The 60,948-nt window shown below is 46.0% G+C and overlaps 2 protein-coding genes and 2 long non-coding RNA genes across 5 annotated transcripts; 1 reads left to right on the plus strand and 3 right to left on the minus strand.

The window, feature by feature from the left end:
• Nucleotides 1-21,217: 21,217 nt before the first annotated feature.
• LOC135326473 (uncharacterized) lies at nt 21,218-30,249 on the plus strand. 2 transcript variants are annotated; one of them, XR_010386852.1, is made up of 3 exons: nt 21,218-21,325; nt 21,518-22,084; nt 25,294-30,249. It is a non-coding gene; the product is annotated as an uncharacterized LOC135326473 (long non-coding RNA). The 2 variants fall into 2 exon arrangements; XR_010386851.1 differs by lacking the exon at nt 25,294-30,249 and adding an exon at nt 22,799-23,141.
• A 7,278-nt stretch (nt 30,250-37,527) lies between these two features.
• On the minus strand, nt 37,528-38,660 carry LOC135326455 (uncharacterized). The gene is made up of 2 exons (XR_010386845.1): nt 38,313-38,660; nt 37,528-37,777 (listed from the first exon to the last, which is right to left on the minus strand). It is a non-coding gene; the product is annotated as an uncharacterized LOC135326455 (long non-coding RNA).
• A 109-nt stretch (nt 38,661-38,769) lies between these two features.
• LOC135326457 (maestro heat-like repeat-containing protein family member 2B) lies at nt 38,770-51,832 on the minus strand. The gene is made up of 22 exons (XM_064504325.1): nt 51,800-51,832; nt 51,576-51,695; nt 51,286-51,408; nt 50,606-50,758; nt 49,669-49,791; nt 49,225-49,304; nt 48,617-48,740; nt 48,378-48,470; nt 47,784-47,888; nt 47,292-47,415; nt 46,427-46,530; nt 45,683-45,835; nt 44,503-44,657; nt 44,078-44,240; nt 43,575-43,768; nt 42,131-42,268; nt 41,823-41,934; nt 41,486-41,632; nt 40,998-41,180; nt 39,753-39,911; nt 39,138-39,260; nt 38,770-38,889 (listed from the first exon to the last, which is right to left on the minus strand). The coding sequence occupies exons 1-22, from the start codon at nt 51,830-51,832 to the stop codon at nt 38,770-38,772; spliced, it is 2,829 nt and encodes a 942-aa protein (XP_064360395.1).
• Nucleotides 51,833-53,058: 1,226 nt separating this feature from the next.
• Nucleotides 53,059-56,191, minus strand: LOC135326458 (maestro heat-like repeat-containing protein family member 2B). The gene is made up of 7 exons (XM_064504326.1): nt 56,124-56,191; nt 55,858-55,977; nt 54,697-54,804; nt 54,189-54,339; nt 53,693-53,733; nt 53,213-53,354; nt 53,059-53,078 (listed from the first exon to the last, which is right to left on the minus strand). The coding sequence occupies exons 1-7, from the start codon at nt 56,175-56,177 to the stop codon at nt 53,059-53,061; spliced, it is 636 nt and encodes a 211-aa protein (XP_064360396.1). The 5' UTR covers nt 56,178-56,191.
• Nucleotides 56,192-60,948: the final 4,757 nt, after the last annotated feature.

A 60,948-nucleotide genomic window follows, 5' to 3' on the forward strand; every position in this document is an offset into this window, starting at 1 on the left:
TTCTGTGATTCTAATAAAGTTGACCAATATTACTGTGATATTCCCCCTGTGCTGGCCCTCTCCTGCTCTCCTACTTACACCAGGGAACTGGTAATTCTCACAGTTGCTGGCATCCTCGGAAGCAGTGCCTTTCTGGTCACGCTGATCTCATATGTCTATATCCTCTTGACTATCCTGTGCACGAACTCTGCTGAGGGCAGGCATAAAGCTTTCTCCACTTGTGGTTCTCACTTGACAGTAGTATGCCTTTTCTATGGAACCACCATTTACACATATGTACGGACTTCCTCCAGCTACTCTCTCAATCAGGACAGGATCATTTCCATGCTCTGTGGGATCTTCACTCCCCCCTAATCTACAGTCTGAGGAATAAAGAAGTTAAATGTACCCTAAGAAGAGTGACCAGCCAGGTAAGAACTGCTTTAACAAGATGAGAACATCTCTCCCAGGCCCTGGCCTCCTCTGGAGCCCAAGCAACTGGGTAGGTACTACAATTCATGATTTCTCCCAGTCAGGTGAAGGACTCATTTCCCCTAACTTCAGCCATCTAAAACTTAGATGCCAGGATCAAAACTCCTTGCCTGCACTTCCTTTACAGTTAAAAGGTGTACACCTCTAGAAGGTCAACTGGATGGCATGGCTTAGCCCATTATCATAGGAGGAGGTGACCTACAGTTTGCTGACAGGCTGAGTTTTTTTTCTCCACTGAGCACAGAGGAAGCTCGGATACATAGACCTTATGGAGTGTGAATGGCAGGAAGGGATACTGTAGGCACACTTAAAGATACACATCCTTCTGTACTAAGGCAGTTTATATGGCTGGGGCACCTTTTTTGTCCATATTACTCCTGTGAAAGAGAACGTGAGCACATCTTTTGTGGAAAATTCACTGGAAGGAAAGCTCCTTTGCCATCACTTAAGGTCAGAAATCTGGGTGTGTTTTCACCAGGCATGCCAAGAATCCAGCTGCAATACCTGCGGTGTGAATAGGTACACCAGGCCACAGTTTGCACCATGCATCTCAAAATCGGTCTGCCAGGGTGGAAATCAGCTCCCCTAAACTGAGATGTGAACAGTGCTGAAGTCTACACACAAGCTAGTTTTCTAAGACTGCTTTTCTGGCCTGTGCAGAGGCAAGAAGGCCTTGCAATCACAAGGATTCTGTGAACGTTCCACTGCTATGCCTGAGCCGTTCTCAGTGTTGGCAGTACTGAAGGTAGATTTACAGAGTCTGTTTTAGGTCTGTGCGAGTCCCTAACGAGAAACAGTGTTTCCTTCCAGGCAGAAGTGAAAAATGTGGCTGACAAAAAAATGGAACTGGATGCACAAAGAATCACAGAATCACAGAACGGTTGAGGCTGGAAGGGACCCCCGTCTGGTCCAACCTCCCTGCCCAAGTAGGGTCAGCTAGGGCAGGATGCCCAGGACCATGTCCAGTTGGGTTTTAAATATCTCCAAGGACAGAGACTGCACAACTTCTCTGGACAACCTGTTCTAGTGTTCAATCCCCTGTCAGAGAAGAAGTGTTTTCTCAAGTTCAAATGGAATTCCCTGAGTTTCAGTTTGTGTCTATTGCCTGTTTTCCTGTCACTGGGCACCACTGAGAAGAGCCTGGCTCCATCTTTCTTACACCTTCCCATCAGATATTTATAAACATCAATAAGATACACCGCCATGAGCCTTCTCTTCTCTAGGCTAAACAGTTCTCTGCCTCCCTTTGTAAGAGAGATGCTCCAGTGCCTTAATCATTTCATGGCCCTTTGCTGGAGTCGCTCCAGTAGAGGGAGGGTGCTGTGCAGACTCCTATGTGTGTGCGTTGTGGCTATAAATCTGGGTGCATCTTAACTATGCCTCTGTGCTGGGATGATAAACACTCATGGCTGGGGGTGGACCTCAGGCTTGTAAAAGCACTATGGCATGGCATTCCAGCTGTGGTGCCTGGTGCAAAATAATTCATATGACTTTGTTGTTTGCACACTGCTCTGTACTGAAACCAAATGTCAAGGATGTATTTCTTAGTGGGCTTTTAGTGTGGTTGCTGCCTTTGTGTAAAGGCTAAGCAAATGACTGCTTCCTGCTGGAACTCAGCTCTCAGTGGTAATGAATCTTCATTCTTAATAGTAAATCAGTGAAAGTATGAAAGTATGTTAAATTTTGTTCACCCTCAGCTGTGGGTTGTGCTGACAATGGGTTCATAATGCATTTTCTGATTTTTTAAAAATATATTTCAACAACTTTAAAAATAGCATGATTGTCTGTTACTATCCAAAACCATTTAAATTCCAAAGTCAAGCTTTAAGAAGTTGGTAAATGCCTCCATGATTTTTCCATGAAGCTTTTTTTTTTGGGGGGGGGGGGGAAGACGGGGGGTGCCTCTGTTCTCATGTTGACATCATAGCAGAGTTGTCATGGATGGGATTGATGTGAAACAATGCAGATGAGGTATCTGTACCAGGGCTTTCTGTGCAGTTCCCTGTGCAGCAGTTGAACAGAAATCAAGAAATCAGCATTCATCCCATCCCAAAGTAAGTATTTCTCATACGCCAGATGAACTGCACCATCATAGTGCCTTTTCTCTCAGCTGAAAAAGAGCCTTGGAACCATGCATGGATGTGTAATTTCAGTGTCCAAACTAGGCAATTCCTACATATACAGTTAAACAAAAACCAGCAGGGCATTGTCTTCAGAACTGGTTTGCTCTGACTACTACTATTTCAGTAATACAGAGCCTATCACAGTGTTGGCATGCACCAAATCTATGTCCGTCTATCTCTTTCCCTCCTCCCTCTACCCTCAAGACAATTACAGGACACAGTTGGGGGTGACTCGTTAATAGTTTGCACATGGCTAACCCATTTTGAAGTGGTAAATGGGAGAAAAGAACTGATCCATTTGGACGTGAGCCATGCTATACTCTCACAGTTTTTGGGCACGATAGTCTGTGTTGACAGCTGGAATACCCTTTCTTACCCTTTTCAGTAAGGCCATACCAATGTAGTATTCACCAACAAACTGAGGCAACTAGATCATTGCTTCTGGTACCAACAGACTGTGCAGTCATCAACAACGTTTACTACCTATATAAATGGAAGGAATCTCTTACTAACTGTGGACGAAACTATCACTGTCTGAATAATATGGAAATGTTTTCTGTAGTTACACCATCAAAAAACAGAGTTTTCCAAAAGCTATAGGTAAGTTAATGACCATGAATTTCCAAACATTTGCTTCTGATTTGAGAAACGAAGCAGACAGGTGGGGACTGGACAAACATATCTTTTCTCATTAATCAAGATTTTCAAAATGAGTATTAACCCAGGTGGATGACCAGCATAAGGCACTTCAAAAGAAAGAGAGTTTTAGGAAGTATAAAGAATATTCTGAAAAGAAGTTTCTTTAAAGCATCTAAGACTGAGCTTTTGTGAAAGGTCTGGAACTAGGTTTAATAATATTTTTAAATGATATGTGTGTCTTTGTTTTGACCACAAACTATTTCACAGCAAATAAAAGCTTCGGAAAACATTAGCTGTCTTTCTAATCAGCCTCTTTCTAATCAAAATGATATGCAAATGACTTTGAACTGCATATCAAACAGTTGTCAAGAGTGGGAATGGACAGCACTGTCAAGGAAATCCTGACATAATGGGTTAAAAAAAAAAAAGTGTGACACTAGTATAATGATCTCTGCTGGGAACACAGGCCAAGGCTCTTAGAAGCTGTAGGGTTAGCTTCGTTCTGCTTGAGGTAGGTAGGGTGGTCATTGCTGCTTCTGTTGGATTTAGCATGGATATCTGTCTATTTGAATACTTGATCTGGAAGATTTTTCTTTTTTGAAGGAGATGATTATTTTCTGTAGAAATAATAGCCCAACTAAGAGCAGCATGCAGAGTTGCTACCAAACTGCAGGACCCTGAGAAACCTTGTGGGATTATACAGGAAAATGTGAAATACAGATGCAAGAAACTTTTCTGACTCTTCCTCTCTGCCTCATATATAGTTGTTTAAAGAGTGAGTGGACTAAGGAAAGAAGTCTTTTCTTGAACCTTTTGCAACTAAATCATAGGTGGAAAAGACAAAAGGGGCATGTTCTAGAATGTGATGTAGTATACCACTGTTTTCTTCTCTTCTTTGCTGTAGGATATTAGACCAATCACCTGGAAATCCCTATGGATTTCCTATCTATGGAATGAAAGGTCAATGATACAAAGGACTTTGAAACTTTTTCTATTACATGTATACTTTCTTGTAGTTCTACTCATTTTATTTATATCCACCCTATTTAATAAATATTGTCTGCATATTAAGATAATTATCCAAGAATGAAATGACTCACCATCTAAAGGTACTTCTATCTCTCTAGTTTAGACTGAAACAAACAAATCAGAGTTGATGTATTCCACTCCTCAGGCTGACAGTGCAAACAAAATGCGTAACTTGAAAAATACTGAAAATCTTCAATGGCAGCTAAGCACACTGCAGGGGGCTTTCAAAACATCCTGAGGATGCTATCAACCCACAGTAAAAAAGAAAAATTCCATCTGTGCCTCCCACCTGAGAGCAGTCAGTGTGCTATATGCAACAGTCAGTTGCATTTATGTTCTACCTCAGTGCAACAGCTCACAATGGCAAGGCAAAACTGGAGCAGTATTTTATGATGGTGATCCCCGTGCTGAATCTCTTGATCTACAGCCTGAGAAACAAAGGGGTAAAGGATGCCCTGATATCACCTATCACTGTCCATCTATCTAGCATGTACTTCATCAGTTTGTCTAGGAGGATGTCATGAGAGACTGTGTCGGAAGCCTTGTTACAACTGAGATAAACAAGTACCTCTCCTCTCACCTGCTAAGCCAATCATCTCATCATAGCAGGCTGTCAGGTTTGTTAAGCATAATTTTCCCCTCATAAAGCCATTCTGTCTTCTCCCAACCTATCACCTATCCTTCACATGTCTGGAAACAGTGTCCAGGATTAGTTGCTCCATCACCTTCCTAGGTGAGGTGAGGCTGACCAGCTTGTAGTTCCCCGACTCCTCCTCCTTGCCCTTCTTGAAGGCAGGGATGACATTTGCTCTCTTGCAGTCCTTGGGAATCTTTCCTGTACACTTCCTTTTTAGGTTTGAATTCAGTCAGGAGCTCCTTGTTCATCCACATAGGCTTCTTGCTACCTTTGCTTGATTTCCTGCTTGTTGGAATGGATCATTCTTGAGTTTGGAGGAGGTGATCCTTGAATACCAACCAGCTCTCTTGGACCCCTCTTTCCTCCAGGACCATATCACAGGGGAGCCTTCCTGAGCAGGCCAAATTCTGCTGTCCTGAAGTCCAGGGTTATGATCCTGCTTTTTGCCCTGCTCCCTCCTCACAGGATCCTGTGGCAGCCAGATGAGTGAACTTTTGCCTTAAACATTTCTTGGTACATAAGGTGCAAGCAAACCATAACCCCGAACAAGCCATCTGTTCCCGGCAGGAACAGGACTGAGCTGCTGCGACCCCCGAAATGGTCTCCCTGCAAGCATTCAGGACACACCGAGCCTGCGCCGAACCAGACCACGATCGGGCATAGGCTTTGGGACCTGGACTGTAAATTATTGCCGCTTAGCACAACTTCTATAAAACTTGCTTAGCATGAGTAGCTAAATTTGCTGAAGCCTTAGGCCGCACTCCCTAGTTCAGTGAGAAAGGGCCCCAGAGCTGGTGCAGGCAGGAAAGACAAGGGGGTTACCAGCAGTTTGCATTCCCACGCTTCACACTCCGGGAGGAAGGATGTCAAGGCATTGAAGTGAGGCCTGCTTGGGCGCCGGGACCCTGGGGAGCAGGGTCTCCTCTCGCTGCGGAAACAATGCTGATTGGGGGGTCTGGGCTATCTCGGGGTCCAGATCATAATCCCTTTGTCTGGACCTTGGAAATAACACCTACTGTCACTGCTGGGGAAGTAATAAATTGTCAGGGCCTTGAGAGATAAGGGCAGGACCCGAAGAATGAAAACACATCTGTCAGCAGAAACCACAACAGTAAACAACCTACCTAGGGACCCAATAAGGAGCAGGAGACCCCAGACCTAAATATTATTATTGGTCCAAACTACTGCGTGAAGGGCGGAGAGCTTAGATTGGAAAGTATAATTGCCCAGGGATTTCTTTGTTCGGGGTCCCTCTTCGGAGGCACCCAACTCGAGCTGTAACTACTGCACGTGTGTCATTACAATTTATTTGTTTAATTTGCCTTGATTTGGCTCCGAACTTTTCAGCGGGAACCTAGGGTCGGACCCTGCTCGAGTTGTAATTACTGCACGCGCTTCGCTAAAATTTACACCCAGGGTGAAGAGGACCAACAGGACGCCGCTGGATCCACGGGTGGTGATACCTCTTTCTCTCTCCCCCTTTTTTTCTCCCTCTCTCTCCCTCTTTCTCTCTCTCCTCCCCTCTGCCTTTCCCCACCTTTTCTCCCCACTCCGTGGAAAATAAAGTTAAAAGGTTGTATGATATTTGACTGGTTTTAGCGTCTTAATCTTGTCCTTGAGATCGTAACGAAACCCCCCCGATATTGGATCGGGACAGATCCTGAGCTCCACTGTTTTGTGGTCACTGCAGCTGAGACTGCCCCTGACTTCCACATTTCCAACCAGTCCTTCCTTGTTTGTATGTATGAGGTCCAGAGTACCTCTCCTCCTCAGCTCCTTGATCACCTGCATTAGGAAGTTGTCATCAAGCACTCCAGCTCCCTGGATTTCTTGTGCTCTACTCTGTTGTCCATCCAACCAATATCAGGGTGGTCAAAGTTCATAGGACCAGGGCCTATGAACATAAAGTTTATTCCAGTTCTCTGAAGAATGCCTCATCTATTTCCTCTTCCTGAAGAGATGGCCTACAGCAGACACCCATTACATGGTCACCCATGCTGGTCTGCCCACCAATCCTGACCCATGAGCGCTCAGCTGGTCCCTCACCTGTCCCCAGGCAGAGCTCCATGCATTCCAGCTGATCATTCAAGTATTCCTCTTCTCTTCACACTTGAAACAGATTGCATTTTAAACAAGAGCCTAAATTTTGTCAAATTTAACTTGATGGCTTTAAGGAAATACTTCAGCTGCTGCCTTTTAGATCATATCCATTTAATGTCATCTGCAACTAGAGAGTGGCACACTATTTCTGTGCTCATCCTGCACCACAGGTGTCTGCCTCCTGACAATATAGAGAAAGAAGACTGAAATCAATATTCAGTCATATTACATCCCTGCTGTTGAAGGGACCATGTCTGTACTTACCAACAGTTTGGGCCATTAGGGACAAATTCAGAAGACTATTTTATCCTTCCCATGAGTCTGAACAATAGTGAGTGTACTAAGCTGTCACAGCAGAAAAGTCTGGCAGGTGACTGTTCTACGTCAGTTGGTGACCACTGTTCAAATAACCTACATAAAACTTTCTGCAGGAAAGCAATGGTTCTTCCATGTCAAAACTATGATGCTGCAGAGCCTCCCACAGAGTTCAGTGACCTACAGTAAGAGTGGGACTCAGTTCCCTAAATGCAAGTTTTAATGGCATATAAGATGACCCAAGGTATCTATTCTGGTCCCTAGCTTCTGCTCCAGAAGGGGTATAGACAACTCATGTTAAACTCAACATGTTTAATTTCTGGCAACTGGCCAAAAAGACCAGACATCTTATACTGCTAAATAGGAAAAGAATTGTCCATTAAGAGCAGAACAGGTAGATGTTTCCATAGTATTTCCTGTGATTCTTCAAGTATGACAGCAGAAACTACTTTCCAAAAATAGTCATTTATTTCAAAGTCATCTGAAAAATCAGAAGATATACATCAACACAGACAAAGTGCCAGTTAGTCTGGATTGTAAAAATGCACACACAAACAACAACATAGACTGGAGCACCCTTCTAGGGTTTGTTAACTGCTTTACAAGGTTCCAGTGAATACTAGAGATTATGGGGGACTGTGGAGGTCTAACATGGGGAGAAGCAGGCATACCTAGTTTCCTTGTAAATCCAGGGATTCTGGTTGCTGAAAATGGGACTCTAAGACCAGAGGCTTGCTCAGGAAGCATTTCCCTTTTGACACCCCATCAGCTTTTTGTATATTGGATATTGTATCTGTTACCAGAGTAGCAATAAACCATCAGTACCAGTCTGAAGGCTGACATACACTCTGTCGTGGCCTGAAAGTTGTTGTTTAGGACGACCTCCCTCCCCTTGGGACCAACGACCAAGTTCGTGATGCTCTTGGACTGAATTAAGGTGAAACGACACCAGCCAACCAGTTTTATGATTTATTAATACAAAAGACAAAGCATGTGGCTAAATACAATAACTCGATGGCGATTACTTTAATTAGATAAACAAGTCTGTGCCGTACGATTTGAACAGATCTTATAAACATAAACTCAAAAGGGCGGGGGGGGGGGGGGAGAGAGAGAAAGAGATATCACCACCCATGGATCCAGTAGCGTCCCGTTGGTCATCTTCACCCTGGGTGTCTTGGAAAAGTTCGGAGCCAAATCAAAGCAAATTAAATAAATAGATTGTAATGACGCACATGCGGTAATTACGACTCGAGCAGGGTGCCTCCGAAGAGGGACCCCAAACAAAGAAACCCCTGGGCAATTATAGCTTTCCAATCTAAGCTGTCCACCCCTCACGCGGTAATTCAGACCAATAGTAATATTCAGGTCTGGGGTCTCCTGCTCCCTGTTGGGTCTCATCGCTGTCCCTAGGCAGGCTGTTTATCTTTACTGTTGCGGTTTCTGCTGACAGATGTGTCTTCATTCCTCGGGTCCAACTGTTGTCTCTCAAGGTCCTGACAAGGAGGTGGTAATTCGTGCAATTAACAATTAGCAGTGCCCCAGCAGTGGCAGTAGGTGTTATCTCCCAAGGTCCTGACAAAGGGGATATAGTCCAGACACCCCCCCACACACACCAATTAACACTGTTTCAGCAGCGAGAGGAGGCCCTGCTCCCCAAGGTCCCGGTGCCCAAGCAGGCCTCACTTCAATGCCTTGACATCCTTCCTCCCGGAGTGTGAAGCATGGGAATGCAAACTGCTGGTAACCCCCTTGTCTTTCCCGCCTGCACCAGCTCTGGGGCCATTTCTGACTGAACTAGGAGTGCGGCCTAAGGCTTCAGCAAATTTAGCTACTCATGCTAAGCAAGTTTTATAGAAGTTGTGCTAAGCGGCAATAATTTACAGTCCAGGTCCAAAAGTGTCCGCCCAATTGTGGTCTGGTTTGGCGCAGGCTCAGTGTGTCCCAAGTGGTTGCAGGGAGAGCGTTTCGGGGGTTGCAGCAGCTCAGTCCTGTTCCCGCCGGGAACAGATGGCTTGTTCGGGGTTATGGTTTGCTTGCACCTTATGTACCAAGAAATGTTTAAGGCAAAAGTTCACTCATCTGTCCGCCACAGAAGCCCCTTTCTCAAGCTGTGTGTTGACATCAGACGTGCTTCAGCCTATTCTGAAACATGTTACAGACATAAGAAGCACAGATATGAGTTGCTCCTTCAAACGCTTTCTCTACACTTCTAACCTCTACACTGGGACTCCCAACATGTGAAATATGGCAGTAAGTTAATTCAAGGCACAAACTAATGTTCTTCTAAGATGCTTCAGTTAAAACAACTATATATTTGCCAAGGTCTTTTCTTATTCACCAAGGGATATGTTTATGTGTAACCAAATCAAACACCTTGGCTAGAAAAGTCAGTGTTCAAGAAATGATATTCATACATTCGGTCCAAGAGAAATAAGTCCCCAGCTCTTTCTGTTTTTTAATTTCTCTGGGTCATTCAAATTAATGGAACATTCGCCCAGCTAAAGCTGTTCAAACTTTGAAAGGAGGAGAAATTATTGACACTTGAGATGAAAAGATCAAGTTTCTCATGGTTAAATAGGTTCATAGATTCTGTGAGGGGAAAATTAATCAACATAGATGACAAAAAGGAACAAAGAGTGTATTTCTCTGAAACACAAAGTCTGTAGACTACACAGTGAACCTACATAGTCTACTGTGACGGTCACAGGATTAATATGCTGTCATCATATATATAATGACTAATGGCATAGGGGAAAGCAGGAGTGAAGTTCTGGAGGAAAAGTTTAGGTTCATGGAAAGGCAGATAAAGACCTGGAATTGTTTGGTGACATTTTCTGAAATGCTCTTAGCATTGTATGGCATATTAAGGAGAGAGTGGAGAAACATCTATTTAAACAGCTAAGATTATTGTGTGAGGAAAGCTTTAGCTTCATTAAGGACTCAGGACAATTCCATAATAAAGGTATACTATGCAAGAGGAGGAGACTCCATCTGAACTAGTAGGAAATCAAGCTGCTGGCAAATCAAAAAGATGTTAAATGAGCTTTAAAAGTAAGGGAAAAACTAACAAATATGGAATGTTACATGGCTCCAAGGTAATGTTTCTAAGACCGAATATATGAAAATTCTGTATCATGAAGTGAAGGCTAAGTCAGAAAATGGAAAATGAATGGAAAGCACTGAAGAAGGTTCCAACTAATACAAGAGATTTAAGAAATAAAGTTTCCCCAGACTTGAATTTTGGGCCTAAAATGATGGCATTGTTATACAAGGTGTATTGGAAACTTGGTGGAAGGAGGACAGCCAGCAGGTCATTTTAATGCCAGGATACAGAATAGTTAAGTAGTTAGGGGAAACTCTGCTGGTGGCAGAGCAGTGTTGTGTGTTAAAGCGGAAGACAAATGTCATAAACTATCCATCTCAACAAGTAGCACAGAACCTGCATGGACTGAAATCCCAGGCCCAAGTGGGAAGAGCACAATATTGAAGCTTTTCTTTTGCTACTGGCTAATGTCTGTAGCAACTGTTCAAAACTGCACCATAGAAGCACCACTCTGACAGTGACTCTAATATCCTTAGCTTAGCTATGCCCCTGCAGGAACAATAAAAATGAAAATAATCTATGATACTTGTGCTAAAATTAATGAGGGGACCTTTGGAAACTGATCTCTTTTGGCTTGTGCTTGTACAGCAGTGATTACTGTAGTGCCTGCTGCACAAGAGTAGGATCTGAATGTATCTCATTAAAATTAGGGTGTGTTTCCAGAAGAGATGATCTAATAGCTTCCCACCACCGTGTATACCTCTTTCTTCCCAGATGCATACTTTTGCCACTTACTTGCAGGAGATGAGGAGTGGCGGAGGTTGTGACAGGGAATGAGATAGTTGGGGATAACCCTTAAAAGGCCCCTAAAATTAAGAGAGGAATTTTAAGTTTGAAACTGGGCAGGAGGAAAAGGGCAGGGAGAGGTAATGAAAGAGGAAAAGTGTCCTGTTGCCAAGATTATATAGTGCTTTATTTTATATCCTTTTGAAAGCTTTTGACTGGCCATCTACCCAAAACAAGCAGTCCCCAGATACCTTTCCCCAGCTATTTCCTTGTTCATTCTTTGCATTCTCTCCCAGCCACTATTGTCACATGTCACTTCTAGAGGCATCTTCTTTTGGCATGTGTATTTTCCAGGCTATGGAAGGGTTGGTGGCCTCTTGTGAGGCGGATTTCTTCAGCTTCCTGTTCATTAAGACTTGGAAATTCCAGATGAATTCCAGAGTTCCAAAACCGTGATCATTTCTTATATTGAAAAAAAGCATGGGCACCAAAGAGACAAAAGCTTAGAGGTAACCTAGAAATGTCTGAAAAAAGGAAGGTAAATGAGTGTTTGAGTTAGCCTGCTGTTTCAAATACCAGAAGACCTCCTTGTTGGAGAAAATGGATACAGACACTGTATATACTGAGAAAGCTCTTGCAAACGAGAAAAAAAAAAAAAAGGCATATCACTTCACACAGTTTAAACCAAAATCAGGATTGAAAATATCTATTAATTTCTTAACAACATGTCATTAACTGGTAATCATTGAACTCTATGTTCAGCATCCATATCAGCAATACAACAGATAAACTGCAATAATAAATTTTTACAAAGCATTTGTAAATGCCTACCATACCTAATCCCAAGATGTTCTAACCCTGTGCACACTCATGTACGCATGTAGCTGAATGTATATACCAGTTTGCGAAGGACGTGTGGGTTACAAGCCCGCCAACTCTTCTTGAAGTGTGGATGCCCCTATTTGTCCCCCCCTTCTGTGGAGAGCTGGGTGCTCTTGTTTTATGTGGACCTAATATCACATGGAAGCCCAACAGAAGTTTTACACAATGCAGGAGGAAAAAAAAAAAAAAAAGAAAAGGTAATTTTCTGTTGTTCTGCTGGAACAGCTCGGAGAACTGTTGATGTGTGAGAGTTTGCTCTAATGGATGGGAAGGGATGCATCTGGAAGCCAAGGATGGGAGGCAAAAGAAAAGATAGGGGAAAAACAAAATCTCTTTCCTCGGGCAGTGAGCTGATGTAATTACAAACTTGGGAGATGTGGCTCAGTGCCTAATAGCAGGTGAAATGGGTCCAACATGGGACGTTACTTCTAGCATATTAGCAATGGTACTAGCAGTAGGAGGGGGTGGTACTTACTAGTCTACGGTATATATACCAACATAAACTAAATAAAAGTTGTTTTGATTAGTTTACTGTGACTCGGAATGCTTAAGCGAAATACTGAGGAATTCTTTAAAATATAAATATTTATATATTTTAATTAAATACAACAATCTTTTAATTTTTTTTGTGTTGTCCTGATACAGTAAAATAATTGAAACTTTTGAAATAATGGAATTTCCTTTGAGGTCAAATTTTGCAGCCATATTTTTCACTTGCTGCGATGGACATTACAAAAGTTTACCTCTCTTAACAGAATATTACTATTATTTCTACTGGTGAGGAGATATATGGGGAACACACAAAGGTGAAATGATCATATGGACACAAGTGAAACTGGTTAAGCATAAAATGGAAATGATGAGGAAAATGAATGTTGCCTTATTTTTGTTTGGAAACCTAGAGTTAGGGGACATGAATCTTACCCCAGATTTATTAATTTACAAAGCCACCCACATTCTGTGGTCAATGGATGCAGGTAGAAAATGCCGGAGAGGCATATGTCCTGTCCTAAGAGAGGTCGCTAAGGAAAGAGGAATGAATTACCTTCTCAGGATGCCTCTTCCTCTTTCCATTTCCTACCAGGAAAGCTAGACAGTCTGACCTGGGCATCCAACTGGATGTAGTAGTATAGATCAGAAGACAATTTCACCTATGAAAGTTAGGTAGGCATTAATTTATTTAAACCAGTGGTGCAACTTCTTGATGATAATTCGGTGTACCATCCTTCTTACATTGTTAGTCTTCAGAGTTCGTATTCCTAACAGGGCAAGTCATGACGGTTGGGGTTACACTCTCATGTTAAGACCAGGCTCCTGCCTCACCCCTGCAGCTGGCTGGCAATTTTTTGTGGAACAGTTCCCCACAAAAATATCCTATACACAAGACTGACTCTTTCAGCACAAAATTCTCTGTTAGTTTGACATTTCCTTTTCCAGCTTGGGTGACCTCAGAAAGATGTAAAGTTTCCAGCCCTTAACCTCAAAGACACTTAGTAATATCAGCTATCACTTCATCTAGTTAACTGAGCTAACAGGAAGGTGTTCACCTAGGGTCTTTATTTCTCCTGCTGTATATTTCCTCCACAGCATAGCTGGATGTTCAGCAGCTGGTTAGAAGGTTAGCTGGGGCCATAGAGATCTGGGACAACTCTGCGGGAAGCAACCTGGAAACCATTTCTCACTTCACTGACTGGTATCTTTTGTAAAAGGCAAGTGGCATGTGAAAATAATCTGTTCTGATTTTCCATCTACTGACTTCCAAAAAAGTTATATCCCAAGAAAAATAAAAAAAGCAGCATCCCATCTTATTGAGGTTCCTAGCTGCTGACTCAGAAACATGGATATCTTCCACAGGAGACAAATTATACTCTCTGAATTTTTCTCCCACTTTTAGACACTTCCAGATTTGTCCCATAAGATGATTTTACTTAGTAATAGTTGTGTTTGCTATTGTCCTCCTCAGAACATCCTTCATCTCCTTGTTCCTCGGGCTGTAGATCAGGGGGTTCACCGTACAGACTATCAGTGTGTAAAACACAGACACCACTTTGTATTGATCGTCTGAGCTGCTGGACATGGGTCTTAAGCAGATAAAGAAGAGTCTCATAGAATAGGGTGACAGCTGATAGATGGGAGGCACAGGTGGAAAAGATTTTCCACCCGTCTCAGGCACGATGAATCTGTAGAATGAAAACGATGATATACAGCTAAGAGATGGGGACGACTAAAATGGTGCTCAACCCTGCTACTGCAGAAAAGGCCACATGCACCATGTGAGCAAAGTGTGTATCAGAGCAGGAGAGTTTCTGAGTGAGGAATGTCACAAAAGAAGTGATTGATGACACTGGGGGCCACAGAAGGACAGGCTTAACAAAGAAGCCGTGTGGGCAACAGCATTAATGCAACTGCGTAAGTATGATGCAGAAACCAACTGAACACAGAGTTTTCTGGATATAAGGGCTGTGTACTGCATAAGGGTACACTGAAGTTTGAGTCTGTTAATTATTCCCATGTTTTTGGGGTGGAATTCATGTGACCAAATAAAGATATCTACAGCTGAATAGTCCTCTACATTTACTCTGTTATCAAGGGAAATGAATGAGCACTTTCAGAAAGCAGTTAATTTCATCCAATAAAAGAGGTCAGAAGATTCCTATTGTTAATTGCCTAAGACTTTTATAAGGTTTTATAAGATGTCTTTATAAGATGTTTATAAAGTATGCATATGGTGAGAGCTCAGAATGAAATGATTATAAAGTAGGTACTTAAATCTGGAAAGAAAGATTATCTGACATAATCAAGTATAAACCAGAAGGTCAGTTCTTAACAGCCTCTACAGGTTTGTTTTCATGAAGGAATCTCACAAGCACAATTGAGAATTACTGAGGAGTCAGGATATAGTAACAACTGTTTCTTGTCCCGATCCAATATCAGGAGGTTTCGTTACGATCCCAAGGATGAGATTAAGACCCTAAAACCGGTCAAATACCGCACAACCTTTTAACTTTATTTTCAACGGAGTGGGGAGAAAAGGTGGGGAAAGGCGAAGGGGAGAGGGAAAAAGGGTAAGGGGAAAAGATAGAGAAAGTTGGAAAAGGAGGAAAGAAACTAGCTACCGCCACTCCAAGTCCGATGATGTTCCGCTGACTCCACTCAAGATCTCCAGTCGTCGTAAACAAGCGCCCCCGCCATTCACACAGTCTGCAGTTTTTATAGGTTCTTGCCCCGCCTCTGGGCGGTGCTTCCTCACTTCCCATGCAGATTAGCTGTCATGCGCAGTCCGCCCTCTCGGAACCTTCCAGAAACAGGATAGGGGCATCGGGGGGGGGGAGGAATTTCCTGCTCATGCGTGTATGGCAAATGTGTACGTGCGGTTTGTGCCAGACGTGCTGTTCCCCTAGAAGCCGCCTTCTGCCCTTTTCGTGCCTTTTTTCCCCTGTGCAGGTGCATGAGGTTGCTTACCTGGCAGACGGCTCCTGGGGGTGGAGCAATGGCGAGACAAAACCGCATTTAGTACCGGTTCTCTACATTTCTAAATAAAAATGGCTATCTACAGAGGACAGGAAAAAAGGTATGCAGATCAGCAAATTGAAATGACTGCAGATTTGGAAGATGATGACCTTGTAAAAACAGGATGATTAATAAACGGTGATATTTTAGGGCATTATCACAACCTTGTTCAGAGCTGGAAGCTATATGGCCTTGCTGAAATTCTCCCAGAACTCTAGCACTTTCCTAAGCAGTATTTTTCTTAAGAATTGGGCATATTTATAATTAAAACTCCACTCAAATATCACCTTTGATTACAATTTCTAGTTTAACCAAACAACAACATTCTCATTTCTGAAGAACCATAAACACGAATTTGTTTACATAACTAGGGGCTCTGTACTAAAAATACATTATTCAGAAGAAAGCAGCCCTGAAGGTATGGTTGAGAAGGTCAAGGTTGATGTGGGCCTTTCCACAATCAAAAGATAGCATTCATACTGTGTTTGGGGTTTTTTTAGATTTACTGACTACTATCTCATTTATTTCACTTTTTTCATTTCATCTGAGAACGATCGAGCAAAAATTAAAGTGAAATCACCACTTTCTTGTTACATGATTTTCACCTCAGAAATAGCTAGGTGTTTTAGTTCTCCTTGCTCTGTTAATTCCTCATGCTTACCTTCCCTAAGTGGTGAAAGTAGAGGAAATTATTTGCTCATCAGAGACAAACCATTGCAGGAATGTTCCTGTAGAGGTGGCAACAAGCAAATTCCCGCTAACCGTTTATGGTCAGCAATGAAATGCTTTGATAGTAGCAAGTGTAGCTCCAACATGACTGGTAAGTCATTTCCTTGGAACCAGGTGGCTCTTCCACTTCAAACTGCAGGCATGTTCTCAAATATGAGTGGCATTTATCTGTATCACATTGCCAATGCATATTGGCACTGGACTCTTGAGACCTTCCATGAAGCTGACTGTGGTGTACTGTTGAAAATTACATCCTACCTTCTTTCTGCATAAGCAAGCCTTTTCTCTCCAGGGCTTTATACTGGGAATAGCTCTCTAATACAAAATCTGCTTTTTAATATTTAAAATAAATTACACTGAAATGAAGGTACTGTCTTCATGCATAATAAGCCTTCATGTTTGTAAACAGTGTTACTGCTTAATTTCTTCTCCTTCTTGCTCTTTTTCCTCTTCACATTATAAGAAAACATACAGTAGTCTAGGTTATTGATGAACAGTGAGCCAAATTCTCTGTCAGTGTCATCTTGCATATTTCGGCTGGTTTGGTGGACCTGTTCTAAATGACAGCTCCTATGGATGTAATCTGGTAGCCTTCACAGTGACTTGAACCCTGGGAAGCTGTGGTTTGGCTTTGGTCTTTAGTAGTTTCTCTCTTTTCTGTGTAAAATAACTTTACAAGGATATGAACCAAACAAATAAAAGAAGAGGGGAAATTGTGGATGTCACTAAATATACATTTTGAAACAGATTTGATTCTTCTGGTAGAGGGATTTGGGAACCTTTATTTCAAGGATTAGTGCTGAATGAGATGCTTCACTCATTTCAGTCTTTGCTGCATGGTGGGAAACTTGGCCATAGTAAGAGTTCTCTATTTTGAAATGAGTTAATGTGAGATTAAAAATCAAAGATGAGTGTGTACATTTTTGTCTGACGGTGCTTTGGAGAAGATTCTTTATGAACTCCGAATTCAAGGACTATCCGTAAGATGTGCTTCAGTTGTGGGAATACTGAGGCATGAATGGAAGCTGTGTTTTGGGGCCCTTGCAGTGGTGTTCCCCTTAGCAAGCTAGGCTTTTAGATGGGACTGCCTTCTATTTTTCTAATCCATGATGGCACTTCCGTATGTTTCTGTGCACAGCATTTTTCAAGGTAACCAAGAACATGCTCAGTGGTATAAGTGAAGAGATAACAAATGAATGGACTGTATGGCCAAAAAAAGCCATTGTTCTCATACAGACCCTGGTCTGGAAACCAAAAGGATGACCAGGCTTTCTGTTTAAGATGAAGTTTTGAAAGTTTTGCTTGGAAAGTTTTGAAAATGGTTATCCACCTTGGGGCGTTCCCAGGCAGACACTTCCTGGACCTTATGGAGTTCATGATCAAGGTAGCTGTCAAAATTTGAGCAAGAGATTCCTGGAATATATTTGGTAGGAAAAAAGGAAGTGTGTGTAATAAGATCACTGAGTCTTATAAAAGGGTTTGCTTCTCTGCTCTGCTACATAACTGAAGCTTAGAATTTGGTTCTGATCATTCTCCGGGAAATCTTGGGTAACTTAACGCACATCTCGGTGGCATGTCACACCTTGTGCTTCTGGAGAAGGAAAAAGAAAAAAAAGGGGTTTGTATTTGGGATTAATCTAACTAAATTTTAGGAGAGTCAAATTCAGCTTCTTTAAATTCAGAGGTGGGATTCAGCTCCAGATTCATACACATAATTCCCTGTATCAGCAATATAAATGCCTGTATGTGTTTCGGGTATCAAGGTTCCCATTGTATTTCATGGACATTCAGCCAACAGTATTACTGAATTCAATAGCACAAATTATCTCACCTTAAAGTAGACATTTACATGTGCTCATCAGAACATCCTGAACTCCATAGACTGTTCTTCTTAGGTTCCCACAGGATCTAGATGTCGTAATCCCTAAGCCCCAGGTCAGATATCTACATGTGGAATTGTGTGCCACTGCAGGTGTCTATGTCACAGAGAGCCACACATCAACCAGTTGTCTGGGGTTCATTTGGGTAATGTTTCATCTTACGCTAGAGGAGACACTCATATTTTTAGATGAATTACTATATTTTCTTGACTACACCTCTACTGACTACACCTTGGAATTGGCATTCTAGTCTCTCTTTAGATGCCTGTGAAGTTCAGAGGGATGAATCCTACACCACATGTGTTTCTAACGGGGTCAGTAGTCACTGAAAATGGAGGTGTATTCAGATGATTCATTCTCATGATAAAACGTGTGTGGGATAGGTAATACAACTTGTCCTCTGGCAGTGTCTATTTTTACTGTTGACTCCAAGAGGACCCCCAACTTTTTTTTTTTTTTTTTAATAGTTACATGCCTTTGCCTGTAGCCTTCCTCTTTGCTGCAAAAGTCAGCAACATCCTTGGGGCAATAACAGCAGAGTAGCTGACATCTAAGATGGGCAGGTTACTAAGAAGGAAATACATGGGAGCATGCAGCTGAGACTCAGTCTTGATTAACATCACCATCTCAAAGTTTCCCACCAGAATCAGTAAGTAAATGAAAGAAAACCCCACAATTAGCATAACCAGTGTGTTAAAGGATGTTATAGAGTCACTGTCTTAAACAGTGTCACCATTTGAAAAGCAAATTATAAGCTGCAGGAGTATGTGCACTCCTGCAATGCTTAACATAACCAGTCTTCACTTTGAAGTATGCTTCTCGGTGCTTCCTGGGGGCGCGGGGACGGGCAGTGCCGTCTCGGAGCTGCTCCGCGGCGCTCTCTCCCCGGGGCAGCCCCAGCGCCTGCTCGCTGATCCCCGCCGCTCTCTCGGGCGCGGGCAGAGCAGCCTCGGGGCGCTCGCTGCTCGGCCTGAGAGCCGGGGTGTCGCGGCGGGCTGCGGTTGGCGCGCGGGAGCCGGCCGGCTGCAGCGCGGCGCTGCGACCACGCGAGGGTGGGGCCATTGCGGGTCTGGCCTGCCTCGCGCTGCGCTCCCCCGCCCCTCGCGCTCCCCCCGCCCCTCGCGCTCCCCCCGCCCCTCGCGCTCCCCCCGCCCCTCGCGCTCCCCCCGCCCCTCGCGCTCCCCCGCCCCTCGCGCTCCCCCCGCCCCTCCCGCGCGGTCCTGGACCGGCGCACGCGCGGTGCGGCGGCGGGCAAGATGGCGGCGAGCAGGGCGGGTGTTTTGGCTGGACGGCGGCGGGCGAGGGCAGAGGCGCACTGGAGTCGAGCATGTGGGGGCCGCGGTGAGGCGAGGTGAAGCGAGCGTGTGCCTTCGGGTGGCCGCGGGTGTCGGGCTGTGTCCTGCCAGCCGGGGCCGTCGCTGCGTGGAGGCGGCGGGGCGGGGGGGGAGGAGTCGGGCCGGGGGCCGCGCGGCGCCGGGTCTGCCGGAGCGCGGCTCTGACTCTCCTTTTTGCGTGTGTCGCCTGTAGGGCCCCGGTTCCTCCCCAGCGCGGGCCGGGGCGTGCGCTCGCCCCTGCGGACGCAGCCTGGAGGAGTGTGTGTGGGGTGTCTGCGCGGGGGTCTGGATGTCTCTAGCAGCGGCACGGCAGCCTGATGCCTCCTCTCGTCTGGGACGCGGGGTCCTTGGGGAGTTCCCTGCTGCCTCCTCTGGCGTTCTCTGCGAGCTCATACATCCCTCCACCTCCTCCCCCCCCCCCCCACGCCCCGCTCCCCTGTCTGGTGGGGTGGGAGACCGGTGGCTGCTCCCGCCGAGCTGAGAGCCACGTAGGGCACCCCTGTGTGCTCACTACGCATCTGGGATGGCACCCCTGCCCTGAGGGCCCCGCAGAGTCCCACCCTTCCTGCAACCAGCCCCCCCAGAGCCATTAAACCACCCACAAATCCTGCTCCAACGCCCCCACAGGCCCCAAAACGCCTCTGAGCCCTGCCGCAATGTTGTCACTGACTCCAGACCTTCCCCCGCACTCTGTGCAAGGCCCCAAACATTCCTCAAACTGCTGCCAGGCCCAGTGCCCGCAGCAGTGAGGCGTTCTAACAAAGATGGGGTGCGATCTGCGTCTCCGCCTCGACTCGGTCCCGCTTTAGAGAAACAGGAACTTACAGCACTTCCTGGTGAAGAGTGTTGATGGGTGAATGTGCGGATGACAAAGAGACTTTTCTCTCTTTTCTTCTGAGCCGCCTCTCAGAAGCCTCTGTGTGTGCACGATGTGGCTGATCTGGGATAATCGTGCTGTGCGCAGTGCTTAAGGAGAACATTGCCCTAAAATGGAGGGCTAAGGAATAGCCTAAAAAACCTAAAAGGCTCGGGAAAAGCCAAAGAGAACACCGATGGGCTCTGGGAAGCCCCAGTGATGCTAGCGAAAACAGCGTGGCTTTTAGGCACCTCTTCAGAGCAGCAGCAATGTCTCGCTCCAGCCTATGGGACAATGGGGACTCTTAATTACCGCCTTGAATTACCACAAGTGTTGCAAAAGCAGAAGGGACTAGGGAGCATGCAGAGCAGGTTATGGACTATATGTCAAGTTTAAACAAGCAACAAGCCCCTCTGCAAACAGAAACAGGTTTAGCCCTAAGTAATAGACGAAGGTAGCTGTGAGTAACGTGAAGCAAAGCGGTGACGTCAGTCACCCCGAAAGCCTCGGAGAAGCGGTCTGAAAATCTGGTACCCTCGCGGCCTCGGCAGTCTTTTTGGTTTGTTTGGCAGGGTAGCCCACCGAAGGGGGACATCTCGAAGAGAAGCAGCAAGACCTGGGGATCCGGTGGTTCATTTTGGTTGTCGCCTGTGAGGCCAGCATGCAAGAGTAAGAGGAAGCTAGGAGCAGTCTCAAAAAGGTAATAGGTTTGAAAGGGAGACAGGCAAATCGAGGGCTGTCGTTCCTCCACGTAGTTAAAGACCCGCCCCTCGCGCTCCCCCCGCCCCTCGCGCTCCCCCCGCCCCTCGCGCTCCCCCCGCCCCTCGCGCTCCCCCCGCCCCTCGCGCTCCCCCCGCCCCTCGCGCTCCCCCCGCCCCTCGCGCTCGGGCAAGATGGCGGCGAGCAGGGCGGGTGTTTTGGCTGGACGGCGGCGGGCGAGGGCAGAGGCGCGCTGGAGTCGAGCATGTGGGGGCCGCGGTGAGGCGAGGTGAGGCGAGCGTGTGCCTTCGGGTGGCCGCGGGTGTCGGGCTGTGTCCTGCCAGCCGGGGCCGTCGCTGCGTGGAGGCGGCGGGGCGGGGGGGGAGGAGTCGGGCCGGGGGCCGCGCCGCGCCGGGTCTGCGCGGCGCCGGGTCTGCCGGAGCGCGGCTCTGACTCTCCCTTTTGCGTGTGTCGCCTGTAGGGCCCCGGTTCCTCCCCAGCGCGGGCCGGGGCGTGCGCTCGCCCCTGCGGACGCAGCCTGGAGGAGCGGGGGGGCAGGCGGGCCCCGGAGCGGGATTAGGGCACGGCGTCGGCGGGAGGACGGCTCCTGATGCAATAGGCGTGCCCGAGAGTGCTGGTAGGTCATGAAGGAGTTTAAAACCTCTGGACCAAATAGGGTTAAGGTCAACTTGAGTTAGATACGATTAGTGCAGCCCCAAGTTATTTACTTGAGAATTGTGGCTAGGCAAGCAAGAAGATGGGTAGAAGACAGATGCTCCTGGACACCCTGAGGCCTCCCCTGCCCCCAGGCACAGACTGTGGGTACCAGCCGACCTGGGCACCAACTGATTGGAACCCCCGCTGAGCCCTGCTCCCTCCTGTACAGCTGCCCTAAAGCCATGAGTTTCCCTGGTGCAGCATGTGTCGATGGGTCCTCCATTGCCTCTGACATCTCCCCAGGCGCTCGTACGCTGCGCAGGGGTCTGGATGTTTCCAGCAGCGGCACAGCAGCCTGATGCCTCCTCTCGTCTGGGATGCGGGGCCCTTGGTGAGTTCCCTGCTGCCTCCTCTGGCGTCCTCTGCGAGCTCATAAATCCCCCCTCCTCCTCCTCCTTCTCCTCCTCCTCCCCCTCCCCCCCCACCCTGTCTGGTGGGGTGGGAGACCCGTGGCTCCTCCTGCCAAGCTGACAGCCACGTGGGGCACCCCTATGCGCTCCCTACGCATCTGGGATGGCACCCCTGCCCTGAGGGCCCCGCAGAGTCCCACCCTTCCTGCAACCACCCCCCCAAAGCCATTAAACCACACAATATCAGGTAAAAATATCAGGTAAAAAAAAGGATTATTTTTTAAACTAATCTGTGGATAAAGCATGTATGTAATAGTCTGGAAACAATTGATAAGCATGAGTAAAATGTAATTCAGGGTCTGATCCTGTAATCCATGCTCACAGATGTATAAATGATAACATTTTCAGTTTAAGGGCACAAGCAGTTCTAAAAATACTTGACTAATTTTGCTCCTTTCCCAGTATTCTGTAGAGAGTGGCTATTTTAAAAAGTTAACCAAGTCTGTGTAGTTTTAATTAGGTGTATTAAAAAGATAAAAGAAGGAAATATAGCTCACATTCAAGCACTCAAATATGTGAAAATAGCTGAAATTGCTCTTACTGCACTAAGCTCATTAAATTGACTTGCTGGAATGTTGCATATTAGAATGATCAGACCAGAGTGTTAACAGCTTTAATGCTTTTATCTGGTGCAGTTCGCCCACCTCCCCACCTGAGGGTTACCGAGCAGGCACAGTCGACTTCCTTTCCGAGGGCTGTGATGCCGGGCTTCGTGCTGGTGTGTGAACTGCTGCTGTCTGTGCTTAGTGCAAAAAAGAGTAACTAAGACAGACCTTTGTGGTGAGAACCCTTGATAAAGTTCTGTCGGGAACGCATCCCGCTGTCCTCGATAGAAAAGCCACCCTAGATCTCAAGTTTGATTCGGTAACTGATTAAATGGATTCTGGTTTAGATCACGAATATATCACATAGTCAAAATTGTGCAATATTCTCCATGAACAGTTAAAGTGATTATTTCATTTTAGACCTTGAATAAGGAGATTGAATGAGCTGGTAAACATTACTTGGTGTTAAGATGGTATGAAAATTTAATATCTTTATTCTTCAGTCTCGGTGCTGCAGGAGTCTCTCTCTCATCCTGGTAGATAATATTAATTGCTGTTTCTCTACCTATGGAGCATATGAGATTTGCCATGCAAGCTCAGAATGAATGCAGTTATCCAACAACCTTACACATTTAGAAAATACTTTCTGCAGCCAAGACATAAAGCAATGTTATAGCGTATGTACAACCTAAAAAGACGGTTTCCAGAGATGTATATGTATACAAGTTTCAGCCTTCTGGGTGTGTGACTATTCAGAGACTCCCAGCGAACTGTGTCCAGGTTAGCCTGTAGCCAAACAGGCAGACCCAGCACACTGTGCCTGTGGTGTGTTCAAGCCTAAAGAGACTTCAGGTGCACTGTCATCACCGGGTATCATGCTGACACGGTGTCCACAAGGGGTGGATCTTTTCTGGGCAATTCACAGCTGCTCTTAGACTACCAAATAGTCAGAATCCTATACGGAATTATTAATGGTTTTGCTACTGGAAAAAAAGAGAAAGACAGAGTACTTGATCTGCATATTCATAGCCTGAAAGAACAAAAAAGATATGGGATACAGAAAAAAGAAAGAGGATAATAATTTATTTAAACATAAAAACAACATTAAACTACTGCTTCATTGTTCTACTACCTTTGGCTCACAGAGCTTAAGTTCCTGGGGAAGCATGGTAAGGGGATGAAATAGGATTTTTTTTCAGTTTTTTTTTTAGTAGCAGACTAGTGAAGGTGATATGATCAAGGTCCCTAATCTTTTTTTTTTTTCCTCTACCCAAGAAAACTCAGAAGGATACATCACTGCTTTGACAGAGAGGGGGATAAAACAAAATCAAAAAAAAAAAAGAGCTCCTTTTTCAGGAGCAATTCCCACTTACTGTGATTTAAGCACCCACTCTGAAGTTCTGGGACTAAGTACATGGTCCATATGCTCTGACTACAAAAAACACTGTCCACAGAGAGCAAGGTCACTGTGATTACCTATGTAAAGTTTCCTTCAGGATGCCCGTTATCTGGAGAAACCCGTTGTTGCACATGATCTATCTTATATTTTCTCAACATATAATACAGCGATTTCTCAACATATAATACTTGAAGACCAATATAAATATTGTGTAGAATGATACTTTCTAAGTCATTAATTTTAAATCATAAATCAAAAATATTTTAAAAAGAGAGATTTGTTCTGCATTGTCAGAGAATAACTACTTCTAAAATAAACTAAAAAGGCTCTATAAATGAATAAATTTTGCAATTTTTTGCCTTCAATAGTGTTCAAAGGTTAAAAATGAATTAAAATTGTAAAATAAGTGCACTAGCTACTTATTTCATTTATTTTATCTTTCCCTTTCCTCCTTTGAATACTCTTTTCCTTAAATTGTATTTTCCAGATATTGCTATATTCCAGTTGTACTTTCTCTTTTTCTAATATTCTCTTCGTAAGTATCCCCTTAAAGCACTTTAAAAAGTATCTGACGAATATCGCTGTTTCTCTGTATTATGTGAATGATGTTAATTATCTTTACTTTTTAATGGTTTAAAAATTCAACTTCCCTAACTAAGAGTATGTTTTTAAAAAAGTAGCGATTGCACAGGGGATGCTCCCATTTTCTATTTTTGCTTTTCTAGATTAACGTTCAAATATTTCCTGATAGAAATGTATGTTTTTGCAGGTGGAACATTCCTCTGATAGGTACATTTGGTATTGAAATGAGTTAGTCCCGTATAAATCCTGGCATAGGACTTTCTTCACTAGTTTTAGATGGATCTCTTCTTTCTCAAAGGTATGGCACTAGGTGAGAAAAAGGTGCCGTCAACCTGTAGTTATATTTATACCCGTCGAGGGGTGGGGATCTTTATGTAGAAAGGGGACACACAAAAGTGTAGCGAAGGGGCATATTTTTCTAAATGTGCCCAGGAAACCTATGAGATAGGTGACACAGAGAATTCAGAGGCCTTAAAACAGTGTCACCATTTGAAAAGCAAATTATAAGCTGCAGGAGTGTGTGCACTCCTGCAATGCTTAACATAACCACAGTCTTCACTTTGAAGTATGCCTGACTATTGGCTTACATCCCGTTTTCATGTAGCAATATCCAAGGTAACACAAATCTGGCTCCAACTGTAATGTACGTAGGAGACAGCGAGTATTAAGACACCAAAGAATTCAAAATGTTTGAATCTGGAAGGACGAAAGAACAGCGTACTCAGTGATCAGCCTTTCAGGTGAAGGAGACAACAGCTGTGGTTTTGGTCCCTGTTCCCTTGATTATTTCTGTATGCATGGGTTAGTGACTATCTCATCTAATTAAAAATAAACACTGTGATCGAGGATCAAAACTCACAGGTCCCTCTTTTCCTTGACAAAGCCGTAACTAAATGCTGTTGAATATGTGTGATATGTTATGTGCAGAGCCCTTTAAGATTCCATCTGATTTCTTTGATCTTGTTTTAGGGTGCTTTCAGTGTATTTCCAGTGAGCTATAGTTTGCTCAAATATGTATATGTATTTATGTATATGTTAACATATATATGTTTTAAATTCCTCTTCCCTTTGCATTACTCTACTGATTTTTTTTCTTATAACTGTCTCCCATGTCAAGAAGATTTAACAAAATGAAAAGTATGTCTTCATAGGATAAAGACACATTTTTGTTAGTTACCGTAATACAGACATGAAAGGAAAGATAAAAGAAAAGAGAAGTAGTTCTTCAGATAAAGTCCGTTAAGTATTCATAATGTGATGACATAGGTGATTGTGATATTATCTAGACAGAAGAGCTCTGCCGAAGGTAGCTTTCAGACAATTATATTGGTAAAAAGAAAAACTGGTAAAAGCTGATGAAGTCATTAAATTTTCAAAAGTTACAAATTATCCTGTAAAGCTTCAGTGACTGCAAATTAGCCTTTGCTATAGCCCTCTGCTAACAAGCTATAGATCATTTTATTATTCATGAATTTTAGTAATTTCAGGACACCACAGGTCATCTTATGCTCATTTATTTGCTAAACACCTTGTGCTGGTATGCCTATGCTGAAAAATTGCTACTATTTACTTCCCGTGAGACAAGCAAGCAACAAACTGGTGGATTTGGCCCCAGACATCCACTCTGCCAGGCAACATATACATCTTGCTGTCAGTGAAATAAATGAGCCCTTAAATTGGCTGCAAAGCTTTAAGAGCTGAAATTTGTATGTCTAGTTATCAAACAGAAAGTTCAGAACACCTGCCAATATGAAACATAATTATGACAAGCTGTTACATTTTACCTTTAACTTTTCAGCTTTAACACCACAACTTCATTATAAGAATCTCCTCCTCCCTGCCCCTCCTTTCTCCCTTCCCCCAGACTCAGCTCCCCTCCCAAAAAACGCTCACTGCATTCCATTGTAAATGCTGAGTTAACGCTAATACACTGGGTCATCTATCAGCAGACAAAAAAAAAAGTCAGACATATTAAAAATGCTAGGATTCCTCCTAAGAATAACCACAAATTTTCACAGATTACCAAAAATGGCTAACTGTGTGTAGATACCTGACCTTTATAACCGCCTTTGAAGGCTTTTCAGAGAAAGTCAAAAATCATGAAACAGACTTACAGATTCCTTGTTTTGTTTTTTACTTGAAAAAATCGATTCAATTACTTCTATCTTATTTCACTGACCGACTTCATTATCTTTCCTTTTGGGTCGCAGAGCCCTACGGCACAGGTTTTTGCCACAACAAATCCAACAATTGATAAGCTGTTTGCTGTTTATCCAAATGTTCATGGGAGGGCAAAAAAAGAAAAAAGCCACCAAAAATAAATGTTACTCTTCTTTAAACCCACTTTAAACTATGCCCTGTGTGCACTATAACTAAATATCTTCCCTTGTGTGCATGTATACCTCTGTGTTACAAACCACAAACAGCTATGTGAGAAGAACACTATTTAAAGGAAAGACTTTCTTCTTAGCTGTCAAGGAAGATAATATCTAGGCTAAAATTCATTTCAACATTTTTTATAGATATATATATATATATATGTATATATACACATATACACACAATATGTATATATCAATATGAAGAGCTTAAAAATTACAACCCTTGACCAATTGCACCCTTCTGGTCAATAAAGTAAATATGAGCAATATGAGAAACAAATCAAATGTATGAACTTTACCTCTTTTATTACTTTGACCATATTATTTCTTTTTTTATAGCACCTGCATACTGTATTTTCATTCAAGAAATTTGATTGCGGATAAAGTAGTCCCTACATGTCATAGCAAAAAAATGACACACTAGCCAAAGTTTAAGTCAATGTATTAGTCAAAACACACCTTCTTTTCTTCTTTTTCTGACCTTTTGCTACAGACATAGAAATCTCACATATATTTTGGGGTTAACAGGACTTCAGCAGGGCAATCTGTGTTTTAAGCAGGGTTTCTTGCTGGTTCAGATATATTGTTTGTTCAGTGTTGGGATCCTATGTATTCATACTGCGTTTTGTGTACTGATAATGAATTAAAACAGCAGAAAATCATATACGTATATTTTAAATGTGACATGTCTGATTTCATTTTAATGTGATTTGAAATATTTCACCCTGAATTTATAAAAAAAATCATTAGCACAGCTATACGCATTGTCTTTTCATGATTTTAATTTCTTATTCTTCAATTAAAAATATGCTAAAAGCAGATTTTGCTTAAATTCTGAGATAGTTTGGATAGATTTAGGACCAAATTGTGGCTGCTTTCTGTGTGCAAGCTTTGACTAGAAAGGTGACACAAACAAACATTTCTACCTGGTTTTCAAGGATATGTCAATAAGGTCTATTCACACCAGTGCACCATTTAGCACCACCTGCGTTCATGGAAATCCAGAAGTAGCACATGCCTCTGTTCACAGAAATCTCAGCCAGCTTTCTCTGATGCCTCGTACAACCATCACTGCAGCCACCACTGTCGAGCTAATTCAACTCTTCCAAAAATCAGCAACTGCTGATAAATTCTTGTCTTAATATAAAAGTTGTGTTTCAATTTTATCCATAATCATAATTTTGAGCATAACAAAAACAAGAGTAATATTCATATCAAACATAAAAAGCATGTGGTGTATGTGAATCCTTATGCCTTATCTCTGCTGCATTTACCTATTGGTAAATGATTCTGACTCTCACCTGAGTCAGAACCCAAATTCGGCATGTGCTGCTTATTCGGGTTGTACATAGATTTGCTGGGAATGGTGACAGAAAGGAGAGAAAACAAGGATTCGCCTGGTCCAGGTTAGATGTGTTTTGGCTGCCTCCTAGGCGGTGAACCCAGGTTTAGTCTCTGTCAAACACTGGAGTAAATGGGTCAAAGTGGTGTGTGCCAGACTTGGGAACCAATTTAAATTCCCAGATTATTTAGGTTAAGTGTAGTCAGACACATCAGAAGACAGCTGCTTTAGGACTTGTCTCACCTATCGTTCAACTACTCCGAGTTTCCAGTTCATGTGTGGTCGTCGACAGTTCAGATGTCTAAATTTGTTTTTATAAAACAAATCTGAATTTTTGTAATATGAGAGATTTTACTGTTACCCTGTAATACAGTATGGGCATTGCTAGCTCCTGGCCGTAAGCTTCGCACTGAGTTTGCACAGCCTCGGGACTGAGGCTGGTCAGGCTTGGCCCGAGTTTTGTCTGAACTCGTCTCGCCTGCAGCTCTGCTTCCCTCGACTTAGCTGGGGCAGCAGTTTTTCTAACTGCCCGGATGGCGATGGCTATTTTATTTTACTTGTGTTTATCTTTGTACGGTAGAACCATAGGTTGATAAACAAACAGGACAACAAAAAATGCACATTTAACTTATGTAAAAGGCCCCAAACACCAGAAATTCATATCCAACACAGAGCTGCAGACCAATGAAGAAAGAATGATGTAAAAGCATACTAGAAAACATATAAAAATAGCCGCAGATGAATCCTAGAGTGAGTAGGAGGAAACCATCACCATGAACATCATATTCCTCCCGGCGAAGGAGCCCAGATGCTGACAGCTCGCTCTAACACCCACCGTCATCCCGCCATAAATGAACCACAGACCTAGGACCTACGGAGCAGCGGAAGGGTGAACATAATACTGGGAAAAGAGGTAGAAACTCTGAAGTGTAACAATTTTAACAGTATTATTATTATTATTATTATTGAGGCTTTTTTGGTGTATAGAACACTTCTTCTCATGTAACAATTTCTTCTGGACGAATAACGATCCTGCATTTAGACCGTTAAGATTCCCACTATATTAACACTAAATTCTTGGCTTTATATGTAAGGTATGTTTCCTCTTTGCCCATAAACAAGATTTTGAGCATAACACTATTATTTATTTTGATCCTAGTAATATATGTTAACATATAGGCAAAATATCATAATTAGCAAATTAAAAAAGTGTAAGTGGTTGAGAATATAGGCAGGATACATTTATATTCTCTTTTAGGCATGTGATCCCTGTCTTTAAACCTAATGTCAATCCAATGTGTTTTGGCTATTTCATATCTGTCATGAAAATCTATAGAGTTTAATGAGGCTCTGAGATTCTCTGGATGAATAAAAAAAAAAGAAACATACAGAAATTACAGTAAAAAAATCAAAGAAATCTGAGAAAAGGAATAAATGGGCATGTTATTGATTCTGTAAAAACAAATTGTAAGTGTTTTTTCCTCCCTTGAGTACTGCATTGACAGAGAAGAACAGAGCAATAGAAAAGTATAAAATAAGCCCTGTAGGTATCTTTAAGAGTCTACCTTTCTGGTTGAAGAGCAAAAGCTATAACTGGTCATTTCCTGTTCTTCTGAATTTGGCAAGTGTTATTTTCGGTTTCTGGGTTTTGTTTTGCTTTGTTTTTCCCACAGGGTTGTTTTTTACCTGGGAGGTTTTAGTAAAACTTTTCTCCTTGGGCTTTGGGTTCAACAATCTAATGTAAGCTGCCTGGGCTAAGTTTTATCCTATGCAACACTTGTAAGTTTGCACTAAATTTACAGAATTAAATCCATTAGACTCAGTTCTAAAATAGAAATTATTTTTAATTTGTCTTCATTACTCTTTGAAAGTTGTGAATTTGCACATGATTTTTTTGTGTTGCTGTTAAAATGAATTTTACCTTAATAACTTTCATTTAAAATACTTCTAATTGAATGATTTTAATCCAGGGAATCTGACTAAACTTTGGAAGGAATTTTCTGTGTTGATCACTTAGAGATAAGCAAGATAGCACTTGTGAATCAATGAGAGCAACGATGACCTCCAATATTAGTGCTTACTTGCGTTTGCCATCTAATACGGTTTTAAATCAGTTTCTGAACTTACTGAACAGAATACATTCAATTTGTAAATGCTGGTGAATGTTCAAGTGAAAAATCTCAGTAGATAGTGGGAAAGCAGAAAAAAGATTTACGATTACTATGAAAGAGCTTAAGTACTGAGTCATAAACATAGAATCTTTTTTATTCAGAGTTGTTGTATGAAGACAACTTTTATCGAATGTCAATATGTCTTTAACAGACCAGCTCATCCTGCAGTATAATGGTTTATCATTACTACTGAATGCCCCGAAATACAAACAGATAACTAAAATTCTCAGGCCTCATTTTCAGGTACCTGAGGGTACTTTACACTGTTCTATGAATAGAAGTGTACTGAAGCTTAGTAATATAAATGAAAAAATAATTTCTTATTTTTTTCTTTGCTTCAGTAATAGAACAGAATAAGACACCAGTGGAGTTCTCTATGAATATTAATGTTCAGGTTAGAAGCATAATCCTGAGATATATCTGTACAAGACACACAGTACCAGACTCTTCTTAAAGTCAAAGCTTTCATTTATTATTAAAATTTCAGCAAATATTATTTGGGATGCTAAATGAGATTATAAAAAAAAATTGAAGATCCATGATCCTTATCCCATTGACTTCCATAGATTTGTCATGTCCCCACTCTCTTTCTCTCTCGTTTTTCTCTTTCTCTCTCTTTTCCCTTCCCCTTCCCCTTCCCCTTCCCCCTCCTCTTCCACTTCCCCTTCTCTTTCCCCTTTCCCTTTCCATGCCTCTTCTCCATGCAATTCTTAACTGTTAGGTAGTAGGCAAAAAACTCTTGAAAGAATTGGGTTTAAGAAGTCCAATTGTGTAGTAAGATGGAATTGTGGAGGAAATGATGCCTTGTAAGTCAATAGACTAATACTGTAAAAAGCTATCAATCAGCCAAGCTTTATTTCTTTATTTCTACTGAGAGAAAAATATTTAAGATACTACTAAGAGTAATCCCAGTGAGATAAGCTCTATATACTAATTTATAAAGCATAATAAAATATTCTTTAATGAAGATTTTAGTGAATTTTTATACATACACACATGCACACACACAGAGATCTATTTTTGCATTCACAAACATATATATTCATATGGACACCAAAGAGTTTGTAGAAGCCAGTTACTCAAATAAAATTACAAATGTATTTTTAGCTAACATAAAATTCTGGTTCAGAACACTGTTTTGACAAAAACCAGCTCACCTCTAAGCTTCTTAATTGTCCCACTGATTTTATGTGACTAATATTTATTTCTCTTAATTCAGTTTTAAGCAATGCAGAATGTCTACAGCTGAACCAAACTAAGCTCTCCTCACAGTAAATGGAGAGACGTAGGCAATGAATAGGTAATGTTAATGTTAAATGTTTAAGATAATAATAACTGTGTTCTACGAGTTTCTCTCCAGTGATGATAAGCAGTGATCTGAGTGACTAATTCAGCTGTAAGCTTGGTAAGAGAAATATTACCTCTCAACTCCCCTCTTACAGAAAAAGTCATATATATGAATAATTCACTGAATCAAAATACTAAACATGTTGTCTGGATTTATTACTAAAGAGGCTGTGTGTTTGTCTTCTGATGACACAAGCAGTCTTGCTAACAAGGCTGACTTCGGCATCGTACCACAACTATGTGCATCACCACGCACTGAGGCAGTCAGTGGCAGGTCACTCTGGGCTCTACCAGAACGAACAACACTTGTTAAAGAGCCAGTCCTGGAGACCAGGGGCAAAAGTTGCTTGTAGCTGCCATCATTTAAGGACACCGCAGCTGGACAAGGCAGACAAAGCGGTGCTGGTAGGAGAGTGTAAATACAAGATATGTTCTGAGTCTTTCTGGTTGAAGACATTCTCTAAAAACTCTTCTACACATGCTGTGATCTAACACCCTCCCATCAGATATTTATAAACATCCCTGTGGCCCTTTGCTGGAATCGCTCCAGTAGCTCCATGTCTCTCTCGTACTGGGGAGCAAGGAGCCGGACCCAGCCTGACTCCAGGTGTGGCCTCAGCAGTGCTGAGCAGAGGGGAGGGATCCCCTCCTGCAACCCGCTTGCAACACTCTTCCTAGTGCAGCTGTTAAGCTCAGGCTGGAGCTGGAGCTAATGCAGCTCAGGACGATATCAGCCACCTCTGCCACGAGGGCTGTTGTTGACTTGTGTCCAACTTGTTGTCTGCCAGGACCTCGAGGTCCTTCTCTGCAAAACTGCTCTCCAGCCCATCAGTCCCCAGTTTGTCCTGGTGCATGGAGTTACTCTGCCCCACCACCACCCAGGTGCAGGCCTTTACATTTCCTTTTATTGAACTTTGTGAGGTCACTCTCTGCCCATTTCTCCAGTCTGTCAAGGTCCCTCTGAATGGCAGTACAACCATCTGATGTATCTGCTGCTCTTCTCAGCTTTGTATCATCTGCAAACTTGCTGGTGATGCACTGTGTCCCATCATCCACTTTTCTGACCTGTACTTCATCAAGACCATGAGGATATTATGGGAGACAGTGCCAAAAGCCTTCCTGAAGCCAAGGGAGACAACATGCCCTGCTCTCCTCTCATCCACCAAGCCGGTCATCTCGTCACAGAAGGGGATCAGGCTGATCAAGCACTATTTCCCCTTTGTAAATCTGTGCTGACTGCTCCCAGTCACTTTCCTGTCCTTCACATGGCTGGAAATAATACCCAGGATTAATTACTCCATCACCTTTGCAGGAATTTAAGGTGAGGTTGGCTGGCTTGCAGTTGCCCATATCCTCCTTCTTGCCCTTCTTAAGATAGTTGGGGTGACCCTGCAGGACAACATAAAAGATCATTTTGAAGCAACTTTGTTTAAACTGTCAGGATGCTCTATGGGAAATAAGTTTATATTAGTCAGTAAGTTCAGCAGAGTCAGCCCATTTGCCGTCTCTAGTTCCACCACAACCTTAGAGTAAGGCTATGGGCTGGGTCCCATTTAAACTTTAGGTGCCTGTGTGTAGACATCTACACCTATCACAGTCACACTGTATTCCTTTCATAGAAAGAAATCGTTACTTCTAGATTCATTTGATGTATTTCATATGTTTTTTGGACAGAACAAGGTGAGTTACACTGTTTTACACAGTGTTTTTTCCAATGCCTGTTCAGTAAGCAAAGGTTAACTGGCTCAGCTGCAGACAGCTACATTGTAAAACACAAATTTAGTTAGATGACTCTAGCGCTTCAGCACTGCAGGTAAATGTAATTTTCACAGTAGCAGGAGAGGGCTGTCAGTGGTGTAATTTCTGAAAGTCCTGGTCGCAGCTGGCAGAGGCTGCTTTTCTGGTGTGATGATCCGATTATAAGATCAGGGCAGAGCAAACAACCGATGATTGTTCTGATGCAAGAAAAAGACACAGTCTTTAGAGGTAATTAAATGGCCCCTTACGCTTTGGTGAAATAAATACATAAAATAAATTGAAATAAATCCTTACTGGAAGCAATGATTAACCAGAAGTGAACAATAATTTCTTTAGAGACCTGTAGGCTTTAACTTTCAGTGGACTAATAGCATCACAGGGGCCAAAATAGATGGCATTTTTATTTGATTTTAGTGATGACTTATTCCTTATGCAAGTAATTTTCTGTGAAGATAAGAGTTTACGAGAGAGAAATCCTGAAATGTAAGTAGCTTATATAAACATCTCTCCAAGGAAATCTGTATTTTAAATTGCATTTACTATTAAAGACATCATATCTTTAATTGAACTGAAAGAAAAATGTTTTCCACCATATTGTTCACAGATTTTGTAGGCTCTTAAAGTTCCATGATGGTGATATTTCTGATGTAATAGTTCTCCACCTTTAATCTTCATGATTTCATGAGATTCATCTATTTTATTCTCCCAACAACTTTTTATAATGAGAACACATTTTTTCTATACATTTTTAAGAGCTGTTATATGAATCAACATATGCAGTTATTAACGTGTACCTATATAGCAAAGTATATGTGTTAGAATACAAACGATTTTTTTTTTTCCAGAGATATTCATCATTGGTACCGTGTATCAACCAAAACCAATAGAATTATATGCTGCTTTCAGAATTAAGCAGCATGACTCCTACTGCACTTAAAATTTGAGCTCTTGCTAGTTCCTGGGGGATTCATGCATTCATGGTTAAATTTTGCTTCTCTGACACAGGAGGAAAGCTCATTTCTGCTACTTTTGCTTTACGTTAACAGAGCATGAAATAAACAAAAATTTATCATGATTCGTAGCATTAATTAACTAGACGTACTGATGTACCACAGATTTCATTTACATCAGTCCCACCACAACAAAAAGATGTTTTGTCAGAACCATTCTTATCTTTCCCTTCCCAAATAATGTGTAACCAGGGAATAAAGTAAGAAATGGTATTTCATTTTGTACTACATAAAAATCATTTACTAATATAATGGGACCTACTGACAAGAATGAACTGTATGGACCAAGACACATGCAAATATCCTTCTAGCATTTAATCCAACATAATACAGATTTGTTTGTGTTTATTTATACATATATTTATTAATTCATGCTAGCAATCACAGAGAACTTCATGATTCAAAAAGCCTTAATTCCTCCCAAATTATCAAACATAACTTGTTCTGTCTTTTTTTTTCCCCACTGAATTCCCTTCCCCCCCCAACAACAAACAAAAACCCTTTCTTCCTAATAATTGGAGTGAATAATTGAGTTAAAAGGCTATTTCTGTACTAGATACTGCTATCAAAACTCTGTTCTTATACGGTGATACTATGCAGAACTACATAAGTTGTGGACCCCATCGCTGTGTTTTGAACAGCTTTGCTCTAAGAAATTTTCAGCCTTTTGTTCATCTATTAAATGTAAGGAACACGATGTACTCCTTCAGAGGTATTTATTGAAAATATTTTTCATTAGATCATGGTCAGTGTTGATCTCCGCAGGAGAATGTGTTGGTGGGGGGGATTGAAGGAGTTTCTTATTTTTCTGTTGTTGCATTAGATAAGCTTCTGAGCTGCCCAGTGTTGGAATCTGAGAGGTTTCAGGTAGCATTTTTCAGGGTTTCTTTTTTCTTTTGTAATTTATAGATTAGAGCTTTTCAGATTAATTTTACAGTGATTGTAATAACAATTAACTGCGGTGCTTATGCCTATTAGAGTTGAGACTGTGGCCTATGAAGATTAAATTCACTTGTCACTGAACTGTAAATATTTCTTGTATGAAACACAGTGATATTCTGCTAGTCTTTGTATCCAGGAGAATAAGACTGTTAACAAGGAAGAACCCTATGCCAGTCACTAAGAACCACATAACCTATGGAAATCTCTTAAGAGAAAAAACAAAATCTGACCAAATTAGCTGCCTAATTTCAGCACTGAAATGTCTAATAAGTAGTCTGTGGTCATCAGCTGTGAAATACAGACTACGAAAATCAGGTAGCATGGTTCCAAGCACTGTTCATGCAATTTTATATTAAACAGTACTGGATAAAATAGGAATAATCTAGCAATAAGGTCAGAAATTCTCAGGAAAGCCCTTGTTCAGATAAATGCCTGATCTCTCTTACCTTCTCTTATGGTCTTGGCTATACAGTGGTGCATTTTTGTGCATTTTCAATGGGAAAACTGAACAATGTTTTCACCCTTGTGCTTAGGGTACTCTCCCAAATTTGAGGAACTTGGGTGAATATCCTCAGCAACCTGGTGAAAGTCTAGATTTCCAATGCCTTGGGACAGTGCTGGAACTGTTAGATTATTATAAAATGATTGTTGGCCCTATTAACTACAGAATAAACATTGAAAATGTTAATCAAAATCTGATCACATGCAACTTCTCAGATACTTCTGAAGATGAGAGATTTTGAAAATTCTTCAGTCGTATCTGGACAGTAATGAATTTTAAGAAGGAGATGGACGACTTTCTGCTCTTTCTACTCAAAAAGTATGTCTTTAATCATGTACATTTCAACTTATAGGTTAGTTACTTGATTATCACAAAAGGACATAGAGTATTTGAGGTATAGATCATAATGAAAGATCATTTTTCTGGCTTGCTATTTGAGATTTTGGGAAATTTCAGCATATGGCTTCCCAGGTAGGTGGAATATAGTTAAACAATTTCTGGTGAAATGTTGCACTAAAAAATAATGGATCAATTGCTTCTGTTAGAAGAATCAAACTGAAAGCTGTCGTGAAGAATTTGCACACCTAAAACTGTATTGATTTCTCTACACACCATTACTTTGTTTACTGGATATGGCTTTTCTATCACAACAACAGTTTGCTTACTTTCTTTAAAAAGCATCTCTACAGCTTTGGCTTCAGATAAGCCTCTAAGCAACTTAGCAGCAATTATCATTTAGACTGCTATGCTTAAACAGGAATTGAAAGAAACTCAGAAGCAGCCTCTTGAACGGCCTGTTCTTTCTCTGCCCTTTTGTGAAGATCGCTTTGCATTGAAAGCCGCAGGACCCGACCGTTCAAAGACAGCCCTAGCAGTACTCTGCTGTCTCACATTCTTTCTACTGACTGGCATTTGCTTGGTGAGGAGTACAGGACTCCTGCGTGTGCGACACACACAAGTACCCTCTGAACAGAGGCTTGGGTGCTGGAAGTACTGGTGGGCCTCTGCTGAGCTTTCTACATGGCTAAGGAGGGGCACCAGAGAGGAGAAGGTCTTCCAGTCAGTCCTTACTTCCACACGGCTGGGGCTGTAAAAAGCAGAGCCAAAACACACAGGAATGGCCAGAGGCTGCTACTCCAGACTCCAGAAAGCGAATCCCCATCTGGCCAGAACGCAGTCCCCCCCCACAGACAAATATGCTCTGGAATCACTCGCCCACCTCACGGTGTTCAAGGTCAGCTCCAGACGCACAGCCCTCTCCAGCTCCCCCCCATACAGACACAGCTCAAGCACACTGCCAGCACAGCTGGGCCACGCACACAACAGCCCTGCTTTGGCCAGTGGCTTGTCAAGAGGCCCTCCACCCCAAGGAAGCACCTCGTGGATTTCTGTTCAATAGGCAATGTTTTATTTCAGTCAGCTGATTGCACTGGCTCCGTGGTAACACTCTGTGGACTGCCTGCTCTTGCCTTGCCTGTCTTGCCTTCCCGCTGCTCACTTTCTGCACTCAAAGATGTTTTTGGAGGACCTCCTAGTTGCTCCGAAGATTCCTGAGCTCCACCCAGTTGTCTCTGAGGACTTGAGCTGCTGCCTGCTGCACACTGGGATGCTCGTCTCCGTGGAACAAGTGGAGAGCTGAAAATGACACAGGCAGATTCCTAAATGACTGCCAAAGCCCAGGACCGAACTCTCTGAGCGAGCACCACTCGAGAAAGCTGGGCAGCTTTCCCTGGGCTCAGACCTGGGAGAGGGAGGGAAGGGTGGGAGATGAGTGGTCTGCTTTGCACACTGTCACTGCAAACCCTTGGCCTTCTGCACATAGTCAGCGAGAGAAGCTCTCTCCTGGCACCAAAGCTTCCTCCATCAGGAGTCTTCCATCTCCCTCTAAGTGGCCAGGAGGCTTCTTCTACTTCAGCCATTTGGCCGAATGTGTGCAAAAGCTTAGTTTCTCAAGAGCCTGACTTTTCCCAGCGGTTACCCAAAAGACATTCAGAGTTTATCAGGAGCTTCTCTCTCTGGGGATGCAAGAGCACGGAGGCCATGTGCAGCTGACATAAAGTCATACCCAGGATGAGTATTGGGGCACGACACCAGAGAGAAGGGGCAGCGTTGGGCAGTGGAAGGTGGTGACATCTTTCCATGGAATGCAGGAAGGGCAACTGTAACCTACCTGTGCTCAGAAAACTCGTACTGTGCTCTCTCAGCCACTGGCTGTCTGCGTTTTCCAGGATAACACCTAGTCGCACAATGCAAATAAGTAAACATCAAGGCACTTCCTGTGGTAGCCCTAATTCCCAATCTAGTCGCTTCCTGGTCTTGGACAATGGATGATAGGCTTTGGGGAGCAGGGGAAAGCTAGAAATACCAAACCAGAAGGGTCCCTCCCGCTTTAAAGTTCCTGGGCAGAAGCAGGAGGCAGAGCTGAGCAACTGTGTGCGCCAGGGGCCAAGCCTAATGTGGAGCACTAATTCCACTGTGCCTTTGCTAGAGACTTCAGCCCCTTTACAGCCTGTAACTAATTCCTCCTGCTGCCACCCTCCTAAGGCAGGTGACTGTCCCTGGTGCCACTGCAGAGAAAGTGGAGATTGTCCTTTGCTGTCTCTTGCAGGGAGCAGCAGAAGAGAATATCAGCTTTGTCTCTTACCAGCTAATTGGATGGCTGCAGTCCGCATCCCCCAACACGAGCTCCAGAAGTAGGTCTGGAGGGTGTCATAGACGCTTTGCAGAAGCTCTGGCATGTCTCTGGCCTGGTAGAAAACAGAGAAACAGGAGTTCTTTGGCTGAAAAGGCCCTGCCATTGACCCTTGGCAAAGAGGGCAGATGAACTAGGAGAGGAAGGAAAGAGACGGAGGCTGCAAGGGACTGACAGTTCCCATCATTGCCATGCTAGTTCCCACCCTACCACTTCCCAGAAGGCCGCTCCATGCTCCAGGTCTCTGAGCCAGGGAAAGTCACTGCCACCAGGCAGTCTCACCCTGGGCCACAGCTTACTCACCAGGTGACTGCAGACAGCTTCCTGGAGCTCTTCTGCACTCTTCTCGGTGTTCAGAGCAACTTGGGTTTGCAGCTTCTGCAGGCCCAGGAATGGAGTGCAGAGCAGGAAAGTGCTTCGACAGGCCTGAAAAGGAGAGTTGCCCCAGCTCAGCCCTCCCCAGGACCAGCGAGGTGCCTTTCAAGGGACCTCATTGAGCTGAGCCCTGCTGTTCTCTTTCAAGAGGGGGGGATGTTTCACTCAACGCCATTTATAGAAAGGAGAGGGGAGGGATTGCAACAGCAGCCATCGTTCCCCTGGCCTGGTATGTGGCACTCCAGAGAGAGTATCGGTGCCTGAGAGCTGTCGCCGCACGATAGCTGTTAACTGATGTGCCCTTGGGAGAAGCCCCGGATCTCAGGAAGCAGGGGAGATCAGAAGGGACATGGTCAGCAAAGGCTTGGAGGCCTGAGCACTGCGGAGTCTGGGAAGACTGTCCTGCACCTCAAACAGAAAATGCTGTTGGAAGAGTTTGAGGTTGTCTTTCCATGCAGAGACATTATCAGGAAGGCCAGTATTGCTCTGCTGTTACCATGTAGCACCCTCCTCATGAAGAAAGAAGTGAAAGGTGGCTCTTACATTGCAAACTTCTGGATCTGGGTCCTGAAGATGGAGCATAATTCTGGTCCACGTAGAAGTTGTAATTTCTTTGCCGAGAAAAGATTTCCATTTCCTCTTGGCAGAGGAGGCCAGGACTCCATACAAGGTGAAGGCTGAGGAACGAAGGACTGCCTCGTCCTGCAATCAGGAAACCCCAGTCACCAAGTTGCTGCCTAGGACCCCAAAACAAACATCTCCTGGCCAGCCAAATGCTGAGCCCATATCCTGAGCAATGGTTCTAGGCAGTTTGTCCAAGGCCAGAGGATCAAGAGAATCCATTTCTTTGAAAGACACCATTTGGCATCAAGAAAGGGTTGCCTTATGCTGAGTCTTTCCTTGTCCATTGCTCAGCTTCTCAGGACCGTGCCTCCTGAGCTACTGGGCACTTAGGCTTTTGGTCTCCGAGGTCCTCAAACACTTTACTGGCACCTGACAGAGAGCTAAAAACCTAGAAGCTCTTGGACTCCAAAGTTCCCAGACTCAGAGCCACCTGGCAGCCTCACACGTTCCTAAGGCTTCAGGGCTTTCACACAGAGACAGCCCTCCAGGTGGCCTGTAAGGGAGTTGTAAACAGTCAGTTTCCATTTCCCTCAGAAAAAGAAAAAAAACCCCTCAGATTCAAAAGGCTCTACAAAATGGAATACTTGATTCCAGTTGGTACTGCTCTGTGGAAGAACTCCGGCTCAGAAGACTCTGTTGTGGTCTGTCATACCACAGCATGGGCACCTCTCATGTCAGAGCAAGTGAACTCCCGCCATTTGCGAGGAGCATCTAAGCAAGTCTTCCAGACTGTAGAGGCCATGGAGAGGAAGAGGCAGTCCAAGGCGCAAGCCCTCCTTTCCAGGGTAGATGCTGAAAAGACCCAGGGTACAGAGCTAGGCAAAGGAGACCCTCAACACCCCTCTTCCTCTCCATTGACAATGAAAGAACCTGTGAGGGCTAGACCAGACATGGAGAACTACTGTGAAGGGAGGTGACGTCCTCCCTCAGTGTCCAGCCTTTCTTCACTCCTTCCCAAGGGCAATCCAAAGGTGATTAGCTCGCTATGGAGCTAGGAATCAGCAGACATCATCCCAAGTCTCATCAGTTTCTCTTCAGGCTTTTCTAGGAATGAGGCTTCTTCCCTGAACCCAAACAGTCCTCATCTGTGCTTGCTCACATCATACCTTTCAGATGATCTCACAGACTACTCAAACAAGAGTTACCTACTGCTCGTTCACTTACGACATCAAAGAAAGTCTTGGTATAAAGGGCGATTTCTTTAAAGGTGACTCCAATGTCCTTCTCTCCCAGCTCTGCCACCACTTTCGCCAGAGCTGACAAACTCTCGCCCACGATCTCAGAAGAGGTGACGTCCTTGATGGCCCTCATTAACGCCTTCAGAATGGCCTTCTTGTGCTTTCTCAGCTGTCAAAGCAGAAGGCACACAAGAGCTCCTCACCATTCATGCCTACAGCAGAAGTTCTTTACCATTTCTCCCAAGAACAGAATTGGCAAGAAACCAGTCCAGAGCACACCTTAGCCCAAGGCTACACACTCTGTCTCCAGTTGCACCTTTGAAGCCAGAGTGATGTCGGAGAATGGAGCATGGTCTTAAGACACACCAGAATTTCCCTGTTGTGGTTGGTCCAGCTTCTGTAAGCCTTGTGCAGCTCTTTACCAGGACCTGTCTGGTTAGGAGCTTTCTGTAGTGAGTGCAAGCTCATGCTCACCTTCTCAGGTGCTCCACTGGCCAGATTGCCCAGGCCCCTCACTGCCATCCGGCGCACAGTGCTGCTGGCATCCAGGGATTTGTCCACCAATGCACGGCGGACAGGCTGAAGTAGCTTCCACTTCTGAAGCATTGGCGCCTTCATCAGCTAGGAAAGAGCACCATGACCATTAGCATTAGATTGATCCTGAGCACTCATGGCACATGCGTAACTGTTCATGGATTCCAGCATGGCTGGGATACTTTCTGCTAGGATCTTCCTGGAGAAAGAGATGGCCGAGACAGCAGCTTGCAAAGACAACTGCTCTCAAGCCTTCCTTTTCCACCTTCTGTCTTACCTCAGCAAAGAAAGATGCTGCCATGATCCTCAGGTTTGCTGATGGCGAGTCCAGCCATGGCAAGACAGCACGTATGGTGGTCACCGTGACCACATCAGTTTGGAGGAGAACACTGCACACACAACACAAGAAGACAAGAAGGCGACAGAGTATGAGGTTCCAACAGTCAGCTGCTGTGATGCAGACGGTCTTCTTTGGCAACTCAGGACAGCCTCCCCAGGCAGATATGCTGGAGAGGTTCCCATCCAGACCGTTTCTGGCTTACAGTCACCCCCAAGAAGGAGAGAAGGCCTCCACAAGGCTCTTACCTAGTCAGCAGACACATGCCCTCATGGTATGTCCGGGGATTTTCAAGAAAAGCCCATGTGTTCTGCTTCCGGAGAATCCCCATGCATTTCTCACTGATGCACTTGCAGAGCACAGTATCTAATGCTTTGATGGAAAGCCTGATTGAAAAGAATATACATATGTCAGAATCGGAGCACTTGAGACTGTGTCAGGATCACTGAGGAAGCTCAGCCACTTTCAGAGGCACTCATTAACTTCTTCCAAGCCCCAGCGAGTAATACTCAAAGCACCCCCTGAAAGCACACTTCATAATCCCAAAGGGCATCAGGCTAAAAGGAAACTGGCATGATCACTCGCTTTGATGCCCCCAAACTCACTGAACACAGGGGAAAACCCGGAAGCCTCAACTTCTTTGATGCTAGAACCTGAGGGGTCTTCTGCAGTACCAGAGTACCATTTATGCAAAAGATGCACAACAAGGTCCTCCGAGCTGGGGAAATGAATTGCAGTGGGCAGGAATCACCATGCTGTCGCTGCATCACCACTTGTGGGTTCCCCAAACAGACTAGTAATGGTAGAAGAGGAGGCCCAGCACAGCTTGAGGGGACAGTCGCCCTTGCAAGGCCAAGAGGTACTTTGTTCTCTATCATTCATATAAGCAAAGTCTCTCAGGGTTCATACACCAAAAAGAAAAAAAAGAGAGAGAGAAAAACAAACAGCACCCCAAGCGATGTTTGGAAACCTGCTGTGGCCACTGTCTGGACAAAGAGAAATTCAGTTCTGGTTTCCTAAGGAAAGGATTAAACATGGTGACAGCAGAAATCTTGTCCATGGAGCACAGAAGCCTCTCTCATAGGAAGAACAGCTACCTTCAAGGCTATAAGACTGGAAGGACCAGAAGGATGTCCTGCCATATCCTCCAGTGCTGACAAACGGGTCGACTCAGCTGAAGGCCAGGGAGCTGTCTCCACTCATGTCTGGTGAGGCAGGAATGTTCCTGCTTTCATCAAACCCCAATCATTGAATAACTGAGACTTTTGATTCAGAAGCACCTCCAAAGGGGAATAAAATCATCCAAGGATGCCCAGGGAAGACTAATAACAAAGTAGACAAAAACCAAGCCCAAAGAAATAGATGAAACAGCAGAATTCCCTGTGCATGACACAGAGTAAACCAATAGGTGAATTTTAGCTGTGCTGAGAGGGCCAGTTCCGCCTTCATTTCTGCTGTAGCTTTTCCTCACCAGGGCCACACAAGATTTTCTTCAGACTAGCTCCCACCAGCCTACTTTTTCAAAAGCATATTGAGCTCATGCTAGGGCACAAGAGACAACTCACAGGCTTTTTAAGAAAGTGGAGCAAAGCCTGACAAGAACGCAGAGAGAGGAGACAGACATAGACAAAGACTGGCTTGGTGAGGTGAGCTAAAGCTGCATCCTTCATCTCTGCCCGTTTTGCTCATTACCTGCAAGGACTGCTGCCTTCACCACTTGCCACAAGGACTGGCTCGTCTTCAACTCTTCCTGCAGATGAAGGCAGCTCCTTTCCAAGAGTGTTGCTGATTTGTTTCAGCAGCATTGGAAACAGCCGTGGCAGCAGGAGAGACACACTTTCCCGGGGCTCCAGGGAATACACCAGCTCACGGAGGGCACAGGTTACCTATGAAGAAATGCCGTCACAAACCACTTGGAAAGGAAGAGCTTTTGCCACCACTTACCCCACCTGCCTGCCCGCCTGCCTGGCTGCTCTCCTCTGGAGCTCTGACTTCTGCCACAAGCTTGTGGATGGGCAACAACAAGCTCTCACAGCTTCTCACAGTGATCAAAATGAGAATGACCCAGCAAAGCACACTGTGAGGCTTCTGCATGTGGATTTACAAGTGCCTGTGTACCAGGAGGATGTCCAACCCCTCGCTTTCATTCCACGGGATCCTCAGCCAAAGAGGGGCAGAAATGTCACTTCACATACCATGAGAGGCTCCAGCGCAGCCAGATTGTCGCTCCCTTCCTCATCGAGGCAGTTGCTTCTGGCGGGGGTGTCTTCAGCGCTCTCCAGTTTGCCCATTAGCAACTGGAGCATTTCAATTGCAAAGATGCCTCTGCCAAGAGTCCTCCACAGCTCCACGGTATCACTGCAGGTGAACAGTTTACCCGTGATCGCGTGTACTGTTGGGCCTGCAGCCCCTCAAAGGCAGGTTAAATACTCCCCCCCTCCCAGCGCGGAGCTTTAGCAGCCCCAGTCCCTGGCAAGTCACAAGCACATGCTCTGGCAACAGTCGGACTTTTCTCCTCGGGGAAAGAGACAACTGGCTGCTGAACAGAGTCCCCTCTAGTGCCGCCAGGCTGTGGCGTCTCTGGGCTCCTGAAGTGGAAGGAGAAGGGAGGGGAACCTACCTGTCCATGGGCAGGTGTCTCTGGAGGAGGCTGTTGGTTACTGCCTCAGGGTGATAGCAGCCCAGGACAGACACTGCCTCAAAGAGGAACTCCTTCAGGCTGCCCTGCTGAGCAGCTGGCAGATGATCGTAAAGGATTGTCAGGATTTCTGGCACCTGGAAGGGACAAGGAAAGAACAGCAGGTTGTTTTAGGCCTTTCCTAGGGCTTCCCTTAAAGCCAGACCAATTCTTCAGCACATGAGCAAGTCCTGCTTCCTTGACCATTTGTCAAGATCTCACCCTAAACTTCAGCCCTACCACTCCACACAGTGGAGGGTTTTCTTTTGGGTCTAAGTGTGCTCCTTGCCCTCTCACGCACACAGATGTGCTGTCATTGCACATGCCTTGGCTCCCTTCTGTTTTCAGCTTCTCTTCTCATGCACACAAAAGACATTTTAACGTTTCACCCAGAGCAGTCTGAACACTTCTAACTATGTGCTTGAAATAAGGCAACATCAAGACCTAACACATTCTTCACACCTTCCGAAGATACCATGCAGTGCCTGCACAAGGGCCTTCAGGTCCTTCCTGGAGGAACCAGCTCTCCAGGGATACTTGTCCTTGCCTCCAGCCTCCTCATTTCTCATAGATTTAACACCTTCCCCAGAGGGAACAACTTTGCTCTGGAGGAAGACATTTGGCAGATCCTTTCACCGCCAGAAACTGTGGCCGTAGCCTGCACAGAGCAAAACTACTCACTTCTCCTGTGGATGACAGCCATCAAGACACTATCTGTCTGCTCTTTTTCCCCACAGGACAGACACCAAGCGATCTGCTGACCACGTATGAAAGGAACAGAGCCCAGGAGAAAAGATGGCTGGCACCGTTCACCAGTGGACCCCGAGACGCAGCACAGACCAGAGAAAGGGGGGGGCTCTACTAAATTGTGTCTATCAGATTTGCTCCTTCTTGGCACTGTGTCTGGAACAGTTGGAGACTTTGCTCCAGAAGGGTTTGTATTGCTGGTACCAGATGCACAGTAGCTCTTGGATTAGGTTGCCAGGACTTCAGCTGGATAAACAAGACATTCTTGGCTCTGCATGCAAGATGCATTTCTGCAGACCACAGCAGCTAGACAAGGGGTAGTGCAGCAGCTCAGTGTCAAAGTTCCAACTCTAAAGATAAACAAGGGGTGTTTTACCTCCAGCAACATTTCTCTTCCACATTCCTTCAGGAAGATGAGCATCCACTCGCCTGCTGCCCGAGCACAAGTGGGGCTGAAGGACAGCATGCTGCCCAGGACAGCCTTCAGAAAGCCTCTTGCCTGCTCTGAGCAAAAGGATTTGCATGCAACCTGGAGAGAAATGAGAAACAGGAGAAACAACATCAGAAGTCTGCTTCCTCTCTTACAAGCAAAGGACAAGAAAACTTGAGCAGCTTCTCAGTTCAGCCATTAGCTAATCCTGAAGGTGGCAGGTGCTTTGTATTCCAATTGCACATACAACTTCTTCTTTTGATTTATGAAGCTCATAGAGTTGGAAGGCTCTTCCATGAGGTCGGTTGCTTGCCTACACAACTTATGTTCTTAAAATAACTCTCAAGAGCTGGCAAGCTAATACATGTTAAAATAAAGAGAAAGCCATCGGGCTAAGGAACTTCCCTGCTTTGCTTCAACAGCTCACTTTCCCCAGATGGAGAGTGTTTGGGTGTGGATGGATGAAAACAAACACACAAACTCATAGAAACTTCATGGAGTCTACTTCTTTCCCCAGTGGGAACGCTAGATATTGTTATGCTTCAAAACCCTCTTACTACTTGCTAACAACAGAGGCCCCATTGCTATAGGCCACTCTGAAAGGGGAGAGAAATCTTGGAAGTAAAGAAGAGAAAAGTGATGGGAGCTGAGCCACCAGGTAGCCACAGCTCTGGCTTTGGAGTCAGTAACCTTTGCGATTTTGGAAGAGGTCCTCAGCAGCGAATCCACATCTGCGGCCATCAGCTCCTCACAGAAGTGATTCAGATCCACTTCCCTTGTGTGCATAACCTTGCCTAAAAGAAACACAGGTGGGAAAGGATAGGCACATTTTCTGAAAATGAACCCCCAGTCCACAGCCATTGATCAAGGAATCACCAAATGGTGGTAGGGAATTCCACAGGGGTAGTGCAGGACCCTTCTGAACTCTGGGTGCAGCATTTTACGAGTCAGGCCATCAGATTCTGCTCTATGCCAGTCAGAAAAAACACTCTCCTTCTCCTACAGCAGTTTTCAGACTATACCTATTGTCCTCAACTATGGCTCCTCTTTTTCTCAGCCCCTCCATCCCATGTGCAAGCACAGGTCACACCTATCCTCTGACTGGGAGGAGGGTCTCCATAGATTCATCAGTGTGGACAGGTGATGCTGACCAAAGTCCACTCCAGAAGCCCAGGTGTACAACTCCCTTCTAAACAATTTCTCAACTGGGATCATTACTTTGTCTCTACAAAGCTAGAAAGTGCTGTCCTCTAATCCTTGGTGCCTGAGAGTGCTGCCCTGAGACAGAAATGTGGGAGGGCTCTCATTCTCCACAGCACCCAGAAGTGCCCCTGAGGCAGGGCTGCTCAGAGAACTTTCCCAGGCCTCCCTTGTGCTATGGCCAGGAGGGAAAAGAATGACCAAGGTCTGGATGCAAGAAACCAGCAGTCTGCTGTCCATTACTCTTCTCCTCTGGCAATGGAGCCCCCTCCCTGCACATTGCCTCTGCTGCCAGACAGGGAAGAGAGGGAAGAGCAGGCGGAAGGAAGTGGGAAGCAATGACTGTTCTTCTCACCTTGTGTTGAGAGAAGGCAGCTGATACAGTCGACTGCCCGCTGGCGTGATGTGGCCAGGGAGTCACAGCTGAGAGGCCCCAGCACTCCAATCATGGAGCCAAACTGCTCAGAAGAGTTTTCTCTCTGGTAGAAATCAAAGAAAGAAGAAAGTTCTCAGGCTGCAGGAGTGGCCCTTCAACCTTCTCCTTCTGACACTGACTCCTGACCCACAGCAGGGCATCTGGATCGACAGAAGCTCAGCTTTATCCTCCCAGGAGATTAGCAACCCAGAGCACAGCTCTGAGCAAACCTCCCTGCCAGGGAAGCAGAAGGGCTTAAGGAGCAATGCTGTCTTGGTGGCAGATGGGTGCTGAGGTTAGGGCAGAGCTGCAGAGAAGACCTGCAGGGCCTCCTGGCTCGCCAGGGCTGCCCTCGTCTTGGTTCCCCGAGAGACTCCAGCTGAACCCACAAGCACTCCCAAAGAGTTTTGGGAAGAGGGAGTCAATACTCACAGCATCCTCCAGTCTCTCGGTGTAAGTCTTTAGCAGATGAGTGCAGGCATAAAGGGCCCTCTCTCTCTCCCACTCTTTCCCAGAACGGAGCCAGGCCTCTAGGAGCTGTTGGAAGACCACAGCTAGATCAGGGCATGCATTGTTTGCACGCACACACACTCACACACACACACACACACTCCTTTACAGTCTCCCACCTTTTCTTCCCCCAGGAACCACACTAAGGATACATTGGCCTCCATGGGAATTCATCACCGCTGTGAGGTACACAAACACTGAAGGCTTCTTATATTAGTGTATCTGATACTTGCACACAGCACTCACTCATCAGCAAAGATTGGGAGTGCCTTGTATCCGTCCACCATGGCCATCTTGGCAACAGCTCCCATTGCAACATGCCCTGACAACCAATAACACAACTCCTACAGCCACGACGGGCCATAGTTTTCTCCACCTCCAGGGAAGAATTGCATGCCTTGCACCTGCCTCCAGAGCATCTCCTATTCTCAGATGATCCCCTAAAGCGTGAGGCCCTCCATCCTTGGCTCTCCTCTTGACAAAAGAGAGTTTCCCTTTCTCCTCTTTGCTACTCACGTGAAAGGTTTCCTTGAGCCATGACAAGGTCAGCTCTTCCTCAAGACTTGTCATGAGGCGAGCAAGAGCTTCCAGGGATCGTGTATAGAGAGCCTAAAAGCAAGAGAGAAGGAGTGGTAGCTGAAATCAGAGAGCCTCAGAACTCAGCCAGAGTCCAGAGCCTCAGCTCTGCCAGCATTCAGTGCATGATAAGGTGCAGCTCTGAACATGCAGAGCAGCAGAGGGGGATTGACAGCTACCTCTGCATGCTCAGCATCATCTGCTGCCTCCCCTTCTTTTGTCTGCTCAAGGGGAGGAAGGCTTCGGAAGCACTCCTGAAGAAGATGACAGTTTTCCTTCTGGGTCAGAGATGGCTTGATCTTGCTGGCAGAAGACAAAAGAAAGAGTTCAGAAAGGACACTTGCTACTCTTTGCCAGAGGGGGTCCAGTGGCAGCTAGAGTTCATCTGAAGCTGGAGCCCCAGTTCCCAACACTGCTGTTCCATGAAGAGGGAGCACTTCCGCCAACTCCCATGGATTCTTGCCCATCAGACTCCCAGCGTACAGAGAGCCGGGAGCTCTCTTCCCCCAGCCAGCCAGCCAGCCAGCCAGCCAGCAGCCTTTCTGCAGCCCAGACCACTCTCTGTTCCACACTTCTCCAATCTACAGCCTCAGGCCATCTCTCTCCAACACTGGGCTCCAGGATCTGTACCGCATCACATCTTCCAGGATCATACAAAACGGGGACCATCACCTCACCCCACACCAAAGGCAGCTTCTCACCCCACACTCAGGTCAACTGTGAAGCTTCAATCAGCTCCTCTGTGACATGCGGAGGAAAACCCAGCACACAGGAGGAAAAGCCCTACCTCAAGTGCTCCACCGCAAGAATTGCCCTGTAGCGAACGGGAGAAGCCACGCAATCCAGGGGCTCCTGCTTCATGAAGTCCTGCAGGTCACAGAGAGACAGGTACACAGAGGTCAGAGGGCAGGAAAGAAGAGGGCCTTGCCTCAGCAAGAAGAGCAGATTCTTCTTCCGCGCGTGTGGCTAACACAGACAGCCTCCATGCAGGTTTCTCCCAGAACTGCCGGAAGACCGCAGCTCCAGAGAGGACAGACCCACTGCTCTTCCCAGGGATCACCCACAAGCTGGCAGCACAAGGGACCCTAGTGTGCTGGTGCCTAGGCCTCGGACACTCCCAAGTTTGCCCAAGGCCTTTCTCAGCCCACAGAGAACAGTGCCTCTCTGAGGAAACCCCTCTCAGTGCACAAACTCTTCTGCAGGACAGCCTCTCTCATTCCGTGTCACTCACCAGCACAAGCTCCAGCAGCACCCTCTTCGAAGCAAAGCTGAAGTTCTCACAGGTGCCAACGCCTTGAAGGGCGCAGCTGACTTCTGTGACACTCTGGATTAGGGCCAGCTTGAGTTCTGTGTCCTGAGGACCAGGAAAGAAAAAAAAGGTGACATAGATGAGGAGCTGTTCAAAGGACCAAAGGCCAAAAGATTAACAGGAGGGCCAAAAGATCAACCCAAGGGCCAAAGCTACTCTCAAAGTGCTGCGGAGGGAAGAAACTGCATCCTCCAGGAGCCTAGGGGGAAGGGCCTCTGGGTCTTATTTCAGTGGAAGGAGATCTCTCCTGGGATCCTAGGAAGACATGGACTACCTGGAAGCAGAAAGGAGCTTTCCCCAGCTTCCTACCCAAAAGAGAGCCCCCTGGACTCTGGCCCAAGGCAGTGGGGAAAGCAAATCTGGAACAACGGAAACTGGAAATGGGAGAAGGGCAAGGAGCAAGGCTCATTCAGGGAGCATTTACTGGGGCTGGGAAAGTGATGCCCGGTGCCTGCAAGGTGCAAGGAGAAAGAGTGAGAGTCGGGGAAACAGAAAACACTAGTATGCGAAAGACGGCAGCAGTTCAGATTACCGCCAACACTACGAGGCTGCAGAGACTCATCTGGAGCCCTCTGTCCCCTGCATGGGGAGCAACGGCTAGAACTGGACCTGGGATACTGCTTGTGCTTCGGGTCTCTGACATCTCAGACAAGTCCCCCAAAACTCAAAGAACACCAGCAATGACACGGGGATATATGTCAAAGGGATAGAGTGGCAGGTTTGGAACTGGAGATCCAGGACTCTTGTTGAGAGCAGATCTTTCCAAACAGATGCTCTGTCCCAGTAAGCTCCGGTTCAGAGGAGGGCGGGAGCTAGCTCTAGACTAATTGTCCCGACACCGAGCATTCACAGCTCCTACCTGAGGGCTGGTTCTGTACTGGCACAGGATGTTCTCTACAATGTCCGTCTCGACCCGGGCAAGAAGCTGCTGCTTGGGTGCATGGAGTGCTATTTTACTGTAGATGAGCATGACAGCAGCAGCTGTCTTTGCTCCGTTCTCCTTCTGGTGCTCCTGGAAAATTGGGAAAGTCAGGAGGATTCAGTCGAGCCTCTTCATTTTACCTTAGACTTCCCCTTTGCTTCTAGCTGAGAAACTGCCTCCAAACAGGTACGAGCTTGCCTTTTTCATCCACACTTCTCAAAACATTTCACCAAGTAACTCTTCAATGCCTCCGTTAACTCTCTGGGAGAGAGCTGTTCTCCCTCCCACTGTCTCCCTCTCTTGTGTCTAAGAGCTGGAACTCTTAGACAAAGGAGGGCTGAAGTGCAGAACCTCCTTCCTTGACAGCACCAGGAGTTTGAGCACTGCCCATTGACCATCCCTCATTTCCATTTGCCAGCTGAACTGAAACCACACCCAACACTGTTCCAATGGCCAGTTGCTGTTTGTTGCCACTGCTGGGGAATTTTGATCCATGACTTTGTAATGGGATCTGTCCTGAAGACGCCTGAAGCACCAGAACTCCTGGCTACAGGCTTCCGGCAGTTCTTACACAAGCAAAGAAAGCCAAGACAACAGAGAAAACCTGCTTCCCTTACCTTCTGGAGGGTGAAGACCCTAGGAAGTCTCCTATTCTCCCCAGCAGCAGCAAAGTCGTGGACTGTCTTCAAGGCCAGGTCGAAGTGGCCCTCAGCAGAGGATGCTAACACCGAAATCGGTCCCTGCAACACAAGGGAAAGAGTGAGTCTGTTTCCATCCCACACATTCATCCCTTTCAAGCTTTCAAGCATATTGCCTGAGGGAATCAGCAGGAAAAAGCTCCAAGTCAGGCAACGAGATCCAAGCTGCCGAGGGAAAACTGGAGAGCGCAGGGATAGAGAGCACCCACCTCTCTCTCAGAAGGTTCCAGACGTCTGAGTCTTTCCAAGTAGCTCTGCAGCTGTTCTTCAATGTAGCTGATGTTCTGGGACGCTGCCAGTGCTCCCCCCACAGCCTTATAGAGGAAATTCTGAAAGAGAAGAGGCCAGCGCGAAGAGGTTGCTAACACATCAACCTGTCATCACTGGAGAAGCGGAACACCCAGCTACCACCCCATCTCAAGGACCAAGAGACAGCCAAGGCACCAAGACTATAAAAACAGCCCATTTCTTGGCCCAATCCAGTTACCAGCTCTATACAGAGAATTAAAGGAAGAAAAAAAAAAAAGACATTATGTAGGGCTGAGAATAGGAAGCAGTGAAAAGCAACTGTATTGAAAAAAACCATGCAGGGAGAGAAGCATCCTGTGGCTCTGCCACCAAACCTCTCAAGGAAGAAAAGTAAAGACCAAGTCTTAGCAGAGGACCAACCTTCTCCTTGGAAAAGTTTGGATAGTGGGCCATCTGCTGAGTTAACTCGCCATTCAGCTTCATATTCCAGGTCTCATTCTTTATGGCTTCCAGAGATGTTCTCAGGAACTATGGAGAAAACAAAAAGTGAAGCAAATGCTTCCTCAGGTTTTGTCAAGGTCTTTCTCTCATTCCAGTGTAACAAGAAGGTGTCTGGGGACAGCTCACACTACGGATAATCCATCTTCCCTTCCCACCCCTTTAATCTGCCCCAGACCCTTCTTCCAATATGCAGCTAAGATCCTTCTGGGTCTCAGGAAACTATAGAGAAAGAGGCAGTGGCGCTTTTAGGACAACAGGCCCAAGTTCTGGGAGAGGACAGGCTTGCCCAAAACCTCACTGCCAAGACCCCACCTCCCAGCTGTCATAAAAGAACTCTGTACCTGCAGCAGACGGCACTCCCATTCTGCATAGTCCAGGGAGCTCTCATCTTTTCCTGGGAAACAAGAGGACACAACAGCAGGTCATCTGATTACAGTGAGCCCAAAAGAAGCATCCACACGTCTCCTTTGGAAGCAAAAAGTCCAGCATTCCCAGGCTACCAGCTCCCAGAATGTACCTGTTCTGTCAGGGCTCAAAGGCAGCTACTCCACCAGCCCCTTTGTGAGTCCAAATGCATAAGGTATGTCCAAGTCCCATTTGTTCAGGACCATGGAATCAACGCTGGGGAATACTGACTGCTGGTCAAAGCAGCTGTCTATTTCCTCACAGGAAGAAAAATGAGGCAGAAGGGCCTTTCACAACCAGCTGGAGCTTAGTGCAAGAGAGAACTGCCACTGCCAAGCTGGACTCGACTGGTGACTCTGAGCTTCCAAGGAGAGGGCAGTGCCACAAAATCTCCTCAAGGGGGAATGTAACCACTCACAAACACTGTCCAAGCAAGGGTGGGAGGATGCTGCCAGAGCCTGCCATTCTGATGCAATATGCCAGGCTAAAGCCCACACAGGGATCAGATTATTTCAGGAGCATTACTTCTCTCAGCTGTCAGTTCCAGCTCCCTGGAACTGGGAGGGATGAAGAACAAGACAGCTTTAAGACACTCAGGGGCTCCGTTGTCCTCAGGCACTCTGGGGACCTGCCTTTTCCTGACTTCCCTTCTGTCCTCTTCAAATCAATCCCCTCCCAGCGGACACTTTACCTTCAAGGTACTGCAGCAAGGAAGGGATCTGGGCCATCCAGGGAATCCCCACCGCTCTGTGAATTGCCCTGTGAAGGGTCTTCAGCAGCTGCAGGGCAACAGCTCCATGGCCACCTCCTTCATAAGGAGAGCAAGCAAGCACCTGGAAGAGGGAAGGAGAGAGAATTAGAGCTCCAGCCTGACAGAGGAACAGCAGTTTGTCTGAGAAAGGAGAGGGGCTTTGCAGGTGCCATGGCAGGCAGCACACAGCAGAACTGCTTCTCTTTTTGCACTGCCTCCCTGAGGAATGGCGCGTCCTTGCTATTCGAGAGGTCCACACTGGGAATGCCCAGGCAGTCCTTGGAGGGCAAGACGCCCTCCAGCAGGCTTGTTCCTCCCTGAAGGCTGCAAGCATCTGCCTTGAAAGCAGTCTCCATCCGGAGCTCTCCCCCTTTCCCTTGGTCAGGAAAACTCTGCCCCGAGGAGTCCCCAACTACTCACCAGGAGACGTACCAGCAGAGCCTGGGGAGTTGGCAGTTTGGCTGGAAAGAGAAAGAAAGATCCATTTCAGCAGGCCAAGTCCCACACAAGATGATCACCCGTCCATCCCAGGCAAAGCCTCCAGGACAGGACTGAAGGGGCCTGATAATCTGCTGATAAATTTGCCTTCCCCCAGCTTTTCCCATCTTAGGGTATCCATGCAATTAACGTGCCGAAAGGAAGGTAACTCCCCAGCACTGCCAGCAAGGAGTCCTCCATTTTACAGGGAGAATGCTGAGAAATGAAGAGCAAAGCATTTTCTCTGGGAAATGCAGAGGAAATTTCCACAAAGGAAATACAGGGCAGGACTCCCTGTCACCTAGCAGAAGGGCAAGGCTGTGCTGTTCACTCTTCCCAGCCTCCCAGTTGGGTCTGCCAGGGGACAGAGACACACACAGGCTCAGCCTGTCCACCTGACAGAGCAGGACAGAATACTTTGGAAGTTTCTCTCTTTTACCGCGTTCTTGGTAGCACAGGTAATTGGGTTCCTCCTTCTCTTCTGCTCTCTCCTGTCTCTCCACGAGCTCCCTGAGGCAGCGGGAGAGTGGGACCAGAGTGCCAGTGTACTGAGCTGGCACTACGAACTGGAGGAGCCTTGGCCATAGGAGCTGCAGAGCAAAATACAGCAATTCAGCACGTCATTCTTTCCATCCCTTCAACTCCTGTTTTCATAGTGGCTGTCCTCTGTGGCTATGACCCAGCCCCTCCACTGTTAGCCCTCTCCAGGGCATTACTTCATGTCTCTCCCACCCTTTCTCTTCTGTCTCTCTTCCTTCTAGTCCACTGTCCTAATCCCCACTTGAGCCCATCTCTTGGACTGTTATTCACAAGGCTTCATTTCCCCTCTCCTCCGACAAGACATTCTGGTAGCCCCGTGCTCGGAAGAGCTTGTCAGCAGGGAGGGGGAGGGCTAGAAGAAGGTATCCTCAAGGCAAGGAGTAGCACCAGGTGGTGGGATGACTTACTCTTGTCATGCCGCTTGCTGAGACGTCCAGGGTGTCGAGGACATGTAAGCAGAGAGTTTGAAGCGCGGTCTCTGCCACTGCTTCCCTCTCAGAGAGGTTTCCTGTCTCCTGCAAGACACAAGTTTGAAAACACTCCCATCAGCTACTGTTTCTTCAGGAAGAGGCTAGAGGCTTCAGTAGGAGACTTGGCTTTTGCTTTGGGAGCACAGGTCACCTGAGGTAAGACAATGGGAAATCCTATAGTAGGGGTCACATCCTGGACTGCAAGGAAAACTACACAGAATGCAGAGAGAGCAACTGCCTGTTTGCAATTACCCAACCAATGGGGGTAAATGGTTTATTCGCGACAGCAGATGCTCAATGGCCCGAGCTCTGTTTTAATGACACCAAAGAAACGCTCTTCAGAGGAGTTCTGCTCAATTCCTGCACTGAAAGGAGAGCAGAACTGGCCCCAAGGACAAGGAAGAGGAGGTGGGAGTTCTTGACACGCTTCTCCTTACAAATGCAGCCTTCAGGAGCCTCACAGCAAATGACTGAACAAGAGGAAAGGCACAGCCAAAGCCAAGAGTTTCACCAAGTCCTTGTTCTGGTGAGCCACCTACAAGGAGTCATTCCCTGTGGACCTGGCTGGCAACACCTAAGAAAGAGGTGCCTGTGGTCCCTTTGTTTCCAGAAAGCACACAGGGCCCGAAAGCACTGCATGGAGGGCAGGACAGGTTCGGACAGAAATATGGAGGACAAGGAAAGAACTGGAGAGCTTTTCCGGCTTGTCCTGCTTAGCCCACAATTTCTGTCTTTTGCTGATCATCCATCAGCAGTTCAGAAAAGACTTGTCCACCTTTGTATCCTGCTGAGAATCCACTTTTCCAGGGTGGCTTTTGCCAAGCAGTTTTGCTGAAATCCCTGGCAGCACCACTGCTCTTTTCTTACTCTCCCACGGTGCCTCCCATTGCATGACATGGTGGTGTAGCACCACAGCCGCACCCTTGACAGCAACAGAGAGACCCACGATTCAAGTCGGTTGGGATGCTGATGAGGTCATGGCACCAGGCACTCAAGGGCTGCTGCTTGGGGGCCTCCACATTTTCAGGGAAGCTCAGTGCAGTAGTCAGTGGACAAAAGGCACAAAACAAAGCCCCAAATGTCACATTCTCCTCTTACCAGTCTGCTGGTGGCCCGACTGAACTCCCTGAAAACATAGGCCACCAGACCCCAGGCCGAACAGTTCTCGACACCAGAGCTGAACAGTTCCTTGATGAAACCAAGAACAGCCACCTTCACCTGCCGGGGAGGAGATTGCAAACAAGAGTAACCATGAGTCCTTCTCTCCGAAGCAGGAAACATATGCCTAGGCTAGATCCAAACTGCGTAGGGAAATGCTTCCCCTGTCACTCATCAGGCTACCATCCCTTCCCCAGCCACCTCACCTTACTCCGGTGGTCTCCAAAGACAGTTTCCACTGCCTTGACAACCAGGAACATGTTCTTTCTTATCGCCATTGCTGAAAGGAAGTACAGGTACGTTGAGGCAGAGCCCACCCCTCCAAAAGAGCACTGTCAAAATGTCTCTGCTTTCTCATGGACAGCTAGACAGAAAGCACGGGGCCAAAATCTGACTTCAGGGGAAGCAGCAGAAGCCAGGAGCAACAGGGACTGCCTAACACAGAGAGTTAGAAAAATGGGATCCACACTGGAATTCACTACTCTTTATGCTCGGAGTGTTACTGAGCTTCAGCTGTCACCCCTGACGAAGCGTGGTCAATAACTATCCAGACAGACTGCTCGGCTGGGTTTGATACGGTTGGAGACTACAATTCATTTGGGTAACATAGTCTTTGTAAGCACCCACGCATTTCTGTGCTTCACCCTTTCTCAGCTGAAACATGGTAAGGTGCTTGGTCCACACTAAGCGTGTGCCCTCCATGGATTTTGACAAGGCTGCTGGCCTGTTTCTCAGAGCTGAAGGGGACTCGGGCGACTTCTGAGATACCTCAGGGAGTGTGCACTTCTTGTGCACTCAGGTTGCAGAGGAGTCTGGTCTACCACAGCCCAACTGCACAGCCTGAACACCTCCTCTGATCAGGCTCTGGCAGTTCATGGCTTCAGCTCTTGGCTGTTTCTGCTCGTAGTCCCTCAGCCAAAGTACATCATTCCTCCTATTTTCTTCCTAGTGTTACTTACAGTCACAATGAACAAAGAATCTCAGCAGAGACAGGGCTGCTATTCTAGAAGCCTCGTTCTCAGCCTCCAGTTGTGAGTACAGAAACTCCATGGTCTCCTCAGGGAAGCTTCGGGCTGGAGGGAAGAAATCATGTTCTAGGTTAACAATCAAGCTCTTCTCCCATTGCAGAGCTTTGCAGGAGAGTTTCAAAGAAACCACAGCCAAATTCTGTTTTCTCCTTACCTAGTAGCAGCATGCAGTGGCACAGCTCTGTTTTATGGCCAATGCGGTGCTTCTTGGTCACATCCGAGAGCTGTGGGAATGAGGTACGTTTTAGGATCAGTCTTGAGAGAGACTGAAAAGAATCGCTCCTATGAGGTCTTGTCTCCCTGGGGACTCACAGGGAAAGATGCCATTCAAGAAGGACAGTGCTCTGTCCTCTCAAAGCTGTCTTCTGCTTCCCCCCCACCCTTCTGTCTCTCTGGAACTCTACGGAGAGGCCAGAGATGAGCTTGTGCTCTGACAGACAGCTTCTAGATCCTGGAGTCAGAGATGAACACCTTCCTGAGCGTCTTGTCAGCTCCACTCTAACGCTCCAGAGGGAGTTTGAGCCTACGACAGGGGACCCACAGCCAAAACAAAGGCTACGCCCTAGAGGCAAGAGCAACCTTTGAGTTCCAGTCAGTTCCGCAGCAGCAAAAGGCCGTTAGGATACAAGGGCTGGCTGGGATTCCAAGGCTCAGCTTCAGCTCTCTGGGCTCCAGATTCCTCCTGCTCTCTGCCCGAGCAGGAAACTCCTTTGTGAACTGAGCTGTCCCTGGAACCAGGCAAAGCAGCCCTGGAAAAGTCCGTGGGCACCTGGCCGGAATGGGGGCCTCAACAGCTGTATGGACCTGACTGCAAGGTATGAGAAAAGCCCAAAGGAGGGAAACTCTGCCCTGCCACCCCATGGGTCTTTCCTGCCAACCAGAGGCAGACCTGCTAACCCAGAGGGAAGTGCAGGATGTTCAGCCCCTGCTTACCTGGTTGTGCACAACAATGCAGATGATAAAAACTCTTTCCCTGGGGATAAAGGGCTCAGTTTTCTCCACAGCTTCCAAGAAATGCCTGAGACGCTACAAGAAAAAGTGAAAACGAGAGGGTGGCTTGTGAGTGAGAGCAGCTCATTAACACAGGACAGCATGCCTCCACAGTTGGCTGTTCTCTGCCCTGAAAAAACAGGCAGTATCAAGCCTCCCCCTCCATCTGTGTGCGACTGTCTTGGCTTCTTCTCTAACAGGTTCCCAGCTCCTCCAGGAACTCCCACAGCTCCCTGATCCCAGCACACACTCACCCTGACCCATGCAGCCACATCGTATCTTGCCAGACACCTCACCTTGGTCACGTGAAAACCATCTTGGACCTCTTCATACTGGTCCAAGAGCCAGGAGAGCTGGTCGCACACATGCCCTTGATACTCTTCCTGATGAAGGAGGAGGCCCATCATAGCTGCCACAGCCCTGATGATGTCCTCCTTGAGCTGCACACAAGGAAGACAGAAGACCTTTGTTTGCTCCGACTGAAGCTCTGCTCTAGGAGGCAGCATCCCCCAGACACAAACTTCCCCCTTCCCAAAGACGGCCATTTCCCAGCTTCCTCTGGAGGAAACGGTCTTGCTCGAGAAGAGAGAGAACATTTCCCCTCTTCTAAACCCAAGACCCTTGGGGCTCAAAGGCCACTGGAATTTGGCTGGTTCCCAGCGGCGGTTCTCCAGACCCGGCCTGGCCTCACTAGTTCATCGCGAGGCTGCAAAGTGGGACTCCAGGCACACTGCCTGTTGGCCCACAGCATTTCCACACTGTCGAGCTGCAGCAGGCTCCCAGCTCTAGACAACGCCTCAACGACCTGCTTCCTCCCTGGAAAGCACTTCTCCTGACGTGACACCACTGTTCCCCAGAAAGACAGGTGAACTCCAGCATTGCAGCTGCTGCTGCTAAAGGGCCACAAAGGCAGCCAGTCTCACCTCCTTCTCTTCACAGTCCAGCCAGTTTCTGACCACGTAGCAGAAGAAAGGGTATGTCTTCTCACAAAGCTGGGCTTCCCCTATTCGAGGGAAGGAGCACTTTGCCCAGTCTTGGAAGTAAACAGTCACCCCTTTCGACCACGTTTCCAGAACTGCATGAAAGATGGGGAGAAAGGTCACTCTGTCAAGTATGTCCCAGAGAGAAGAGTTTGCATTATCACTCCAGCCTGTCTCAAACTGCCGTCCCATGCTCATCAGCACTTAGCTCCAGAGCAGTTTTGGGTTCTGGGGCAGGCGTGAAATGTTTGAAAATGCCTTCCTTGAAATGCTAAGCTGTTTCTCTCCTCCCTCTTCTCCTCCTTGTTCCTGCTAGTCCTTTTTCCCCCCTCCAAGATTAGCTGTTGAGTAGTAAAATTAGCTGAGTAGTAAAACTCCAACAACTCCATTCCCTTCCTGGCCACAGCCATCTCCTGAGCTTTAGACATTCTTTTATGTTGTACAGACTGTTTGGAGCTTTAAAGGGCTGGAGCTCCCTAGAGGTTCAGAACCTGCAGTAGCAGCTTGAGAGAGAAGAGACTTGGGTGCCGACTGCCGCTCACTAACTTCCCCTTCCCTCTGCATCCCAGTGCAGCCCTGGCACTAGAGGTGGACACTTACCAGCACAGAAGGCTTGCTTCATCCTGCTGCTCTGTACTCGCCCCAGCATGGTGTACATGACATTCCAGGTCATTTCCAGAAACGGGATGCAGCTCAGTGCTGCAGAGAAGGGCAGAGGGAAAGCAAACAACCTGCTGTCAGGAAAGCTGTTCAGCAAGGGTGCCCTTCCCCGAGGGATGGGAGCAGGGAAGCCCTTCAGGGTGGGACTGGAAGCAGAGTGGAGCAGAACTCCGCTAGGCTGGGTCTTCCCACGGTCCCATCCTTAGGGCACTTAGCTCAGGGGACAAAGCCACCACTTCCGACTGCTCCCAGGCAGCAAAAGATGTGGAAGCCATAACCCTGTAGCCCTCCCATATTCCAACAACCGAAACCCTTCTCCCGCTGCTCAAAGAAGCCAGCACCAAAGCATGCAGCCCAAGTTGCCGTACCATAGCTCGTGGCCAGTTTGCTGAGGGTTATAAAAACAAATTCCTGAGGGATATCCTCCACAGGCTTCAGATGACGCTGTAGCTCTTCCATGACTTGTAGGAAGTGAGAGCGGGCCAGGGAGACCAGGATGTCACTTGCTGCTCTTTGCACGACATCCGTTACACCCTACAAAAGGACCATGAAGGAAAACCATCAACACAGGAAAGACTGAGGCAGCGGGGCAGATGGAACTAGCCAACGATGGCTGTATGACTTCAGCTCTACATTTCCATGTTGAAGGGAAGAGTGAGAGAAACGTCATCTCTCCAGAGAGATCCATCAGTGATAAATATTCCCTGCCTTGTTTGGCTGCCACCGCTTTGCCCCTTTGTGAAAGGTAAGCAGTTCAGCAGTCCTAAACTTGTTGGTCAAGAAAGAGTTTGACCATTTGCCCTTCTGTGCTACTGCTGCCTCTCCCTTCCCTTTGTGACAGCGGGAGAATAGGAACAGAGAAGCTCCCAGAAGGCTCCAGCAACGAACACGCTCCACACAGAAGGCCAGATGGAATATTGGGTACAGCAGGGAAGGGACTGGCACTTCGCCATGCCTCTTCCTCAAAGCAGGATGACTACCTAAGAACGGTAATCCAATGGCCAACCGTGTGGAAGCAGGCTGAGTTTCTGCCTCCCTGCCTGGAGCCTTTCCCTTCAGCACAGACATGCTTGTTACAGCAGTCGTGGGCCTGCTTGCCTCAGCTGCAGCCAAAGGCCCAGTGCCACTTTACACAGGGCAGCTACTTCAGAGGTTGCACCTGCTCAAGAGCTTGGCTGGATATGGCCCTTTCCCTCAAGGAGTCAGCTGCCCTGAGGAAGAGTCTCCCATAGTGGGATCTGGGGACTGTCATTGGTTCTTAAGGCAAAGGGGAGATCTTTGGTGTCATGCTATAGCTTTCCAGACAACAGGGCTCTAGGCAGGATGCTTTGACTAGTTTCGAAGAGAACAAGCTTGCCACTCTCAAATCCCTT

Source organism: Dromaius novaehollandiae, unplaced genomic scaffold (assembly GCF_036370855.1).
Source record: "Dromaius novaehollandiae isolate bDroNov1 unplaced genomic scaffold, bDroNov1.hap1 HAP1_SCAFFOLD_64, whole genome shotgun sequence".
Classification (NCBI taxonomy): domain Eukaryota; kingdom Metazoa; phylum Chordata; class Aves; order Casuariiformes; family Dromaiidae; genus Dromaius; species Dromaius novaehollandiae.

Excerpts from the sequence above, each read along its gene's own strand:
- LOC135326458 (XM_064504326.1), bottom strand. The coding sequence starts at position 56,177 with ATGTTCCTGGTTGTCAAGGCAGTGGAAACTGTCTTTGGAGACCACCGG. Across the intron at positions 54,805-55,857 it reads GTCGGGCCACCAGCAGACTG|GAGACAGGAAACCTCTCTGA; the intron begins GTAAGAGGAGAA and ends TGTGTCTTGCAG. Across the intron at positions 53,079-53,212 it reads CTTGCTGCAGTACCTTGAAG|TTCCAGGGAGCTGGAACTGA; the intron begins GTAAAGTGTCCG and ends CATCCCTCCCAG.
- LOC135326457 (XM_064504325.1), bottom strand. The coding sequence starts at position 51,832 with ATGGGCTGTTTTTATAGTCTTGGTGCCTTGGCT. Across the intron at positions 43,769-44,077 it reads CTGCGCTGGAGCCTCTCATG|GTAACCTGTGCCCTCCGTGA; the intron begins GTATGTGAAGTG and ends ATTTCTTCATAG. Across the intron at positions 41,935-42,130 it reads GGCATGTGTCTGCTGACTAG|TGTTCTCCTCCAAACTGATG; the intron begins GTAAGAGCCTTG and ends TTGTGTGTGCAG.